Consider the following 60,948-nt stretch of genomic DNA (forward strand, 5'->3'; position numbering starts at 1 on the left):
TTGGGACACACCTTGCCAAGTAGGGATGTTTAGTGTCATCACAATTTGGTCATATTACTCTAGGCAGAGAGGGAGTCAGAAAGTCAGGGCCAGGTACTGTGCAATCCATGTCTGTGGTGTAGAGAGGCCTTGTCTGGCTGGCACTGTTACAAAATGTAATGCAGCAAGGGAAAAAAAAGGTGTCAGTAGCATCTGACATGACACGTATCGTACAATAACAACGCACAACATAACATCATTTAACCTTTACAACACAAATATTGATCCATTTTGTGGTTATCAAGCTCCGATCAGAGCTTGGAGCTCAGCTTAGCTTCTGGGTGTTTGAATTCACTGCGCAATCTTGTCAAGACAAAGCAAAGCACCCGCACTCCAGTTATTATTTTTTACACATTTTTTTCTTCCATTTTTACTTTAAGATATAATAATAGAATAATAGCTCTTTCTCAGTCTATTACAAGACTGCAAGTAATACAATTGAAGGTTTCAGATAACATCACAACTCACTAGAATGAAACTGATTAAGAAAGCCATCTGAACCCCTAGATGATGTTTCAGCCTTGTAACGCTCTGAACACAATCAGTATTGTTCTTTGGAATACACATTTTACAACAAGGGAACAACAGGATTTTACTCTTTATCGAAGCAATAAGACCCAGTAAAACAATAACTGAATGAAATGTTAATTTTTTTGTTCCTCTGGATATTCCTTTCGCAAAACCTACAGAACAGGACACTTGTTAATATGTCTCCATTCTCAAAACATGTGAGATGTATGGCCTAGCTACTCACTGCCTTGCCCAGGATTCAAGTGAACAAGATATACTATTTAATCAAAGAGCCATGGAGAGAATTGCATATCATTTTTTTCTGTTAGTTCTAACAATTCAAGCACTGAAAAGGTGTTTGCTTATTGTTTAAAAATGAGGCCATGCAATAGCCTATGGCGTATAAATAAAATACAAAGGAACAAGTAAGAGTTTATTCCATACTGAAAACAGAAAAAAAGAAACACAGTGTTTGACTGTGGAGTCTTTTGGGTGTGATAATAAAATCAGGTGTGTATAAATAAAATGAACTATCAAGCATCTGAATACAGTATGTCACCAAACTGCAGAACTAAGGCGAGTATACCATCCATCCCACACACCTCCTGTTCTGATTGTGGCCTGTTTTCATGAATAGTTTAATATTAAGCTGTTATTAACAACAGTTATTTAACAAAACAAGATTACATTTCTTAGCTTAGATTCCATAGAGGCGGGTTGTCCTTCTGTACTGATGAGCTCTGTGGCATTTAATTCTTACCTGAGAGATCATTTAAACTTGTTGTAAAACCCATTTTATTTTCAGTGATGCAGAAATATGGTATATAGCACTTGCTTACATACCTGTGTTATACACGGTGATACCGTCATATAGGAATTTTGCTAATGCCTCTTGTTTCAGTGTTGATTATAATTCCAGGAACAACTCTTGTGCACAATGGCATAATGTGCATCGAAGGTTCTGTCAGAATTAATGAAGAAAAGCTGCTGCAATTACTTCTTTTAACAACCAAATGATTGGAATGAGTTACACTTTTTTTCTTTGCTTTTTGAGGAATAACCTGGATTTACCGTGGACTAAGGATGTTCTTCCAGCATTCTTTTCTTCTGAAGTAATGTGGTGCAATGCTCTAGACAGTCAACATGACACTTGTATTTGCACAGGCAGAACTTCCCTTTATATACAGTATGCATGCTTCACATGTTTCACATATGCAGTCTAAAGTTGTTTCAAATGAATGTACTGTAGAAGAATCCACAGCAATAAAAGCAAAAAAGTTTTCATATTTGCAGTACACGCCGATAATAGATATGTTTAATGTCAAGGGAAATAGGGTTTAATAGAATTTTTAACTAAAGATCTTGAAACAAAATTAGACATACATTTTAATTGAATTTCTGGTTCAAATTACATTGAACCATTATAAATCATTAGGAATCAGTTTTCTAAAACTGCTTTCACTTTTTCCCACATTACAAACACTGAGGTAAGGCTTTTTCAGCTTCTGATAAGTGTTAATAAATTACCCGAATTTCAAAATTAATGGCTGCCCGGCTGCTTCTGGGAGATATCATTGTGTTTCATGAATATTTTGATTTTGTGATTAGATCAAAATGCACTGAATTCCTAAACAGCCGTGCCCAAGCACTGCTGATCATAAACTGGTCCCTTTTTAAATAAATTATATTCCTCACAAATCTGCTGATATGGAATAATTAGAATGAGTTTGCCTGCATTTTACCGTAATATTTGCATGACTTAAGATCCCCACCTACTGATCTTGAAGCTAAGAGAAAATGTATGTTTTGTGTGACTTTCTAAACATACCTTGCCAGCAGAGATAATGGTTTATATTGTGATGTTAAAGAGGCTTGTATTTGCAAAAAAAACAAAGAAGTGTCAGTTGCCAGTTCTGGGAGACATTGATTAGACAGTTTCTGTCATTTCTATTCAACTCCGATATCTGCAGCATTCCTGTTTTCACTCCTCTTTTGTACAAGATAGGGATCAAATAGATGCTGAAACGCTCACAAAATTTTATTTACTCATTTGCCTGGAAAAGAAGTGTGAAGAAAAGGTATAAGGAAAGCAAGAATATTATTGGTGTGTGTATGTGACAAAATGAAATTTTCACCGCATAAAATAGTATACAGTATTTGCTGGTATTAACTTGAAAGAAATTGTTTTTGTTTCCTATTCACATACAGTATACTCTACTCTAAATACAGTCATAGAATATTCTGAGTGCTCTTGCAAGTGAGTTGCTCTGCAGTTTGAAAGACACCAGGAAGAACCTCAAGTATTTATGCAACTGGCAGCTGCAGGCGGCCCATGGGATCTGTGTAGATTGGGCATAGTACTCGCTGCTCATTAGAGAAAAGGAGAAGCATCTACACAGATGGCTGTCAGTGTTCTAAAAAAGCATGCTATAAGACATGTCAATTGAGGCTCGAGGTCCTTATGCTTGTGTTCATGACATAGCATTATTCAAGTAGTGTTTGTTTGTTTCCCAAAACTCTGAAAACACCGGTGCCGGTTGACATCTGAAGCTGTGCTTTATAATAAACGCCTTCAACTACCGCACAAAAGACTCCACACTTGTCATTCATCATCACCATAATTCACTCCAGAAGTTGACGTGCTTTCAGTAAGGTAGTCGATATTTTCGGCTGCTTCATGAGCAGGAGTGAAGGTGTATTGCTTGCCTGGTCTTGTAAATGCCAGAACAATAAAAAACTACAAATGGTCAGTTGTTAGCAGACAGCTTAGAGCCATACAAAATAACTCCTCTAGAAACAACAATTCTCTGATTTGTCTGTATTTAATATATTTCCCTTTCTCTGAATTCTGTTTTCATACTGATTTCCACTTATAAAACTGCCCATACTAGTCTGTGCCTACCTCTAGAGAACATTGCTTACGTAGGGAAAAAGCATTCTCCATTTCCATTGCTTGAGTCATAATCAGTCTTGCGTGAGTGTCTGTGTGTGCATAACTTGTGAATAATTAACTGTGACAAGTTTGTGAATAATAACTGTCCATTAGCTAAACATGACAGTTGATATATATTTCTAATAACACAATCTGAATTTTCTTTTGTCATTCTTTCTAAACCTCAAAATGTGCCATTTCACTATATTTCTGTTCTGTCCAGTGATTTGGACTCTTGTATCCCTCCTATGAAGCACAGACCCACTGGGGCAAATGAGAAGAATCTGTTGCTTCTAAAGATCTTCTTACCTGACATAAAATTACCAAAATTATAACACAGTTTCTTGGATATGAAAAATGATTCTCAATAAGCAACTTAATCATAACCATAAATGAACCACAAATAACCACCTGCTAAGCATGCAGGCCAAGGCACTAGACTATAAAGGAAAACAAAACTGATGCAATCTATGTTTCAATTATTGGAGTTCCAGCCACACAGAGATCACTTAATACATTGCATGCACATTTACCATTAAGGATATGCAGATTAATCAGATTTATGTGTAGTCTCTTTCATGTGTTTCATTGAGATTTCAGAGTAATTTATTTTAAGTAATTTTATTTTCATTAGCAACAACAATGAGGCCACAGACAGAGAGGAGGTGTTGCAACTACTGGACTGGTGCACAAACAACAACCTCTCTCTTAATGTAAATAAAATAAAAGAGATAATCATTGACTTCAGGAGGATCCAAGCTGATCACTCCCCAGTGTACATCAACGGCTCCCCTGTGGAGACAGTTAGAAGCACCAAGTTTCTTGGTGTACACATTACAGATGACTTGGTCACTTGGTCCCTCAATACCACCTCCCTAGCCAAGAAAGCACAGCAGCGTCTCTATTTCCTGCAGCGACTGAGGCGCAAACCTCCCCCCGCCCATTCTTACCACTTTCTACAGAAACACCATTGAGAGCACCTTGACCAGCTGTGTCACTGTTTGGTTTGGGAATTGCAATGCTTCAGACTACAAGACCCTGCAACAAACTGTGGAAACAGCTGAAAAGATCATTGGAGCCTCCAGCCCTTCCATTTCTGTCACCTATCACAAATGCTGCTTACACAGGGCGTCCAGTATAGTAGATGAGCCCACCCACTGTCACGGACGTCCAAAGGGACTAACCGTGGAGAGCAGGAGAGCGGAAAAAGACCCATATGTGTAGCAGCGAGACGGGAAAAAGGCCCGGGCTCGTTAGTGCAAAGAGTTCAGGAGTGCCGTATAGAAACCTATGCCCTCAGGTAGCGGATGTGGGGCAACCTGGTGTGAGGCGGGTCTCAGGACATCTGAACGTCAATGCTGAGCGAGGGCAGAGTGCAAGACCCGGAAATATATAGCCCAAGGGAAAGAGAGGGACCGGAAGGACAGCAGGCAGGAAACTAGGGACAGGACAGAGAAGGAGCGCCCTCTGGCTGCAGAGGGCGTGACAGTACCGCCCCCTTCATGGGCGGCTCCTGACGCCCATACAAATAAATAAGCTGCACAGCACTGGGGGGAGGAAAAACCTCATTTAACTGAAAGGAAACCTCCGGGAGTCCACGGCTGAGATCTACCCCCTCCTCCGGGGTAAAAACCTTTACTGGGTGGAGGAAGGGGGGGATCGAGTAGAGCTCCGGAGACTTAAAACAAAAAAGTACACAAGCACAAACACAGACAAAACCCTGGGAAAGACCAGGGAGACAAACCACAAAAAACAGATAGGAACCAAAAAAGTTCTGGGACACAGGGTGCAGGGGGGACCAAAAAAAGAGGGGAAACCAGGAAGAAAAAATCAAAACAAAAGGCAAAAAACAAGAAAAAACAACAAAAAACCCCGGGGAAAAATACCGCAGACTGGGCAATGGGCACGTTCACATTCTAACGCTGATATCGGAGTGGACAACCTGAGGAAAGCCAGACCGCAGTCCGCTCACAGACACGGATGCCCGGAATGATATCCAGCAATCAGAATGGGAGAGCCAGCTCAACATTCAATCACTGATATCGGAGTGATCTACCCGAGGAAAGCCAGGTGCAGGACCCGCTCACAGGCACGGAAGATCGGGGTGATACTCAGCGATTAGAATACAGGAACCGACTAATAATAAACAAAAAAAATAGCCCAGAGCAAGAGAAAAAAAACTGCGGCAAGACAAAAAGCGCCGCTCGCGGGGTCAGTAAGTGGCTCAGCATTCTGTCATGGACGTCCAAAGCGACTAACCGTGGAGAGCAGGAGAGCGGAAAAAGACCCATATGCGTAGCGGCGAGACGGGAAAAAGGCCCGGGCTCGTTAGTGCAAAGAGTTCAGGAGTGCCGTATAGAAACCTATGCCCTCAGGTAGCGGACGTGGGGCGACCTGGTGCTAGGCGGGTCTCAGGACATCCGAACGTCAATGCTGAGCGAGGGCAGAGTGCAAGACCTGGAAATATATAGCCCAAGGGAAAGAGAGGGACCGGAAGGACAGCAGGCAGGAAACTAGGGACAGGACAGAGAAGGAGCGCCCTCTGGCTGCAGTGACACCCACCCCTCCCATAAACTCTAGGCCCTCCTACCATCTGGAGACAGATATCGCAGTGTACGGGCTAGCTCCACCAAACTCTGTAACAGCTTCTTCCCGCAGACTGTCAGGCTCCTCAACATCCTGGAATCTACTTGCACCCATTTCAATTCCAGAAACAGGGTTTAAATCCCCCCCAGTGTGTTGTGTATATTGTATTATGTATGTGCCTTGTAATTTGCACTATCTGCACTTTGCACTATGTGTATCCTGCATACAATATCTGTATCTGTGTCCTTTCTGTATTTGCACCGTGGACCAGGAGGAACAATATTTCATTCCACTGTATACTTGTATGTGGCTGGAATGACATAGAAACGTGAACTTGAACTTGAACTAGATGGTTGGTAAGATTTGAATAGGGAAAAGAAAACATTCACATTACTTTAAACTAAAATACAGTACATATTACATGTGAAGTCTGAGATTTAGATCATTAATACCTGAATGCTCATTTTTAAAGAATAAAATAATTTTGTGGCAAGCGCTGAATGACTAGAAAAAAAAACTTTGTTGCTTCCTGTTGTAGGTCAGAATAGCATGTGGTAGTTATTGATATTAAAACTAAGGTCTAAGCAAGTTCGACTGTTGTAAATTTTATCCTTCATTCATACATTTTTCTACTGTATTATCACCCCAACTGTTAAAAGGGACAGGGACCTCCACAGTTTGGAATCCTTGTGAAAATGCAAGATTCTGAAAGTCATGCCATCATCTTTCTGACCCAGTAGTGCCTTCACAAACATACAAAACCAACAACAAAAGTTTTTGGCCTGGGAAAAACAAGAAAACACTGTCTGGTAGACAAAATAAATGCTTTACCTTAAATTCATACCTGGTTTACTGGACACAAAACATACCCTTGCATCTCTTATCAGAAAGCTGCTTATTACTGGTGAGCATGACAGCAAACTCTCCACTTGTGTCCTATGGTTCACATGTCACTGGAGGAACAAAAGAAGTGACATTCAGGAACATTGATGAGAATGGTTGGTTATTTAAGGGTCAATCTATTTTCTACTCATTTCTTCCAATTCAGGGTACTGAGGGAGCCAAAGCCTATACCAGCAAGCTATGGGCACAAGGCAGGATACACCCTGGATGGGAGCCTGTCTGTCCTGGGGCAAATATGCAGACACAAACAAGGCACAGACACTTACACTCACATCTAGGTCCAACTTTCCCATAAGCCAATTAACATACCAGTATGTTTTTGGACTTTTGGAGGAAGCCAGAGCACCCGGAGGAAACCCACGTGAACACAGAGAAAAAATACAAACTTCATGTAGATAACACCCCAGGTCCAGAATTGATCCCTTGGCTCCAGCGCTGCAAATGCTAACCACTGTGCCTCCATGCCACCATTTAAAGGTTGATATATCGTCCTGGTAAATGCCTCACTTATTCTGCCAATAATCCGTGGAACTGGGTAGTTAAGCAGTCTGTTGGAATTAAAATTTACAGACTCAGCAGTGCTTTAGTATTGGGATTGGACACCCTCTAATTCACATTGTGTATGAATTGCTTATGCTAAGGTGTTCCAACACTATTCCTTATTCCTGCAAGGCTGGTGTCCAGAGGTTTTCATTCCAACTCAGCTCTTAATAACCCACCTCAGCTCATTATGGGTTAAATTAGATCACTAAACCACCTTGCCTCCTTTCCTCAGCTCTTTGGACCAATCTGACTATTTGTTTTATGAAGAGGCCAGAATGTTCTACCAATTGTAAACAAGCAGAATTACTATACATTGTGTAATACCCTGAGGAGCAGAGTAACAGAGTATTGCTGCTGTACAGTATATTAATAACACTAAGCTAAAAGAAATGGATCTATGGAGAACCATCTTGTTGAAGAACTACTGTATAAGTCACAGGTTACTTTGGGTCTCTGGAGAAGGGTGAACAATCAGGTACAGTATATAAGAGAAGCAGACAGCTCAGATGGGGAAAATGTTTTTTTAAATAGGCAGTATCCTCTAAAAGCGATCTATGGACGACACAACACGCCCCCCCATTGTGTTACAAGAATCATTATTTTTATAGTTTACCACAAAAAAGAACCTCTGGTATAAATACATAGTCCTCAGGGCAAGCATTTATACTATTGTTTTTATCAGTTAACACAAATCTTTGGGGATCTCATTGGTTTTATGTGTGGGTTACCTTCTAACGTCAAATAACTACTGTAGTTACAGATTTACACAAACAAAAACACTGCCAGCACAGGCACAAATGTGGGTGGGCATTTATGATGACTCTTTGAATTTTTATGTCTGACCAAGACTTTACACACCAGGTGTATTATTTCAATCTGTGACTTCTGTAGGGGTAAAAAAAGCTTAATTAAAGGCAATATAAGAAAACAAAAGCAGTAGTATAGCACAAGGATGCACAAGATCGTGAGGTACTGTAATACTTCAGCAATAAACTAGAAGTTAACGAGAGTCTGCACTGAATCCAAATTTTATTTTAATCTCAGGCACAAATTCCAAGAATCTTTTGTTTGCCAGGGGCTTCCTTTGTTTTCCCAGTGGAATCACAGCATCAAATTGCGGGCTTGGAATTTGCGATTACCAGGTAGGTCAAAGTTTTGATTTTATCAAGCACAAGAAATTCCCGGATTGCTCCCACTATTAAGCTCACATTCATCAGTGAAAAGATAAAGGAGACGACATCACTCAAACAGTATTTGTTATTCAATAAACACATTTAACCAAATGTCTGCAATTATCATTTCAAAACATCAATTAATTGAGGTTTAGAAGTAGTATTCGTGTGTCACGGAGAGTTCTGGAAATGTGGGGCAGGGTGACATCTCATTAACGCTTCTTGATGCTTGTCTGCAGGAAACGTGCTGCTAGCATTCACCTGCCAGCAGCGTTCTCCCTCCACTGATAGAATTATCAGAATATTCAGAGGAGACCTGTCTGACCAACTGAGCAGGGACTGATTAGTCAAGGATCCATCTTGAAGTACAGATAATATTTTTCAACTCACACACAAAATGTTTGTAAGTGTAGTAAGCGGATTAAGTATTATATTACAGATCTTCTGGTATGTACATTCAGACTGATTTATATTAAAAACCATCTCACAAGAATATGATAATTGCACATTTTATTTGTACATGTCCCTTGTGCAAACAATAGTTCTTAGACATACTGTAAAAGGAAAAAAACACCAAAATAAACTAACCTTAATGGATGTCAGACTGCAGCAGTAGAAATCCCAACAGGACAAAGTCTGCATCCTTCACTCTCCAAATCTCCATCATCCCAAGTGCCTTGACTTATAATGCCAAAAGAAATCTGCCAGAAATATGGGCAGACACGGGAAAAGCAGATATTATTTTGGAGATTAAAAATGTAGGATTACAAACGATAGGGCTGTCTTTGAATGGCAATGCAAGAACAGTGGACTGGTTAGTTAAAGGAATGCCCTTCTTTAAAAGGCCAAAAGAATTGAATCCTTATTTTTTAAAATAATTTACAACGGGAAAGATTGCAAGAGGACCTGATTCAAATATTCACAGTTCCCAAAGACTGCCTAGTTCTTCAGAATCAAGAGTGAAACACAGACCTGAGGACACAAATGTATTCCAAGGAGAAGTGTATTTAAAACGAGAATTTTTAAATTTAATTTAGAAAGAAAACACGTCTTTAGGCAAGGGTTTGTGGGGATCTGTATCAGGCTACCCAGTCGTGTTGTTGAATCTGATACCCTGGCTTCTTTTAAGAAACACCTAAATGACATCTGAAGATCAATTATCTAATAGCAACCAAATGAGATAGCTGCGCAGAATTTCTTCTTCTTGGCTGTAATGATTATGTTCTCACATTATGGACCTCACTTACTCCAAAATAATCCCATTCAAGGGGAGAAGCAGGGGTTAGTAAAGTAGGGAAAAGTAGCACCCAGACCGCGCGGGGAACCCAAGTGGTCCATTTCGGTTGGCTGACTTGGCAGCCTCCGGGGCATGAAAACATAAACACCCCAGACTCGCGGAGAGTCGCTTGAGAAACGCTGCCTGGGAGCTGGGCCCTCAGGGGAGGAGAAGGAAGAGGAAGACTCCCCTGACTCGCTGAGAGTCACTGGAGAGGCACTGCCTCATGACTGCAAGCTAGGCTCTTAGGGGATAGAAAGGGAAGAGGAAGACTCCCCTGACTCCTTGAGAGTCGCTATGAGAGGCGTTGCCTCACGACCAGCTTATGCCCTCAGGGAACTGAAAGGAGGAAATAGCCCCTTGACTTGCTGGGAGTCGCATGCCTTACAACTGGGAATGAATCCCTCAAGGGGGAACAGAAAGAACTCCTGACTGGAGGAATCACTTTGAGAGGCGCTGCCTGAGGGGTTGAGAATGAAGAGAAAGCTGCTTGAGAACAAAGTGAAAGAAGTCCCCTGACTCGCTGAGAATTGCTTTTGAGGTGGTGCCTCGCAAGTGGGCTAGAACCTCAGGGGACCAAGGGAAGGAGAATTAGTAAGTTAGAGCTACCGAGAATAATGTGGCCAGGGGTCCCCTCTGGTTCATGCTGTGAGAACCTCCCCAGAAGGGGTCAAGGTGGTGCTGCCACCCTGAGGTCACGGAAGTGAGCTTCACTTACCCCCCAAAGATGGACCCCCGGCCCAACACTTTCTCTCCCAACACCTGTGAGGATAAATTGTGTGCCAGTGCATAATTAAAGAGACAAGAGAAAAGAACAGGAGAGGAATGTGTAGAGGCTATGTGTGAGCCTGACCGCACGATGGAGAGGAAAGAACCCCTTCATGCCAATTCAGGGGAAACCTCTGGTGGCCCTGGCGGAACAGACACCCCCCACTCCGGGTTCAGATCAGCGTTGGAGATTAAAACTCACAGTCGAAGAGAAAATATGTACCTGGTTACTGAAGTATCTACAGCGAAGAGGATTGGGTTAGAAGAGCATAGAAAAGAAAGTGAGACAGGCCACAGAGTTGAACACTCGATTCTGGAAAACAGAATTGAAAGAAACTGGTGAATTCTGCAGCTCTTAGAATCTACGGCAGTCAGACACATTGCTTTCCATAAGTGCATCCTCGAAGGGGATAAAATGACCTTGTCTCAGGATGGAAGAAAAAATGCGGAGGATGTTGGAGGAGATAGGCTTCCTGGAAGAAACTATTGGAGGTGCTGCCTCTGGATTCCATGAAGTGCGAGATGGAGTGCTGGGATAGAAAGCAGTGAAGAGATTGAATAGACTGAGCCTGAGGTGGAACCTGATGCCAGAGGTAAGATCTTCTAGCACTTGGAAAAAACAGTGGGAATAGCGAGGTTAAAACGGAGATGAAGGCAGCCAGTGGAATGCGCGGAAGGTAGTGCATGCAGTCCAGGCAGAAGAGTAGGTTGTGTGGGTAGATGGAGCTAAATCATGTAGTAATGTAATGCACCAACTAGGATAGCAAGTTGTGTTTAGTGATAAATTTCAAAATCTGAAAGAGGAGGGAGCAAATAGAGACAGCTTGGCTCTAGGAAGGGGCGAACGAGAAAACCTTTCGGAGGTCAGCTTGTATCAGGGCAGCAATCATCTCAGGCTTAGCAGTAGAGGAAGGAAGATTGGGACAAGAATAAGGTGGAATTGAAGACAAGCCAGTAGAAAAAAAAACTCAATTTTGGAGGCCATCTAGAATGTAGTTAACAAGAAGGGGGGAAGATCCTGAAGGGCACTTTCCAGGGCGGGAACGTAGATGGGTGTATGAACTTGGAAGAGAGTAGAGAATCATTTTGGAGCAGTGGGACAGAGGAGTCTAGAGTCAGCAACACCACTAAGGTATGAATATACAAATAGGGGCATACCTTAGGACAGGAAGAATGGTTGAATTACAAATCAGTTTAGACTGAAAATTTAATTGGGCATAAAACACAGAACCACCTTAGCAAACAAAGATCAGCAGTAGTAGTCCACTCCAGGCACCCAAGAGGGTGGAGAGAACGGACGAAATCCCTGAAAACAAGGAAAGCCAGAATAAATTTGCCACAGGGTTAAACCTGAGAAGACATGGATCCCAGGATTTAGAGCAACAGCAAGAACTCCAGAATCCATTACTCAGTAATCGAATTCAGAGCTGACTAATAGGAGAGAAAGGAGATTGACATCTTCACGATCAAGAATCTGGTTGCACAAACGATGAGCAAAAAAACGAGGATGGCCTGAGAGCAGCATAGAGACTGAGGTGCTAGCTGAGGGTGAAATCTTACACGGGGGCGGGTGGAGGGAGACTGGAGATGGGCGGGGCTGAGGCAGGAGGTGGAGCTGAAAGGAGGGAACTTCAAATTCAAGCAGATGGGATTTAATGGTGGCTACAGAGCGAGGATGGGATTCGATAATCTGAGAAACCTGCTGGGAAATTTGAAGAGAAATGTCATCTACTAGAGAGCTTGGTGGCTGTGGGTGAGGAGAAGGTGGAATTGGAGAGCCGAGAGAAGGAGGAGGAGCTGACCGTTTTGCAGTAGGCGGAGCTGAAGAAACGACAGTGAAGGGAGAAGGAAGAAGAACTGGTACGTGTATATCCCAGATGAAATCGAGAGACCGATCCTTTAAAACATGACACAGCGAATCCGTGGAGGTGGGGCGGTGTAATGCAGGAGGCTGGATGGGAGAAGACATGCCGGTGAGGTGGATTAATTTGAATCCAAGGAGGCTGACGAACGAACGAGGAAAGAAAGGCAGTCTGGGGATGGCAGAGAATTAGGCATGCAATCCATTACAGGTCTAGCGCTCAGAACTCAAAAGACAAATTCAAAACTTTAGATGTGTGTGTAAGCATGGTTAGGGTTTAAGTATGAAAAAGAAAACTGAATGATAGAGGAAGGGGCAGAGCACCCCCAGCTTCTCCCCTCGAACTCCACCTCTCGGTTTCCATAACATTGATCATCAGCAAATGTCCTAGCAATATTCAAGGGATATTTACTTAGCTGTCTTCAGTAATGTACTACAGTCAAGGTTTTAGATAAGGCAGTCTGCTGGCAACAGTTGTCCCAAAGACAGAGGCAGCTCAGCCAGGCAAGCATTTCAGGATTACTGAATGTAGCTCCTCTCACTCTGGGACACACAAGAAAGCATGTGCATACTAAGTGCACAACATGGAAGTATATCGACCAAAAACAACACAGACCTATGAAACACGAGTCTTTGCCCATTTACAGAAAGACTGCATGGAGGCCATCCTGGTTCCAGAACAGAACAACTGGTGTCATGAGGTGGAGTAATACCTAACATCTCTGTTGACCATGCAAAGTCATTGTCTTTAGTGGATTTTGCTTGTATTGATCATTCTTCATTACCAACTCTGCCACAATAGGACTTCAGAATGCAGTGAAAAGTGACACTGAGTTACTCAGTGGTGTTGAGCCAAAAGTTTTCCCCTACTTTTCGTCTTCTTAACTATTGCCCATAAGTTTGTTAATTGCATGCGACAGCTACTAGTAACTGGTCAAAGAAGATCTTTGGAATTGAATACTGTATTACCACAGGGCAGTTGTATTTGAACCCAAATACAACTGAATTGTTTTGGTCATATAAAACAATGTTGATTAAGAACGCATTCTAGGATTAAATCCTGTTATGTCCTATGCAGACTTGGATTGCACTATGCTAACCATGCATCCCAACACTATTCTAATTAGGCATATATGTTTCCAACTTCCAATATTATTCATTTCCATGAAGAAGAAAATATAAAACAAGCTTGATTTGAAAAGGATTAGATATCAGTTGGGGTCCTGAGTCCTGAAACAACGGTTATTGATAGTTTAAATATATGCTGAATGAAAAAAGAAACATTTTCAAGTATTTTCTGGGAATACTATAGTTATAACTTATGTACAGTACTTTCACAAAAAGTTGTCAATTTGTTTTAAGCCCTCTGACCAGCAATACAGCTTGTGCAGTGAGGGATTGCAACTTGCCAATCACACGAAAGTTTGTTAGGTGAACTAACGAGGTCCAGGTGGAACAAGGCCTGATCAGGTCACCTTTAAAAAGGCCTTAATTCAAAGCTTAGGGCACTGCAAGAAAAAGGCCACACTTTTATGCCTCAAATGTCACCAGAAGCAAGGGAGAGGGCCATTGGCATGCTGCAGGCAGGCATGTCATGTGCCAGCGTTGCCAGACACTATGGAGTAAGCCACTCCACTGTGTCCCGACTGTAGAGAAGGTTTCAGCAGACTGGCAGGACAGATGACTGTCCAAGATCAGGCCGCCCTCGAGTGACCACACCAGAGCAGGACCGACACATCAGATGGGTCCGTCTGACAGATTGTTTCAGATCTGCCACCCATACTGCTGCTGAAATTGCTCGCACACACAATGCCCACATCAGGGACAGTGAGGCTCCATGCTGCTGGCCTTAGAGCAAGGCAACCTGTCAGAGGCCTTCTGCTCACACCTCCTAGACGTCACACCCAACTCTTGGGCCAGACAGAGGCTGCGATGGATTCATCAGAAGTGGCATCAGGTCCTCTTCATGGATGAGTCACTCTTCAGCCTGTTCCACGCAGACGGGAGGGCCAGAGTGTGGAGGAGGAGGTGTTGCGTTTCTTATTTCCATCAGTAAATTTGTTACCATACAAAAAGTAATTAAAAACATCTTCAGCTGGTAAATAGAGTAATGTTTCCAGAGGAACAATGTGATAATGTGAAAATAGCAAAAAATAAATACAAAATGTCTGTCATCTTACCAGCTGTATTTTCACCTTTGACCTTACACGACTGTATTGTTCATTAAGATGATGCATGCTGTATAAATTCTTTTGTCAGAAAAAAGCACTGTTATATGTAACAGAATAATTTATTTTTTCCCCTCAAAGGTCACCCATTAAAATATCTTTGGAATGTCTCTCAAAGTATCACCATAGTCATTGCCATCACTAATACTAAGTGTTAATTATTGTTAAATAGGATATAAGGGAGACGTAAAAAGAGAATAGTAGGTTCTTCATGTTTTTGTGTATAGTATACAGTACTATACCATACTGTAGATATGAATATCTCAGATTGTAGAAACCTTAGTTTCGTACTCCTATATCCCATGAGGTCTTTCAAAGTCCTGTGATCAAATAGCAACACTACAATTATTTATTTATTCTTCCCAATCCCTCTTTTCTATTTTGGATATGCTTTATAGATGGATTCTTTCTTCCTCCAAGCTCAGTACTAACTAGTGTGATTCACATGCTTTATTTTGCGACAATACAACCATCATTTGAAAACTGCATGGCGGGGATTTGAATGTCTTCATGTGAACAATTAAACATTTATCTAATTCCAGAACCTGTTTGTCAAGTTTGAAAAAATCCAACGACCCTGCTCTGGCAATGCTGCTATTACAAATCTAATTTACTGCCATTTTTCTCATTACATTTACATTCAAGCTTTTAAAACACTGAAGTGACTGCTCTTCGATTATGCAAAAGAACCCATTATCAAAGCATTAAGATATGATTAAACTGACATTTTCTTAAGAAAACCAAAAGAGTAGGAAAAAGGCATTCTGAAAGGAAGGAGCGCTACATACTCCAGATGTTATCTCCAGCGCTTACATAGTGATCTTTGAAGCAGCTTATTACGAAGCGTGCTAAGAAGACAAGTGCAGTTGTGTACAGATCAGAGGAATGTAAGTTAATGCACCTGCTAGATTTCACTATCATTCAGAGGATGTCAGTCAGTATTCAGACCTTGCTGTCAGTAAAAAGTGCTTCCTCAGATTTTTAATATCAGTCCACGGGTTCACTTTTTCCTGTCTTTCAGCGACAAAAGAATAAGATAAAGACTGAGAAATAATTTGCTGGTTATGAATGTCTCCTTTTTATGTTTACAGACTAATTAACCTAGAAATTGACTTAGGCATGTAAACTCTATAGGAAAATTTGAGCATGTTGTTTAACCTCTTGAAAACTAGTAGTGCTGAAAAAGGCTCCTTTGTTTAATACATTCATACTCATAAATTGAATGAGAGCAGCTGTCGTTCCTGTGAAGCTTTATTCATTTTTACTACACTCTTTCTGGTATTTCTATATATTTTAAACATGATTACAGTCTTGACAGTTAGACAGTTATGAAATAATTATAGGCAATTTTATTGGGAGGCTGAATTTTGATAATTTGCTTCTCATGTCTATACAAACAATAATGTAAAAGGAACGGCTAAAAAAGTCTTACATTCTAATAGCACTACAGAAAACAGTAAGCTACTACAGTATATACAGTACCTGTATATTACAATTCACAAAACAACATAGGGAAATTATATGAGAAATTCTTTCATTATAATTTCAGAACATTATAATTTTTTATCATGGATCATTCATAAAAAGCAGAGATGGAATATAATTCTCAGTTTTAAAAATATTTTGGAAAGTCAATCTTTGAACTACACATTCCAAGCATATCACACTTTTCAAATTAATACAAAATCTGCCAAAGTCTGTATTTTCAAGGGGACATGAAAGTGCCTTTGAGCATTATTTTTTCCAGTGCACCCAAAATAGTCGCTTTCTTTCTCCAGATGTTTTTTTATAGTGCCAAATGCTCTGTGACAAGACCGGTGAAAACCTATTATCCCAATCCCTACTTTCTTTCCAGGGTTCTGGACCCTGCACTGCACTCTGTTGTGTTTGTTGTTTATTACTGTGTTACCTTTACTATAATGTCTCCCAGTTCTTCTTAATGTGCTCCTGGCTATGTTTAACACTGGGATTTTTATGTGATTTTATTGAGTCTGCATTTAGAATCATCCGTGCATCCCCATGGCTTGTGTACAGACCTGAGTTCTGTTTCTTTAACTTTAACAGTACTCTAGCACTAGTGCATTGCAGCTGCCCGTTATTATGAATGTTTTATTTCTAAAGTTTGCATGCTTTACTTTATTTCTTATATTTTCCATGATAAGTTACGGAATGTTTCTTTACTTTTTCACAAGGTGAGTTTTCAAAGGGTTGAAAGGTTCAAAAGGTACAAAGGTTTTCAAGGTTAATTCAAAAGAAACACAAACTAGTATATTGTTGCACACCTACTGCCACCCAACGTAGTTTTTAGGCACAGATATTCACAGATCTACCGTAGTTAGGAGAGTATGTGTTTGTTACTTCACCCTAAATCAGGTAACCCTTTTGTAGGTTACTACTGGTTCTGAGGTTGAATCATTTATTTTGGAAGGAAACACAGTCCTAAAAATCTTTGAGGGAATCCATAATATTTAATACTGATGTTGCAGAAATTCACAAATTTGATTGTTTCTTAGGTATGTGTGTCCTCCAATCATTTTTCAGGGTTTGGTTTCTAAAATAATGTTAACAAATTGGATTTTTTCGCATAAGTGTTTTTTGGAACTCTCAATATTTTTGTTTGGAATGAACAGTATTGTCTTGCCTTTATGAAAATAACCAGAACTTTTCTGAAGCTTTCTGCAGAAATGGGGCAGTTCTCTATAGAAACCTATAGATTTTGATAGAAAGTGGGTCATCTATACGTTATATTTGGAAAGTGAATGACAATAGTTTCAGCTTTAGCTCCTGACAAATCTTTAGATGCATTTTACAGTTAAAAGAATAAGAAGGCTTGTGATGATACAACGTGTTTCTTCAGTGACTCTCTTTCTTGGGACTTTTCCTTGGCTTTGAGAGGATTCACATACTGTAGTTCCTGGGTCAAAACTGCAGAAATAGCAGAATAATGAGTTATTTGTTATTTGCCTTTTATAAACAACAAGGTATAGAACTAACACAATGTCAACAAAATGTTATGACATACAGTAAGAAGTGCAGAATTTAAATCAAATAAAATAATTGTAAGATTGCACAATGTACTCATTTAGAATATTTTGTCTGAGCACCAGAAACTCAAAAAATGCAAAGAAGAGAAATTCAAATAGTTTGTGGTTTGAAGGGAATATCAAATAAAGAAGGGATAAAGGAACACAAAATCCTTAATTGTGAGTGAAAACAATTAAGAGGGATTTTGTACACGTATTATACAAATACTGAAAATTATTCACAAAGTCACCTCAATCTTTTTGTAGACTACAGGAAATGGACTACCGTAATGGAAATAACTGGATGAGATCCTCAGATCAATAAACTACTAACATTTAAATGGACACAATGATTTGAGTGACACTTGTGTTGGAGAAAGCAATGACTCCAGTATCAAGAAACATCAATTTAAACTTAAAAAATGAGTGGATTTATTGGATTATGTTACAGTATATGTTAAAACATTTAAAGCACATTAGTGGTTCATCAAATGGTATGGCAAAATTAAAAATGAACAAATTGCAGACCTTAACAGTTTTATCTAAACAAAATTAAAAGGAACTACCTGTATATTGGATACTTAAGAATTAAAGTTAGATACAAATTAGTGCGTGTCATTTGGCATGTCTAGCTCTTTTGGTTGAAAGAAGCCCAGAATATGGAATACAAAAGCAAAGATGGGTAGTTTTACTCTAGTACCACAACCCTGTATGGATGATCTCCTACTCTAAATCTTAAATATAGTTCCCCTTATTTTCTACTTGAGTCCTCTGGTGATCTTGGTATCACAGGTAATAAATTGCCTTTATGAATACCATCTGAAAACGTTTTAGAAATATTGCCTATCTAAAACATGGAGTGTAGAGTAGTAATAAAATAATGCAGGGTGAATATCCATTGTCCGTTTATTGACTGAATATTTGGAAGGTAATCAATCTTCTGGCTTCTGGCTGTACAGTAAAAAAAAGTTATACTGTATATCACAACTGTGTTGCGGGTATTTCATTGTTTTGTAGCTTAGGGTGCATGTCATTTTAGTTCCTTCTTCACAGCATAGTCTCCAGGACCGTAAGAATGTATAAAAGTTACAAAAAGAGAAGAGGCTGGTTAATAGTGGATCCCATCATTTGATTTTAAACATGGTTTTAAAGCAAACTGTAAACATAATCCAATCTAGTGTTAAAGATACTACAGTATTCCTACAATGTTGCTGCCGTTTGAGCAAAGTGAAATAATTTTCATTGAAAACCAGCTTTACGTTGATCCAACAGAACTTAATTATATGAATGACTAAAGAAAAGCATTCCTATATTAGCTGAAAGGTTTCGCATCAAACTATTTTCCTTTCCTACATATTAGCGCTACAGACCACTTAGGCTCTCTGTAATAATTTCCTCAGAGTCGTGAAGTTAAAGTGTGCTCCACTCTCATTACAGTTATACCACAGTCTGCTCAATCCTGTTCATTTCTACAGTATGTTAGGTACTGTATATCACAGGTTTTGTGATTGCTGGTGTTTAAGTATTCATAGAAGGGTTGCTGTGAGCAGTAAACACAAAACCTTTAAAAGCCTTCAAAGTATTGTTATATATTTAACCATCAGTTATTATTCTACATGTCAACCCCTTTTCCTATCCTTAATAACACTTGCATGTAATTGCATACAGTAGGTTTAACAACACCTTTCATTGGTAGAGGAGAAATGAATTAATTTTTGTATATTAAAGACTCTGCTCCCACTGATAGCAGATGTAGGATGCTGTAGTCTCTTATATTAAACCTTCATTATCTATTTTATTTTTTCTGTTGGTGACAGCTACAAACTCATTGTTTTTATAAAGGAAAGTTATTGGATTCATTAAAATGGGTATTTTTTTAAAAGATGAATGCTCAATTGGATTTAAATCTGGACACTGACCTTGCCAGTCTAAGATTTTCCATTTTTTCTCCTGATGAAATCCTTCTTCGCATTGGCTGTGGGTTTTGGATCAATTTTCATGCTCCATGGTGAAGTCCAGCCCAGAGAGTATGGAAGCATTTTAACAGAGAAAATATTCCAGTAAATATTTGAATTCGTTATTTACATCATCAATAAAAATGAGTGAGCCTTCTGAAACAGGTTCTTCAAATTTTAGACCTGGGAATTTTCAAATTGAGAAAAGGGAATAAACTTCATTTTGGGGGCTGCTTTGAACAGCTAACACAATATAGGTGCAATACCATTTAGTATTTGATTCACCAGTAACCAAAACTGCTTTTGTTCAATTTTTTTAAATTAGTATTACAACACATTACACACACTAGTATACTGTGTAAATAAATTGCTAGACCCTTTATTATTCTAGAAAACGTATGGAAAGCACTGGAACTCATTTGATAATTCATTTTTGCAGTGTACCCAAGTAGGAGTGCACTTTTAATGTCATTGGTGAGTAAATCATAAAATTAGAAGTTTAATTCATTTTGTTACTCCAGAGACAAACCTTATATCACTGGGAGTTAGATCCAAGAAATTTAGAGATTAGGGCTAAATTAACTTTAAGAAATAAAATACAATAACTTACAACAAGTTAAAATCTAGTAAGAATTGCTGTGATAAAAATATGTTCATCATTCGGCAAACTAGAAAATGTGGGCTGCCATAAATAATAAGAAAAAAATAATGTCGTAGGATCTGAACCAAGATGAAAAGGAGACATTTTGATTTATTGCTTGATTTACATCTCCTCTGAAAGTAAGAGACAGCACAGCCCATGATCTTGGCCGAGAAGAAATACAGCATCTACCATTGTTTTGTGCAATTTCACCATCTGGATCATCTGAGAAAACAAAAATAAGAAGCAAAGATGAAAGGCAAATAAAATAAATGAAGAAGCAGAAAATAAAACACCCCTTATAACATTTTTAATTAAAATTTCATGGAAAAACTGCACATTGCACATAAATGTTGCTAATCTCTACTTCTCTGCTAATTTATTTTAATACATATGAATATACCTGTTCAGACAGATGAAACCACTGGACAAAATAAATATGAATAAGATAGTTGAAAATAAGTTGACAAGCAATGCATCTACTTTCAGGCATGAGAAAACATTTTGTATTGTTTATTAACACAAGATAATTAGAAAAAGAAATCAGAGTGATTTCTATAGGTTATTATGTACAGATGCTCTCTTTCATTTTGTAAGATTGTCTTCTCACGTGCACTTTAAAAAGATTGTAAAATGCAAAACTGAGAAGGGTAGCATGCACAGCAAACAGCACATACAGTAGCTCCATGGCAACTATTTGTCTGACTAGGAACACAGAATATGAAAGATTGACTTATCAAACATTCTTGAAGATGAATGTACTTAATGCATAATGTTGTTTGACCTCCAATTTTCAGAACTGGTTAGGAATAATTTGTAAAAGACCATTAAAGTGGATGTAATGTAGTACGAAACAGATATCTGATAGCACAGTGTTGCAAGCTAAAATTCAGACACCCATTTATAAAAGACGAATATGAGCTAGCTTTTGTCCATGTAATGAGTCCTCATTTGTCATAATTTATTATTACTAATAACTACTGTACATTATAGATTCCTGTATGCTGATTTGTTTATACATCTCTACTTTCTTCCTCATCATTGCTCCCTAAATCATTCCTAAATTACAGTATATAAATATCTCCTTATGTTTGTATTAGAAACATTGAAATTATGTGTAATTCCTTAACTTGTGTAATACCACCTTTTCAGAATAAGAGGGTTGTGTGTAACTGAAACAGTGTCTTGATATTAGAAACACTACAGCTTTAAAAGCAGAACAGGAAGGTGTTGTTTTTTTCTTGAACTTTGGCCATGGTGGTCATGAAGGGTGTAATAACAAAGTACTGTGTTAAGAAGATATCATTACCATTTGTATATAATGTATTTTTTGCCCGAGAGGAGGATTTGATGAAAATGTTGTCATATGTTTTCCTTTGCACTTATTATTTATAAAAGCTGGGTTCAGCTCACTTCTTCGGTAATGATTCCCTGTTCAGTGCAGGCCAAGCTCTCTCTCTCTGCTGTCAGCAATGTTTTGTTTAGGAATGAATTGAAGAGAGACTTATACATTTCAAACTACATGTATTCTGGGATTTGGGGGCTGGGCTACTACCCAAAGTGATAAAAAGGAGATATCCCTACCAGTTTTCTCTGGAAAAAAAGGTTTCATCTGACCAATGGGAAATAATTTTTAATAAAGAAATATATTGTACTACAGCAATACAAGATTCATCTTTTATCCTGTAAAACAGTTCCTCATGTTTGTGAGAATTGCATGAGTCTTTTATTTTATTTTTTATGTAGAAACATTAACAGAAGAGTGAAGAGTTATCTGATTTGAGGCATATGCCAATCTTTATCTAAAGAGGGAGATTCACATAGTGAGTCACATACATGACAACACATACGAAGTATCTTTACTAAAATGCACTATAAAGCCTACAGTATGATCTCTAATGAAAAAAGGAATGCAAATGATTATTAATTCCATCAAAGAGAAAATAACAATGATTGATTTAAGGATTATGTTATTTTTGCAGTAAACTTGAGATTCTACTTAAAAAACATAATACAGGCTAAAACAACAGGTTTGTTTCCTGTAGATTAAAGGAAACTTAAAAACAGTTCATAAATCAAGGCTATACATATTTTTTTCTGGGAACAAATATAGTAAGTTTGTAATTTCATGGTTTTTACCTGAAAACATCAATTCTTTTACTACGACAAAACGGAATTTAGACTTTCAGTCGTCACTCGAAACTTTTGTACAGTATATGCTGTGTTTTCTATTTAGTGTTGTATGGAACAAGAAAAAATAAAAAAGCAAAAGGCTCTGAAGAGTAGATTCACAGAATTTGGGGCATTCCTCCTGCCTCTTGCTATTAAAATACACCAGTTCTTTGATTGTGGTTAACTGAAAATGAAAATGTCTGGATCTTGGATTAGAGGATGATTCACAACAAAAAATACCTGAGTTTGCAGGTAAGCAGAACAGTGCACAGGAAAAGAGATTTTGTGTTTTCTGTTTGTTGTGGTCTTAAATGACTTGACAAAAATGAATACAAGAAAATCAGGAAAAGGATATGGATAGGATATGAAATACAGTATCTTTGAAAATAAAAAGTACAGATACAGGGAGTGTAAGTGAAATCTTATTATTTAACACATGTCTGTGCCATGTACATCCCAGCAACTGAACAATAAAATCATTTTCATGGACAATAATACTCTGAATTATTACATGTTTTATAAGTGCAATGCTTAGAAATTATAATGGGCGCTTTCTGTAAATTGTATTATACGTCACGATCATTAAGTAGCTGATTCTTTCTTCACCCATACACCACAGCTGTACATTGGGCAGAACTGTTCTCAGTATTCAAAAGACGTTTTAAATCATGATAGGATCCAGCATACTTTTACAAAGGAGTGAGAGGATGCTTTTTGCCTTTAGCCTTAATATTTTTTGTAATAATATTTTGCTTTACATAGACTTCATAGAAGTTACGTTTCATGCATATTTAGTGATCAATAATTTTCATGGCTTTTCAAAACAAATTCTATGCTTGCAGTGTAGGCTTGGGGGGAATCAGTATTTTGTACTTATTCTTTTACAATCTTAATACATTGTAACTTTTGCTCTGTGTTTCATTGGGAAACAGTTTTTTTTGTATTACTGCTTATGGGTAACACACAGAAGTGCTTTGGGAAAACTACACTGTGCACATCCACATACCGTTATGGTTTTTCCAACATCACAACCATATGGTGTATTATAAAATCTGACAGTTGTCAAATAAAAGTGGAGGTTGCACAATTAGAACAGTTAGCACTATGACTGATTAGATTTAGAGGTTACTGCAAAGTGATAGTTCAGATTACAGTGCTACCATGCAAGATGCACATAACACTCATGTGTGTAATGTGTTGTATGAAGGTGTAATTTATTTTGCAGGAAGTGGAAACCAGGTGTTTTTGGGCAAAAGATAGTGTTTCTGATAGTACTGGATTAACTAATCCCAAGAAGCTACTGTTTTATATCGTAGGTTAGTCTGTGAAGTGATATGAAAGAAACCCTACAGACATTGCTAAAACCTTCAGAACAAGCAATGAATATTGCTCTATAAATATAGGATATACATTATATAGCTATGCACATTTCTTGTAATTTCCATTGGTCTAAGATCTCTTTGTTATAGGTCTCTTTGATCTATAAACATGTGGCTACACCTCATTAAACCATTTATGAACATCTGGAATGTTTCCAAAATTAAAAAGTAATGATCCTTTTTACTATGCCATCACAGAGCCAAATCAAACTTCCAATAATACACTTTACATCTTCCTTTGCTGTTTTAAATTCAGTTTTAAAACTATACTGTGTTTTAATACATCACATCAAGTGGTACTCTATGTGAAACAGTTGAATTGTGAATCTTTTGTATCTTTATTTGTGAACACCCAAGTCAGATATTAATGATATATTATCTAATGTATCACTTTGGAGAAAAGGTAATCTAAAACGCTCAGAAAGTCACCCCGAACAAGCAATGTAGAAAGTTATCTCCGGTTTCCTGCTTTGCTCATTCAAATAAAACCTGCAGTATGACCCATCTTCAGAGAGAGAATTTATTTCCTAAAAACCTAAAACACAGGAAAGAGAAATCATTGAGAGGGTCTCTCTTAGTCTAAAGAGTTGCGGCTCCCCTGTGCAACACAACAAAAAGCACATCCGTTATGTAACAATTCATTGGGGTTTTAAAATCTGTTGTAAAAATGGAATGAAACGTCAATATATTGATATTAATTTTTTTGAAAATGTTTCAGACATCTGAAGAGAATTCATATACATTGTTTGGCCTACATACAGCAGAGTAGGAAGACACTCCAGAGAAAAAGAAAAAAATGTCCCTAGTTACTGAGGTTATTAGTTTATTAAAATTAACATTTAAATTAAATATTTTTAGAAGGAGAAACATGCTATTTCTATGTAATAAATGGGATTTTTACCGTCTGATTATTTGTTTTAGTTTTCTGTGCTATATTATAGTTCATTGATCATCTACATTATAGTAAATTGATCAATCCTAATATAATCCTAAAATTATCTTTGCGGTCTTTGTTTTTGCATACAATAATTTGTACAGCTTTCACAATGTTTTAACAAATTGTGAGGAATGTTGTATCGAAATGATTTTATTATATTCTTTTAGAAAAACAAAAATATACATTTAGAAGATTACAATTGTGGGTCAAATCATAGTGACATAATGCTTTATTCTTTTTTAATAGCAAAATATAAATCCAGTTGAAAACGTCTGAATCAAGAAAGGTCACTCGAAGGTACACAAAAAATTAATATTAACAAAAAGTAGAATTTATTGTACATTCAAAATTTTGAAAAGTGAAAATTTGACAATTAAACTGTGTCCTTTTCACAAAGTGTGTGGCTGTATTTCCTCAGAATCTGTAAATTACTGTATGTTTATGTGACGGCTACTGTACATTACGTTACAACCATTTCTTTCATCGAAAGTTCGCCCTGTTTAAGAGTGTAAAAACACCACGCTAAGTAAAGCTGTTCAAAGTTCTCCCTTGAGTCAGGCAATGCACTGTATATGTAAACTAACACAATAAAGACAGCAAAATGGAGAAGAAACTGGGGACAGCAGTACGAGCAGCTTAATTGTTACTCAACACCCCCATCTAGTGGCTTTAATAGCTATAAGCAATGAATTAAACAAAACCAATAAGAGCATCAAAATAAATAACGATAAGCATGTGCCATTTCTATTTGTATTCATTTGAATTCTTGATTCCACGGTTCATCCAACCTTAATTATCAGGATGACATTAAATATTATTTAATCAAGCTAATCATAAATTGCTTGATTAATTCTGCAGTAGGCTAAACATGAGATTCATACAGCAAATAAGCTCTGGACTGTTGATGCAATTTGAAGGCACTAGATTACATTTTGTAAAGCACTATCAAAAAACATTCAATTACAAATCTTTTAATTAGCACATTATTTCTACAGTGCCTCAGAAAGATTAAGGTTTTTTTTTCAATGATAATAATAATAATAATAACCATCATCATCATCATCATCCAGTGGGTCAATTTGAACATGAAGATTTCTTTCCATATTATGGGTAATACTGCAAAAACAAAAAGTAAAAAAATACAGGACATAATGTTAGGAGATCTATCATATACTGTACTTCCCATATCTTGACGAAGATGGGCATTTTACAAGGCTAAATTCACCAGACTTAGTGTGAACGATCTGGATGGAGTTTCTGGTGTTGAACTACTGATTATTATGTGTTGTGATTAGTCATGCGTGTTCTCATTCTGAGCGAACCCTATTATATATTACAATTACATTAATATAACAAGCCAAGATCTCTAAACAGAAGGGCTGGGGTATATACTGTATGCACACTTTATGAATTTCCAGACATTTTAACAAACAACTACACATTTATTCTGTGGCAGTAAATGTTCAGATCTTTGTACTGAAAGAGAAACAGAGGCACTTCTGTTCATTTATTCATTTAAGTGGTGCATGTCAGCCTTGTCCCTGTTGTGTAATGCAGACGTGCATGATTCTAGGACCTGCAGGGCAAGGATGTGAACTTTGCAGTTGTCCCTAAATCGCCAACAGTTGAAGAACTTGGAGAAGTGCTGTGATAAGATAAAAAAAGATGAGATGATTGAAACCAGAACCTGAAGATCCTGTGGCCATTTATATAGCACCTTTCATCCCAAAGGGTCACATGACACCCACTGAGTCATAAATACAAACCTTTATGTGCGAGCAGTCCCACTACACAACCAATCAGGAGGAGACATAAGAAACTGCATCACCCACTGAATGAATGGGGAACTTTAGGTAGGCTGGATTGTGTACTGTAAATCTAGAGTGGAATTTAGCTAGGACAATGGGTTTAACAGATCTACTCTAATAAAAGCTTTTTGACCAGGTCACTGAATTACAATACTAAGTCCTGTCTTTTCTCTAATCCTTTTGAAGTACAGTACTTTCTTTTGTAATGGTTCTCTTCAACGAAAAACAGACAGAACTAAAACACATTATATGAATAGAGATATTGACTCTTCTTTTGTAAAAAGTACACTTTTACCTATTAACCTTTATACAAATATCCTGTTAAGCTTCTATAGTAAGTTTAAGCACATTCATGATTAATGAATTTTGGTAGGTATGCATTAATTTTGTTCAATTCTCATATTATTGAGTCTGATAAGTGAAAACATTGTGAACGTCCTATGATTTTAATTGCAGTTTCAAAAAAGCAAGAATATTACCGTAAAACATGTGAGTAAATATCTATGTTTTAAGTCACAGTGAATGATAAGTTGTTATACTGTATGCAATTTTCTTTTCAATAGAAAAAGAGAATGCTAAGTTCATGGTCTTGTACTAAGCTGCCACAATGTTAAATGACTGGTTTATAAAATATTATAGCATTTTAACATGTTTTATGAGCAAAGTATTCATTTGAATTTGAAGTCTACCAGGTACATGAGCAATATTAGAATCAGGATATTTTATTTAACGATGTTTGAATCAAATGAAAGCATGTGTGAATTCTAGCCCTTTTATGACCTTCAACCCTGTTTTGAGCTGTAGCCTTAGTTGACTGAACAATGTTGAGTTTTCCATTTCTCTAATTTAATTTAACTGTTGAGATGTGGCAAGTTAGGTAGTTTTTATAATGTTCAGGAAAGGAAACCTGAGAAATCATTAATCTCAAAAGTCCAAAACAGTTTGGAATCACCTTTAACATAACAGTTACATACACATGAAGAATTTATACAGTACATTTTAACAAAACAAAGCTTTAATCTTAAAGCTTAGCTCTCAAAATTAATGCTTGATTAAAGCCTCTAGATGACACTGTTTAGCATGTGGTGAACTTTTCCTTCAGTTGTATATAGCCAGTATTGCATTAACCAAGCTGGATGTGAATACAGTATGTGAAGTTCTCATGCTTTTATAAATATATAAATAAATCTTAGTCTTTCATCCTCACCAAAACCATCACCTGCTGTAATGATCAATTTTATCAGCGAGACCTTTGCAGTTAACATATAAACATAATTAGGCCCTTTATTAAGGCTAATTGAATTCTCATTTAAAAATCAATTTTGTAGTCTAATGTGTCAGGGTTAGGGTTACAATACTGTTAGAATACTGTATATAGAGTTAAATGAGGATAATTATGTCATTTTTGTATGGTTTTCAACAGCTTATACCATGAAGAATGTTGATATCTAGCTTTTGAAAGTATTACGGTTTATAAGAGTTTATTTTTAAGAAAACCAGTTCAAGTTAATTTAATCTGTTCAGAAAATCTGTGGTCTGCACAGAAAAGACATACTGTATGTTGATGAATTTGCAAAAAGACTAGCATAAACCAGTTTAAAGTCACAAATGGACTCACCTTCAAGAAGGAATGAAAGCAAAATTTTCTTTGACCTGGCCATCTTGATGAAAAGTTCCAAAATTGAACTTTTCAGAAAAGGAAAATGAAATGCATTTACACTACTTTTTAAATTGGTGAACATGTTCCATATCCTCTTTACACTGATATAATATAACAAAATGAATAAAAACTGAATTTTCTTCAGCAACATGGATCAGTACAGTAGGTCCTTGTTGCTTATTTCTTAGAATTAATGTATAGCTAATGCATCTTGTAGTTGATTGCCTTTTATCTGGGGTGATTCATGTCTGGAATATCATTGTATGACTGTGAGCTAAATGATGAAAGTCTTGGAATAAAAACAACACAAGCCATGAGAATGTGACACAGGTAGGAAAAAAATGACAAAGAGAGAGTTAGACAAGGAGAGTTACAGTTTTTATAATAATGCAGCTTCATTAAAATTTAGGAGTGCAGAAGAAAATGCTCTTGATAACCCAAAATGAAGATACTTTTTCCTTGAAGGAAAAGTATTTTTTTCCTGTTTGTTATTTTTTTTTCAGCAAAAAGACACCATATTCAAAGAAGCTGTCTACTATTTGAGTCTGATGGCTGAATAAAGGAGGTGGTGTTGAGCTTCGTAGTTGTGTTTCATCCTGTAGCAGTGTTCTTCTATCGGCTTCGTGTGTATAAGACAAACCTCGGAACACTCTATTCATACCGCACTATTACCTCCACAAAACACTTCTAATTCTGCCACTTCCTGGACAGGTGCTGCTGATGAGGTGCCATCTCTTTGAAAACAACTTGCTCCATGTGATCTGGAGACGCCTGTGCTGAGGGTGGCTTGCTGTCAGCGGTTGCCGTGGGAAACAGCAACATTCCTACAAGAGCATGCTTGTACCCATCTGCACCCATGAGGACCACTTTTGGGTGGCCTGTCTGTTCGTCCAGCTTCTTGTCAATTAGGAAGCCGATCCTCCAATCAAGCCTGTAATTAAGCCCCCAAACAGTGCTGGATCAGTGCTCTGACATTGAGCAATCTCCCACCTGCTTTAGGAACTCTGTCTTTGCGCAACACAGAATCTCAGCAATGCCGTCTATCTTCAGCTTCTTGATCGGCACCCACAGCACTGATCCAGCGGCATCCTTCAGCTTCTTTTCACCAGACTTCCAAGTCTGCCTCTTTTCCCTAGACCTCCGTCTCCTTCTACCAGTTTTCCCAACCTGCCTCTTTTCAACATGCCAGGCTCTCCCAGGCAGTTTCAGCAGACCAGGCTTCCCTGCTCAGCCTTTGCCATCCTGCTGCATCTCCTGCCTCTGTAGCTGAGCTAGTTTGGATAAGGTGACGTCATCGCCCTCCCTGCGCGTGGCAGGGACCTCAGCCACCTGGGCTGTGGGAGGTCTCCTTTAGCTCATGCGGCTGGTTCCCTGTTGCGTTATGCCGGTGACCCGCGTTCGTGCCCCAGGTGTTGCGGGACGAAACGGGCGGGGTGGAGCAGCAGAGGGCATGAGCCCGTGCGGAACCAAGATGGCCACACTTATCCACTCTCTTGGCTTTGTTTCATTCACCCTCTGGTCCTCCAAGGACTCACAGAGACACCTGAGTCCTGCGTATACTGTAGATCTCAGCCTGTCATCCATCTGCGGTGGTAAACAGCAGCTGGCCGCGGCATAATCAACCTGTCTCTGTGCTTGTAATGCAACACGAAAGTCTTATGTGAAGTCGATTTTCTTTTCTTGTCTTGTCTGGTTATCCTTTACATGATTTCAGCTCGAGGCAAATTTTGCCAAAGGTTTCACGGCTATGGTTGTGAAAGAAACATATTTCCTAATGTGATAAAACGTTGCTTCGTTTAAGGTAAATAGGCAACATAAGACACTCATTCTAACAAATAAGATAAAATAAGTTATTTTGGAAGATAAAAAGGACCACAAAAATTACTTAGTTAAGAAATTCTTAGTTGTCTGACCTATACACCTACAACCAATTGATCTTCAGTGATTACATCTGAGGGATTGCCTGTTGAATGAATGAAATAGAATTTGAGCTCATTTTAACTGCCTCTTAAAGTAAAAAGTGTTTCATGCATATCTGGACGAGATCTGGTTAGCCCACACACTTCCATATTCTCCAGCAGTCTCCAAGACAACCAGTTGTTTGTTTTTGCTGACGTTTGTTGTTATTTAGAGCTCTTCATTATAGTCCAGTATATTTCATTGCCAAGGTTTTGCATTTCTGCACTCCTGAGCTTTTTACACTATTTCTTCTCCCATGATGATGTATGTGGATTAAAACTGTAGTACTTAAAAAAACAGTTAAAACTACTTTGTAAATAATCCTGTCAATAAGAGCTGAAACTGGGAAGGTAACAAGTTGCTGTTTTATTTCATGTTAATAGTTTTACAGGTTTTACAGGTTCTGCAGGGCTGGGGCCTTGGTTTCAGTTCCAGACTTGCTGTGCTATCTGTATGAGTTTGTACTCTATGTTCACTCCATAATCATGTGAGGTTTTTGCCAGGTGCCCTGTCCCATCCACAGTCCAAAGTCGTACTGTACTGGTAGCTTTACTAGCTTCTGAGAAAGTTGGCCCTGGTGTACCCATCCAGGGTAGATCCCGTCTTGTGCCTGTTGCTTGCCAGGACAGGCTCCAGCTTCCCTGCAACCCTGTATTAGAAAAAAAGGTAAGAAAATGGATGGATCAGAACAGTTTTGGATGTGAGTATATTATAAACAGGATATATTGAGACAGATTAGATGTGAAAGGATTAGTGTTGGTGCTTAAGTACTAAGTGCAGCACAATGGTTTAATAGTAATATAGGATTCACAATTACTTTTTAATTGTGGGTTAATTACATCTGGTTTATTGCCTAATTGAAATTCATCACATTTAAGCAACTATCATTTCTAAGTAAGTACTGATGACAGAAATGCCAGGGATATTTATTTATGTGTTGCTTGGTTGTGTGTGTGACAGGGCTTCACTGAAATATCTGTTTTACTTTGTGAGATAAAAATGTATCAGTCAAACAATTTACACATATACAGTAGCAAACAGTTTGGTTTGCATCTGGCTTTGATTACAGTGCATTGGTTATTTTACTGACAAATGAATTGAAAAACTTTTTTTCTATGCAAAACCACTAAAGAATCTCACTCGAAATCCATAACGTACAGTACGTGGAAGTGACTGAACAGCAATACTGTTAATAAATTCAGCTTGTGTGCAACTTTACACACATGAGAAAAAAATAATTCACACATTCTCATCTTCTGCCAGTGCTGACACCTCCCTCTCCTATTCCTAATACATTTTGTCTCTGGCACACTTCCTAGGGACAATTCCCAGAACCTGCCACTTCCATACCAACTGTAATACACATCTTCTAGTCCAAGCCCAGGTACTTTCCTACCTAGACTATTCTAACTTCATTTTGGCTAGTCTCCCTGCCAAAGCCATCTGCCGACTTTAGCTTATCCAGAACTGTGCAGCCTGACTTACCTTTTGTCATGCTGCTTTGTTACTTTAGCCTCACCTGCTGTACATGCATGCAATTTAAAACCTTAGCCATTATTCTCAATCATTCTGCTCTTGCCTGTTTTCTTCCTCTGATCTCTCTCTGCACCTCATCTTACTAGATCCACTCCTTCTTTTTCATCAGACATTCTGTACTATTACTGCATCATGTTTCTAGAACCAGCACAGAAATTAGAACTACTCTGTCCCTGACCACTTGGAGCACCTGTCCGAGACTTAAGAACTTGGTCAGAACCTGTGATATCTCAGCTCCAAAATATATTCTTGAGTCACCATTTACAAATGCACTAATGTTCCTACCTCTCAAACAGAAAATCTGGTTTGTTCATTGCACATGTAAACAAGGTCTCTCTGTCTTGAAGAAAATCTTTGCTAGTCTTGATCACTAAGTTCATTGATCACTTGGTCATCTTTACCAAACCAGTATACAGCAGGTGTTACCTGGTATAAAATCCCAATTGTACAAACATGTATTGCCTGAGGCATAAGAGCTTTTCCCTAATGCTTTCTTGAAAATGTTCTCTTTTTGGTGTGACCCTCCAGTGTTTTGACATTGAGCTTCTTTGGACATTGCTTCTTCTCCAGGCAATAGTGCAAGAAACATAAGTGAACATGTAGGATTGGCCCCGCAGTTACTGAGGACCTCTACTTTCACTGGTGATCTACTGTATATGTCTTCTGACCAGGCATGGGAAGTGACATCATTAATCAGGTACCGCTGTTTGGACAGTGGGCGTTACCAGGATGTTTTGTGTCTGTTTTCCTGGTGAGAAGCAAGGAGTCGCTCATGACAAAGCCTGTGCTCTGAGCGTTTGATAAAGAGCAGAATGAGATTGCAGTGGACATCTCCAACTCTAATCTTGCTGATGGTTCCATTCCAGAGACAGGCATCTCTTTCAGCTCTAGCACTGAAGTCTCTACTTAGAGTAAATCTGTTCTCCTTTGGTATTCCTGAAAGAATTTGTTAAACTTGGCACAAAAATCTTCCTTGGTTATGTGGGTTGAATCCAGAGTAGAGGTATATGCAGACAACACACATGAGTAATAGTTCTCTGTTGTTTTAGATGTAACTAAGTGTTAGAAATATATATTAATTTCTTTTTTAAGCTGTGCAAGGACCAAAAGAACCATGGTACCATACTCAAAATCTTTCCTGACTACAGAGAGCATTTTAGCTTGTACTGTATCTTAATTTGGTGTATTTTATTAAGATGTTTTACCTTTAACACTTGTAAAACAGCCTCACATATCATTTTAATATATATAGGTTTTGGTAGTCAACCTGGAAAAGGGTGCGTGATTGTCGAATAAATAATAAGAGTATGTGATAACATAGATTATTCTAAATGAAGCACCGCATTGTCTACTAAAAGTCTATCTGTCAAAACAAATGGATATTGGGATATTGTAATACACTGTAGTTTTAGTGGCAAATATTCTGGTTTTGTAAATGTAATCCACCCCATCAAGCAGTTTTTCTTGAGGCATCACTTGTGATATAGAGATTTTTTAAAAATACAGTTCTTAGTAAGACTCAGATAACAAAGAAGCCACAGACCCAGGAGTGCCAATGGTGAAAATAGATGAGCAGGCTTGCAGTCAGTTAAAAGAACCTTTATGAAAGAATTGTCAGCATCTGCACATATAAAAAGGCCTAATCATAAAGATACCAGTATAGTGCATGTAATACTTTAGAGATTTAATGCAGTTTTTAATTGGATAGAGGCCCATTATTTTTCAATACAGAAAGGGCAGTCAGGCACATAAAGCTCTTGAATATTTTCGCAAATCGTGTATGACAGCATGATGATTAAGCATAGCACTAAATTTGCTTCACAAAATGAAAAGCAAACTTCACGCTAGGCATAATTTAATTGTTTTCCTTCCATTTCTTTCCGTTGTTGAAAGCTTAACATTTTTTGAGTCTTTTTGTAGGCAATTGATGCCATACACTTATGATATTATTAATGACAAACTTAGTAAATTGTTGTAACATTTATTATGGGTATAGTAAACTATTATTTTTTAACAGAAACATTCGCAACATTTAAAATGTGTCAATCTTGTCCTTTCATTTTAAGTATGTTTATGTTAAGTATGTGGTGAGTCATCTCTCAGCTTCCTCTCTATTTGTCTTAAATTACCCTTGTGTATACTTAATAACACAAATACATGCTAACACATGTTTCTGCAGAGACTTAGCAAAAGTAAAAAGAGAAAGAACACTTGTTTATTATTCTATCATACATACCACTGGTGTAGGGTAGAGGATTTATAATAACACTTTACTGGATTATAATTGTTCTCAGTGCTTCTAAGTATTTTGTATACTTTAATCACGTGCCCTTGAAGTCTTCTTTGTTCAGCATTCAGTTCTTTGAGCCTGTCAACGTAGGACTTACTGTACTTTTAAGACCAAGAATTGACCTGTTCTTTCTTATCTGGACTAATTACAGAACAACAATATGATTCACTACAACCATACACAATATTAGAGTAGTACACAATTTTCACATAACATCCCTACATTTGACTTATATGCTTTTAATCTATATGCAAATCTTGGCCTCATATATTGCTTCCCTAAAATATTTCCCTAAAATATTTATGAACTTTCTTCTTAAACTGATTTTTCACATACAGAAATAGATTTTTACTTACTTTATACTTGTTATCTATATGCAAATCTCCACAACACAAAGATGTCAGACCATTCTTGTAATTTAACTTTTAGAATTTATTTTACCGCTTCCTTAAGTGTATGCTACGTCTCCTAATTTAACATGTGCTCATTTATACAAATTTGGAAGAACAGTAGACCTTACACAGATATATGTTATACTCCTGGAATCACATCGCTAAAACCTAAGTCACAAAAAATTATTATGATGTAAAAATATATTGGTCTACAACTGGAAAAAGAAAAAAGATCAAGTCAATGACTAAACTGGGGGAAATTTCTAAATTTCTAATTTTGACTCAATTTATACTTCTGGAAATGACAAAAATTAGAGAGCTTACTCAATACAATGGGTTTTCTTAACACTTTTAATTTGACTCAGTTTTGGAATACCATTCTTGAAATGTGCAGTGCAATACAAGCAGCCAAATATATCCAAACAAAAAAAGTACAGATGGGAAAAGTATGACTACACTTGGGCCCGAAAATACAGCACTGAAGTTAAAAAGTGTCTAAGTACTGTTGGAATCCTAACCCTAACCCTAGTTCGGGTTTTCACAGAGCAATTCTGTAACCAGTGTCTGAAAGCCCTTCAGTCTATGAGATTTCAAAATGCCTCTCAAACCACAAAGTATAGACCTTAAACAAGCAAATGCATGCAGAAAACCTTTTGAAATTATATGATCTTCGATATTGTACCTTCTAAAGCATGTTTTGGAAATACATGAAAAATGCTGTCAAAATGGAATTTACACCAGCGTTCTGATGATGCCAAGTTAGGGTTAGGGTTACAAGAACCATCCAATTTTGACTACTTTTATACTTCTAGTTCTATTTGAAATGACTGAAATGAGTCGATGTTCTCAATAGAATGGGCTTTTTTAACACTTATAATTTGACTCAGTTTTGGAATACCATTCTTGAAATGTGCAGTGCAATAGCGAAATATGTCTGAACAAAAAAAGTACAGGTGGCGAGAAGTATTACTCTTCCTACAATACAGCTGGGCCCCAAAATACAGCAGTGATGCCTTGTTCTCTGAAAGCCACCCATTACTGAGATTTGAAAATGTCTCTCAAATCACAAAATATGGGTATTAATCCTGTAAATCCATATATAAAACTTTTAGAAATGTATCCTCTTCATTATTGTACATTTGTTAGGTTTTTTTTCATTCACTTGAAAAATGCTATTAAAACAGTTTTTACTGGATTTCTATAATGCTCATTTGAGCTGTGGTAGCTCAGACTGCAAGAGCGTCTAACTCCTGTCCGGAAGGTCCCGGGTTCACTCCCAGGTAGGGACAAGTGTAGCTTGCTCTAAATCCTTCCAGACGGCTCCCAGGTCCACACAGCCTGCTTTCCCAACGAGTACCGGGGGTTAATCCTTCCGGGGGTAATAGGCCAGCTGGAGCGTGATGCTGACCACATCACCTCCACCTCCAGTGTTGAGCAAAATGGTGGCCCTTGCCCACCATTCCCTATGGGCCTTTACAGCCTGAAAAGGGGACCTAGCCTACCTACCATAATGTTCTCTAAGGAAACAAATGAAACAGTTAGGTATCATAGTGTGTCTTAGTAGATGGCTCCCGAAACTTGCTAAAAGCATTCAAATATTCACTCTGTATTCAATATGCACACCACATGTTCCTTCTTATCTGATGTCACCTGTGGCTACTTACTGACGAGTCACTGGGCATCATTCACTCAAGAGTCATCCTCTCTCATCACAGGAAGAACCTCATTTAGGAGAGAGATTCTTGTGGAGGAATTGGTTCCATTATGGTAGTTCATAAGCAGAATAATCAGCTGTTTGATGGATTTGCACAAGGCTCTGCCTTCATTGATGCTCTTTACTCTGATTAGAAGGAACATGATTGCAAATTCACTCAGTTGCTGGATGGAGCAAGACAACTAAACTTGCTGAGAAACACAAAATAACAATCAAGGACGTTAAGGACCTGGGACACACTTAACCAGGCTCAGTCTACTTAGTAGAGATAGAACGCAGCTTAGAGCAAAAGTACAAGCTACTGTAAGGCAAAAGAGGATAATTGTCACGATCGTTACTCCTCCTCTTAAGGGCGCTCCAGCCCTTCCTCGTTCTGTCTCATTCCCCACACCTGTTCCTTATTCCAGCCCCTCTTTAGTTCCACCTTAAAGCCAGACGCAGGCGTTTGCCCGAGGCTTCTCAATGATTTCCGCATCGTGAGAGCCCGGGGTCCTGCCGCGTCTGGCTCCGTTATGGTTTTAGTTTCCTGTTCCTGATTCCCTGCCCCGCTGGTCCCGACCCGGTTCTGGTTTTAACTACGGATGGATCCCCTGGTCTTGGACTAAACCTCCCGTCTTGGATTCCCCCTCTGGATTTACCCTTGGATTGTTCGCCCTGGATTCACTCCCCCCGGACACCTGCACTGCATGGACACGCCCCCCTGTCTCCTGACCGACTCCTGCATGATATTTTTCCCCATTGTTTCTTCACCTTTCGGATCGTGTCGTCCGCATAGGGCCCGGAAAGAACTGTTCCTGACAATAATGTCTCTTAAATGACTTATTGTATTTGTTTCTATGTCTTTAAAAATGTTACATCTAGCTTATTCAAAAATCTGCTCCTGAAAGACATCACTTCTCTCCTTGTGAGTACAAACAAGAAATTTCAATTGAAATTATGAATGACTAATGACAGTGTTAAAACTTTACAACCATAATTAGATGTGTAATAGCCAGTACAATTAACAAACTGATGCCCAGATTAATCTAAATATTGCTAGAAAACAGTTTGGCTTAAGCTAAAGCATTGAAACACTTCCCAAACCCACAAGCCTATTGTGAATATCTAGATAAAGAAACATTTGCAATTGTGTTTGGGTGACAAAGGATTCCTTGCGTTTGTATTTGCCAAAGGACGTTCATAAAGAAATGGATCACAAACCACATTTTCAAAAAAAACTCAAACCAGCACCACTCCCAGAAAGAATTCTGCTGCAATGGAAATACCACAAAAGCCTAAAAAATGTAGCTGACGTATACAAAGACCAGACTGTTTTTAAATTGAGAGCAAATCTTGACAAACGTCAGAGAAGGACATAACACAACAGATATACTGTACAGTATTTTAGCAGAAACTAGAACAAAATTGTGAGAACAAATTCTATACTGTACGTTGCTCAAGACACTTATTCAGACTGGATGGCCTAGTAATAAAGAGGAAATCTAGATTTTTATACAAAAATTCAGGAATCAGATACATTCGATATTGCTCTGTTCACATTCAGAATGTCTTCTGGGAAGGCATGGAGTTTACAGGAAGGAAAGAATTGTGATAATAGCCAAGATTTTATACATTAACAATAAATCAAACCCTAGATTGAGAATTCACATACTCACCTCTCACTCCACAAACCACATGATATTTGTTTTGCAAAGGAAAGCAACTCTTTTGCAACTTCTAAATGACTCTGTGTTATTTGCAATCTTTGAATCCTACCTGTATACGCCTACAGCTTGAGACGATTTTTTTAGCATAGTCCCCTTGCATGATCTTATGTTTCTGCCTGTGCTTTAAAAGGTTTCTGTCTGAATTGACCATTGTAGGAATTAAAGTTTATTCCTGGAATCTTTTCTCTTCCACATATACTGTATGAACATTTTATAAATCGTGGTATCAAATTAGTTTATTCCAGATACCCACAGTTCTTTCTGCAAAGAAGCATCTTCCATTTTATGTCCAAAACAGACATAATATTAATAATAAATTTTATTTTATATAGCGCCTTTAAAGGTGGCTTCTCAAAGCGCTTTACAGGATGACAATAACAATAAATAAGAAGAATACACAAGATAAAACACAATTACAATATATAGAGGAGACCGTGGATGGTGGTACTAAGAAAAGCAGAGGGGTGAAGAATGGAACCAGCTAAGTAAAGGCTTTTCTGAAGAAGAGGGTTTTGAGTCTCGATTTGAAGAAGTTTAGAGAAGGTGACTCTCTGATATCCTTGGGGAGAGAGTTCCAGAGCTTGGGGGCATAACAGGAGAAGGCCCTGTCACCCATACAATGTAGATGGGCTTGGGGGACAGTAAGGAGGGCAGAATTAGAAGAGTGAAGGTTGCGAGGTGGGGAGTAGGGCGATAATAGCTCAGACAGGTACTGAGATGCCAAGCCATGCAGAGCCTTATAGGTGAGCGTGAGGATTTTAAAGTCTACATGGAATTTGACCGGAAGCCAGTGCAAGGAATCCAGGATAGGAGTAATGTGAACACTTGCACTAGACCTGGTCAGGATCCTGGCTGCTGAATTTTGGACATACTGCAGCTTGTTCAGAGTAGATTTAGATACCCCAGCAAGTAGAGCATTAGGGTAGTCAATTCGAGAGAACACAAATGTGTTGATCAGCTTTTCAGCCACAGCTAATGATAGCATAGGGCATAGTCTAGCAATATTTCTAAGGTGAAAAAAAGATGTTTTGAAAGTATGCTGCACATGTGGGTCAAATGTTAAGCCAGAATCGAATATAACCCCAAGGTTTTTCAATTTTGATTGAAGCTCAAGTAAAGAACCATCTACAGATAGTGTTACAGGACTGGCTTTATGAAGTTGATGGGGGGGTGCCAATAAACATGACTTCAGTCTTGTCGCAGTTAAGATGAAGGAAGTTTTGAGTCATCCAAATTTTTATGTCAGAGATGCAATTAGATATAATAGATATAGCCACATCAGTGTCAGGTTTGGTATGGATGTATATTTGAGTATCGTCAGCGTAAAAATGAAAGCTGAGGCCATGTGATATGACTAAGTGCTTAGTCTGTGCTTGTTGGGTCTGGGCCTGTGCTGTGGGCTGACTCTGTCAGCACCTTTCAGGACTGTTAACACTTATCTCTTCTGGTTCTGTTATTCAAGACTTAAGAGGCCCAATTCATTGAATCTGTGTGTGTATGATTCTGTAGCTCACAATGAATAATGACAGTCAGAAAAAGCATTCTTAATGGTTATTAGACATAAGGAGTTTTGGCTTAACCAAAACCATCCAGGTGGATGCTGCACATTGGTGGTGAGAGAGGGGATCCCCATTACCTGTAAAGTGCTTTGAGTGGAGTGTCCAGAATAGCGCTATATAAGTGTAAGCAATTATTATTATTATTTTAACCTGTTTGAATGAGGGTCAATCTCCTGGCCATAGGTTGAGAAAATTAGGATATCCATTCAGAGTAGGTAGTGAACCAAGAGGTTGGCTATAAAAGTAGAGATGGGGTGGAGCAGGGACGCAAAAGAAGAACAAAAGGAAGTGGAGGATTACTGTGACTTTCATAGCATTTCTGGAAGTGATGTCATGGTGATTGCAAGAAGCGGAAGCAGAAAACTAGGGTTTATAATTTCCGTCATTCCTCCAGAACGTCTGGTAAAAACTCCATTGATAAACCTACAAAAAAACACCAAAATCCTTTTTCATAGATTCTTCTAGGTCTGGGACTCTCTCGTGTGCAGTATATTGTTTTACCTGCAACGCTTTGCATCTATCCTTATGCACAGTTTTGAAAGGTGTCTCAGTCTTTTGTAGTTTAGCATACCACATACTTCTGTTTTTATACATTGTTTGGTTAAATTATGTTTCAGAAGTCATTTTTTGTCAGTTAGAACATGTATTTTAGAAATGGATTAAAATAGTTTTTTTCCAGTTCCTCAGAAATCAGGGCCTGTCCTTAAGGGTCACTCTACAGTATTTCATTATGCAACATCATCTGCAGATTTATGTCCCGGCTCTCGGATGAGGAGTAATGTCTGATTCATCCTAGCCAGGAGCCATTCTCCTCTCCTCTTTCTGCTCTGTGGTGGCGTTGTGGCAGTGTTCTTCTGCGTCCTCTATTAATTCTATGTGACATGTATTTATACCAGGAGAAACATATTAGGTTGCCTTAGCTTCATAACATTTCATAGGTATGTCCATCCAATTATCCATTTCCAGTCTGCCTTTCCAGGTAAGGATCACAGCCCCATATGAATGCATTTAGTTTTATTTTATTTCACAGCTGGGAAAGGGGCTACTGAAAAAAGGGGCTGAGGCAAGAAAAAAAAACAGATTATAGCAATCTCTATATTGATCAGAAGGCTCAGATCAATCAAAAGCCATAGAAAAGATTAGTCTGGTGTAATTTTTGGCTGAATATCTGACATTTCTCTGTTTGAGAATTGGATGTATAGTAATAGACAACAAAATGGAGCAGTGTCTTACTGATGAAGATATTTGAACAGTAAAAAGGGGTATTGAACTAGGCTAGATTTCACTAATAATTATTTTATGGGGTTTCTTTTTATGAATCTGAGAGTATGGATATACAGTAGCAAACCAGCAAAAGTAGCACCCCTGAACAATGTTTCACAATCCATAATTTATGGTCTAATCATTCAGTGTTATGTGAAGACCTTTTAATACTTTTTGCATATAGCAGCAGTTCTCATCAACAACATGTCAAAGCATATGAGCATCAGCACAAAAATCATGACCACTCTAAGAATATCATGTACAGTCATTTTATAAGCACCTACAGTAGGTGTTTCAAAAGCCTTTTGAGGGGTCATCTAAAGGTTTAGCTGTATCACATACTTAGTTTAACACTGGAATCATTGCTTTTTACTGAGATTTGCAAAAACCCAGGTATGCTTGCACATTTATAAAAGAAAAATACTGCTTAGGTGTTGCTGAAATGCAAGGTTAAGGAAATCTGTATCAATGTATTGTGCCAGGAACAAAGGACAAAATTATATACTGGATCGCTACGTGCTAAAGTGTACACTATCACCCTGACTTTAAAATAAAAGAATGAATGTCCTGCTATTTGGAAAACAGCTATAGTGGATTATTCTGAAGTAAGCTTCAATAATAACAATCAATAGCTCAACAATAGCTGCTAGGATAAAGACAGATGGTCTTTAGTAGTAAAAGCACTGAGTTCTGCACCAGCTGTCTTTTGGTCATTCACTAAAAGGAAACAAGGAATTATTTAAATTTTTGAAATGCATAGTGGGGTCAGTCTGTGCTGAATTAAAAAGAAAACCTAAGGTCAGGATAAAATGAGGAGAGCCTTGTAAGGAAAAAATCTGGCATAGTTTGTTTTAAGGCCAAACGTTAGATTAGTATTTTCAGTCTTAGTCATTGGTCGTGATACTGTAGTGTGTTTGTTTTTCTGTTATTTATATACTTAGGCATATATGTCTGAGTAAATCACATGTTCTGCAATGTATTAATCCATCCAAGAAAGCACTAACCTGGGCTCACAAACATGAGGAAGGTTACATTTTTCCTGTTATTGACTTGGCTGATATCAACAGATTGTTCATATGATTTCATCCAGTCTTCTCTTAAAACTATCCCAAAGACTCAAGGAACCACTAAAAACAAGAGTGAAAACTCATCAACACAGAAAATCTGTTAATAGTTTTTTTTTAAATTAAAAACAGTGTATAGAAACATTTTAATTAGAAAAGAGATATATGACATCAGTTTATTTAATATCCCTCTACTCCCATCCAACTGATTTTCTAGCTGCTTTATCCAATTTTGAGTCATGGGGGAGCCGGAGTCTATCCTGGCAAGCAGCAGGTGCAAGGCAGGATACACCCTGGAGGGGACGCCAGTCCATTGCAGGGCAGACACAGACAAATTCACACCAGGGCTAATTTTCAAAGGGGAAAGGCAGGGACAACAGCAGGTGGTAGGACTTGGGAGAGACTTTCATTTGCAAATCCAGACCCAGCAACCACCTGCTTGGATGGACAAAGGACAATCACCTTTTTGTAATATAGTAGACACTGCACGATTTGCTAGAGTGTGTACTCATTGTTAGATGTCTACTGTGGAATAAAGTTGATTTTTTTAAGGAACAAAAAGGTATGTCTTCGGGCTGTGAGAGTAAAACGGAGCACCTGGAAGAAACTCAGAGGAACACAGGGAGAGCATACAAATGCCATGCAGACAGCACCTCAGGTCCAGAATTAAACAGAGTACACCAGAGCTCCAATTCAGCAATGCTAACCACTGCACCAGTGTGCCTCTCATCCTTTTACTATCCCTCTAGAAGTAGCTTTGGTTCGTTTTAGTAAATTACACAGCACATTGACTTGGGGGCAAAGCACTGAAAACTACAATTTGTCACTCTAACACTTTAATGTGTTTTGTGACATTCCAGATCCTTGATTTTAAGGGTGGGGGGTGTCATAATGAAGAAGAAGAGCTCTGCAGATTGGCTCCAGTTGATAGCAATTGCACATGAAGTACTGTAAATGTTGTTTTTTGTTTAACAATGAAACAGAACTTTGATCAAGTACTAAATCTTTTAACCCTAAACTATGGTGTTATCACAGCTGAAACAAAGATAAGATACAGAGTGAGAAACAATGAACGCAATCATTTACACAGCAATGCCTGCCTTCCAGGGGGTATAGCATTTATTCCTCCCAGCCCCCGAGGTAAAAACTGTGACATGCTATAATGGTACATATCATGTACAGTACACTAACAGAAGAACTAACTGGATGAGATTCTGGTTAGGCAGTACCTTTATTTTAAATATTCATTTGTTTATGTCTTTTGTCCAAAGCATCTTACATGTGTACCATTTAATACAGCTGAGTATTAAACTCAAAAGCAATGTGACTTAGCTAACTTGATAAAGGATGAGCACACTGCCTGGCATTTGAATCCTAAGCTTTCAAGGTGTGAATTCAATCCTAATATCTTTGTACTATTCCTAAATTATTTTACTGATTTGATTTACTATGCTCTTCAGTGCTAAGTATAGCTGTACTCAGGGTAACATGATCAATTAAAACTAAAAAGAATGTTTTAAGACAATCAATACTTTTAAAAATTGAGACAAGGAATGCAATATCAATTAAACATTGTCATGAACTTTCTAACACGTTTCATTTAACGAGGTAAATCTCAGGCCTGTTTTAAGTATTGCTTATGTTAAAATGAATTATTTCATATTCTTTCTTCCTGACATGGTGATGAAAAATCAGACTAATCCATCAAGTTATAAAATTCTGTTGAGGTTTAGCGTTGGTTTTAAAAGTGGAAAAAAAACACAAAGTAAAATGTACAAAAACACATTTTCTTTTGTTGTTATTTTCAGGAAACACATTTGTGTTACATAAACGTCCAAACACGGGTGTTATATAACGCCATGTGCGTTGCCATCTCTCCGAGCAGAGAGACAAGCGCACATCGATGCCAAGGGGTCGGCCACCTTCCAAAGTGTTCTCTAAAAGCTCAGATAATGACATTAATTACACGGTGCGGCGTTATATTTAGAAGAGACGCAGTTCTTATTACACAGCAAACCCAAACAAGCATGTCTACCCACGTGTTCCTCTGACGTTGCGCAACCTTTCACCCCTGGTGAATGAGGGAAAAAAAGAGAAGGAGGCAGGGGGCTGTTGAGACCCGGCTGTAATAACATACGCCGACGTAGCTGTAGATTCAGCTGTTCGGGCCCTTAGTGGTATTGGGCTGTGTGTGGGTTTTTTTTTAATTTTTTAAAATTAAAAATTATTCGCCTGTAAAGAAAGGTGTTTTTTTTTTTACTAAAACTTGCGAGCTCTTCAAAGCGGAATCGGCGACATTGTTAGTACGACAGGATTGTTATTTAACTGGCATCTTCGTGAGTTTTTATTTTATTGTATGTGCTTGCTGATGGTAGTTACTAGTAGCCTCTGAGACCGTGTGTAGGCGTCTCGGGAGGGGGGGAAAAAAAGAGGAAAGACGAGAGCAGTTTGTTTAGGTTTTTGTTTTTTTTTTCTCCCCCCTGTAGGATTGAGAAAAGGGCATACGGTTCCCGACAAGACCTGTGCCTGTTTCAGGAGTAATCGTTAGGAAGAGAGTTTTTTTTCCCCCCTCTCGCTTTGCCATGAAGGCGAAACGCGGAGCTGGAGAATAGCACAAAGGAAGGAGGAGAGAGCACGGGGGCTCGGTCTTTGTCTTTCACCAGCGCTCTAGAATGAATGACAAGGTGGCGGAACCTCTGAGTGCCCGTGGTAAATCGGTACTCCTTCATGGGCATTTATAGGTAGAGTAGTTAGCGGCTATAGGCGTAGAGTAGATCTAGATCTAGCTGGGACACGATCAACGTTAATGCCACATCTGGGGGCTTGCTCTATTGTTTTTATCACAGTCCGGAACATCCCGTAGACTTCTTTTTGAGTTTGAGACGCGACACGCTTTTGGCTCGTTTTCGGATTCCCGGGGCGGAGATTCAGAGCAGAAGTGAGAACTTGTGAATTTGCGTGACGGGCTTACCAGAGCAATATGGTATGTCATCACGAAACCCTGATAATGTGCTGCTAGATTTTAGATAAGAGCGCATCGCCGGCATTTGAGCAGAGGCCGTTACTGTCCATTGTTCTGACTTGACGGACGGACCACAGTTACACGTTGTAATAAGTTTCTTTTTATGTATACAAAAGAATATTTGTATTGGAAAGACAGAGACACGACACCCCTTACAACAGAATAGGTACAAAGCGTTTTTAATTTTCATCTGTTGCTATTATGGCCTACAGTTTGGGCTCACATAGGATATTATGGAGATATGTTTGCTTGCTCGTCGGCTGCAGCGTCATCGGTGAGTATCTTCCACAGTTACACTTTATATATAATATATTTTGTGTATAAGGTATGTATTGACAGCAGTTACTTTAAGACGAAATAGAGCAACCAGTATCGGTTCTTTGTTCGTATCTTAAACCATGTTCCCCGTAACAATAGGTAGGATACCGCTTACAGCGTTGTTCGGATAAAACATTTGTATGACAGCAAATAACTTATTAAAATATAAATGGATGTGAACCGGATGAAAACCGGCATTCTGAAAACACTGAAATTGCGGTGGTATCGTCTTAGTTTCAGAAAACAATTCTCTTAAAAAAGAGCCCTTCCTGAGGAGTTGTTATAATATTCATTGCGCCCTGAAATCCTCTGGGCTTTAAGAGATATTTCCATAACAAAGGATCGTTAAATGTTAAACTGGGTTTGTGTACCTTCGTGGTTACAGCAACCCACTTTGTATCATTTTAGACTCACTTGGAATCTAACACACTAACCTGAAGTGTTTGCTGTACGGACTAATAATGCTTAGGTTAAAGTACTTTGTGAAATTAAGGTCTTTGTTCAAAGCCGTCTGAGACAAGCGTTCAAAGCGTCGTTCCTGATTCTCAGTCAAGTTACGGCTCTTCTCTGTTGACTCCTACTTTTTTTAAATTAACATTTTGTATTATGATTTAAAAATGCCATTGTTCAAATCTTAATGTGCTGGGAGACTGTCGTTAGAGGCATATATTTTATGACGCTATAAACGTTGATCGGTCCTATTTGAACACACTGTAGCACTGTCTGTTCTGAGCAGGTTTTGTGGTGCAAGAGATGACTTTTCACCACCTGATGAAGAGGAACTATAAAGCTCACTTCTTTGTTCCCATTGGTCTGTTAAAGTGTTAAGCTTTTGTTTAAATGCCAAAATGACAGTTCTAGCAAGCCTGTACAGTAAACTCAGTTTTTGTTTTCTTTCTAAAAAAATACACAAAAGACTTAACAGCTATTCTGAATCTTGTCTGCGCGGTAAGAGATGTCGAAACACTTTCGGAATTTAGTTTTTTTTCCCCACTGATGTGCTCATTCTTGCTTTAAAGCTTTTTTAGCCTCTTCCCTCTTTGGTTTCTCGTTAACAGTGATGTAGGTGTTTATGTAATGGGAATCTTTGACTCACTTTGCATCTACTGCTCCATCTTTAAAAAATCTCAGTAACTGCATGGTATTGAATCTCTGCCACTCTGCCTCTATTACATTGTTGATCTCTTTATTAAATTAACTGTGGGATCTCCATACTTCAGACTAGGCTTTTAGGTGCTTTGTAGTCAACTGTACTTTTTAAATTGGTGAAGGCTTGAAATAATCAAGTTCTAAAGACTTGAAGTGGAAACCTAATTGCATCCAACTAAGAAAATAATTAGGTGAACTGCTGAACTGACTAACTTAGGTTGGGGAAAAGCGATCCTGGAAAGACGTCCAGGTGCCGAGTTTGAGACTCTTGACCTGAGAGATGGAGATCATTCACATCGGTTTGCAAATGGGTTTCGAAGTGGGGAAGCTCTTAAGTTGAGGTGATCAGAACAAGAGCTTTGTTTGCGTCCTCTGGTGCTGTAACCCTAAACTTAAATTAATGAAGTGCCAGGCAAGATGTGTGTGTTGTGGTCTCATCGCTGCTTCTCTGTCCTTGTTTAATCCATCCGTCCATTTTCAAACCACTTTATCCAGTACAGCGGAAGTTGGCGCCTATCCCAGCAAGCAACAGGCGCAAGGCAGGACACTTCCTGGATGGCATGCCAGTCCGTTGCAGAAGTCACACAGGCACAAACACACATGCACGCGCATACCTGGGACAATTTTCCAAGAAGGCAATTATCCCACAAGCGTGTCTTTAGACTGTGGGAGGAAAACGGGGTCTGAAACCCACCTGAACGCATACAAGCTCCATGCGGATAGCACCCCAGGAATTGAACCCAGAGCCATAGCTCTGCAAGGTAGCAATGCAAACTGCTGTGCCACTGTGCCGCATGGCCTGTGTTATTCTGACTTAAAACATCACCATCATCTCGATCAATGGCTACCCTGTACCTAACCTACACGCACCAATTATATTTTTCCAGTCTGTGCTATTGCCCATCTATTCATCTTTATATAAAATGTGTTCTAATGCCTGCACACCCTGATTGGTCCCATTAAGCCAATGATGAGCTGGTTTATGTCATTTAAACCAACGTTGAATTGAAAAATGTCAGGGACACTATTTTGTTTTACATTGAAGACCAAATACAATAGTTGTATATGTGCGTTTGTTCTCGACGTTACTTGTAGAGCTGTATCGGGTTACATTTTGATCGTAAAAGTTTCTGAACAAAGATTTGAGCCTTATGTAGTTACTGTAAGATTTACAAATACCTGTTTGAATGAATTACTAGTGAAGAAATAATGTGGAAGAGCACTCATTTCCGACTGCAATGAAATCAGATATGCATGTAACTGGTGGCATTGGTCAGTACAAATTTGTTAATTGTGATTATGGGAGCACAGTTAAAATACCTGACATACATTAATAAAACACGATTTAAGCCCAGTCCACATTTTTGCAGGTTACATAAATGTTTGCATAATACTAAATGCAGACACTTGTAATTTAAGACTGTAAGCATCTTTTTCCTGTCATCTGGCACACATAATGTTAATTAACAAAAACAATTAAATACAATAGCAAAGAAACCATAAAAGAGCCAAATTATTGTGTTGGTTCGTTTCTTCAGCTGAGGGAGAACTAAGTAAGCTAAGCCGTCAGCTATTTAAATAAATGCAAATACAATGAAAATGCCACAGCACAATTGCTCAGTTAAAACTTAATGTAATTACTCATCTTTAAGTTTTTTGAAATTTCTGTCCAACTCCTTGTAATAGCGATACACCCAGATTGCAATAAACGTTCCCAGTCCCACAGCTGCTGTTTAAGAACTTGCCAGTCGTTACCACTGCCAAGGTAATCTTTTTTACAATGAAATTTGTGTAGTGTTCCCTTCCATGCAAATTAACATACAATCACATTTTGCTCAGCAAGGTCTAAACATCCAGTGTGAATCTCCGAAGTACTGAAAGAACCACTGTAATCTGAGAGCACATTGTTATATTGCAAGCATTTAAATCATCCTGCAAGTGTTATACACTCCCAAAACTATATTGGTTTTCTTTTCTTTTGACAAAACAGAGCTTCTGGTCATTTTACTAGCCGTGCTATAGCCTTAATGACCTAAAAACTTTTTTTTGTAAGCCTTTATAAATTTAACAACATCGGTAGGACATCTACGATGGGACTTTTATCCTGTGACCCATCTGTTTTTTTTTTATTTAAAAATTTATATACTAAAAATATAAAAATACTGTTTCTCTGGTCATGGTGATCAGATTAGGGAAAATGAGCTGCATCCCATGAAGTGGCAGATGTTGTTTACCTCGTGATTTTGATGTTTCAAGCATTTGCAGTCCCTCCACTAGTATTAAATTGATGAGGAGGTTGATTTATTTGGGGGGGGGGGGGGTTCTTTTGTGCTCTCTGCATGGCAACACGGCTTTCACTGTTGCCCTCTGTAGTGTGGGGTGAAACAATAAGATAAAAATATTTGACAAGTACCCTTTATCATCTGTCACAATTAAATGATTGTGTAAGTGGAGTGTGCCTTTTGTATTGAGAAGAGAACCTTCACCCTCATTGTTCTGCATATTTTTTTGTTTACGGCATAATCCTTTTTTCAAATACATCTGAATATAAAAGTAGCAGAGTTATGCTATTGCCGTCTTAAAAGCCACATTTATAGCTTTTAAAGGCCAAGACATTCAGTATAATTTAATGGCAGAAAAAAAGCCTGTCTTGAGTATTGTCTCTAGGAACAACAAAAAAGTAAAAGATTACCAAAGCATGAAAAATTCTCCAGAATTTCAACATTAAGAGGGTTGTATCTGCTTTTGGTTGTTTGTGTATATTAATATTAAGACTAACTGTAATCCATTTGGGATTATTTTACTTAAGGTGCTGTACTGTGACTTTTTACTTGTACTGTATGATGGTTATCAACCTTAAGATTAGTGTAAATATGGGGTTGTGAAGTCAAGTAATAGCAGTGTGACATGAACCAGAGGACACAAGTGGAAACTACATGGAAGTGCATTTAAAAACAAGAACTTGAATCACTTCTGTACACAAAGGGTATGCCATCAAGATACCTCTACAATATATAATTATATCATATCTGTAATTGAATTTTGTAAAAAATGGAACTGAAATGTTTTGTTAGTAAACCTACGAAGTAGATTTCCTCTAATTGGAATCCTGCACTGGATAATCTGGCTGTGATTTTTTCAAGTAGTAATTCATTATATGTGGCTTTTATTAATTATTTGATATGAGATTGGGTATCTTTATACTAAGTATAAAGTATCTTTATACTAATGCCTATTTGGAAAACCGGTATTTATAGTCACATGCACAATCTAAGTGCTATACAGTACATAATTGACCAGACAGAAATGGCTATGTTAAGAATATTTTATACATTATTTGCATGATTTTGTTTTATATTAAAATGTATTATAGCTTCTGTTATTAGCGTTGGCTTTCTGCTAAAAGAAGCCTTGGCAGGCTTCTTGAAGCTTTAGCCAGATATGGCCTTTGTATTATTTATTCTTTATAGGTGACAAAAGACCATGGTGAAAATGCTTTTAACTTTAAAAATAACTTGTGCCGGTATGTCATTTGTTGATGTACAATTTTCAGAGTTTTAATGTAACTAATCAAAATTTAATTTTGGGCAGAGCGGTGGCTCTGTGGCTGAGGATCTGCGCCTGTCGCTGGAAGGTTGCCGGTTCCAATCCCACGGCTGGCAGAGGAATCCTACTCTGTTGGGCCCCTGAGCAAGGCCCTTAACCCCAGCTGCTCCAGGGGCGCTGTATAAATGGCTGACCCTTCGCTCTGACCCCAAGCTTCTCTCTCCCCATCTGTGTGTCTCATGGAGAGCAAGTTGGGGCTATGCGAAAACAAATTCCTTATACAAGAAATTGTATATGGCCAATAAAGTGATCTTATCTTATGTCATTTAATTCTGTGATTTGAAGATATTGCTTCTTACTGTGCAAAACAGACTGCAATGGTCAAGGTTGTTCAGAATTCTCCTTCAGGTTCCTTTCAGCTGTTCATTTACCTGATGTGACCTGAAGTCATTTTTTATTGTTCTGTGGTTGTGATACTTTGGTATTGGATTGTAAGGGCTGTGTTATGTGTGCTGCTATGCTTTATTTAAGGCAGAGTTACCTTACGTGTATGAAATGACCAAATGTACCACATCACTGTGCTTGTGAGGTTGTATATATAAAAGGCGCTTGGGTTCACTGGTTTTAATCATACCACAACACTACAGCCTTTCAATGTGATAGAGAATGCACTTTGGAAAATCTGGTTGCTGGGACATTCAGGATTCATCCATTCACCCTTCATTTCTGTAGTCCAGGAGCTTCATCTGCTGACAGTAAGCAAATGTGACTGAAAATCTTAGTCAGTGACATGGATGTAGGACCCCATAGGGAACACCTGAGTGATCACTCAGTGAACAATTTCTCTGAGCAGATCTTGGAAGAATTATCTGGATAATTACAGTAAATAAAAATACTTAACACTTCATATACTGTATTTAGCAAGGTGCGTATGAATGTTGGTATAGAAACATCTTATTTTATACGGGTCAAGTTCCTGTAGTGGAGCTAACATTTGTTTGTTTTTTTCAGTTAAGATTGTTGGGGTTTTTTTGCTGACATGTACAGGCGAGTCAAACTCAGCTTGGAGCCGTGTTCTGGGGTTTCACAGTTGGGGAAGTTTCAGTTTCTCTTTTCACAGAACAAAGTACCTTACGTTACTGTACATGCAGGATTCCCCTACTGATACAAATGTCTAATACACAAAGAATGCAGATAAAATTCCCCTAAACCTTAGTTATTTTATTTGATATTGTATAGTTGCTTTTGATTTAATTCAGTTAGATTGGAGTTTTTTTCTATTTAGTGTCCTAATGTAAAAGGTGCATGTTTGCTAGAAGCTCTTGAAGTAATTTTTTCTACTTTTTACATGGGGGGGGGGTGGTAGTGTGTAATTTCCCATTTCCCAAAAATGTTTAAAAACTCTTTAGTAAAATAAATTTTAGTAGGATAGCTCTGACATTCTCTGCTTTGATTTTTATGTTTCTTTATTCAAAAGCCAAAAGGAGCTGAAATGTTCAACCTTGTTGCATTGTAGCTGTCAAAAGCATTCAAAACTGTTCGTTGCTTTTATAATTAAAACCTAAGTGTCGCTTCAGTAATCCATTTTTCTGTATTATATCAACCCTAATCCCTATGTTTTCTTTAGGGAAATTGTTTTTTTAAGCAAATGTCAAACTCCCCAAGACTTCATGAGTGATGTTGCAAACCTAAGATTTGGTCTGTCACATTTTTTGATTGCGGTTGCACAAACTATGTCAGCAGTATCTCAGGGTCGCTGCTTTCAGGAATGAAGATATTCAGTGCTGTTTTTCTTCTTTGATGCTGACGTTGTCGTAAAATTCTTTATTGTATGCACTTCTGGCTCTGTATGTTCAATATGTCAGTGTCAGTATCTAATCTAGACGCACGTAGGCTCTATATGATCATTGCTATCCCTGAAGAATACAGAGCTATTCCTTTTTAAAAATTGACAAGGATTTTCTCCTATAGGTTAAAAAAGCAAGCTTCAGGTAGTCATGAGTTGAGCTGTTCTTTTTTAGATGTGATGGAGGAACTTCACAAAGTGTTTTGTATATTGCCTTGTTAATCTTGGTGTATTTAGCATGTGTATATGACAGGGCACAGGTTTATGTCTTGTTCCAAGGACAGAACACGAGAATCATCAGAAGCTTGCTCATAGTACTGTAATTTGCCACAAGTCCATGTCAGATTTGTAATATAAACCAGAACATTTCCAGTCCGGGTAAGAGGGTAAGAGATAAAACCAGCTCTAGAAATCCTCAGTGTAACTTGCCACAAACTTATTAACCGACTGGTGAGGGAATGGTTTTAAAAATCTGTTTTGTAGAACCACTAGTACCATGTTTTTTTAGCAAGCAGAGGAAAAAGTTTTATGCGCATTTGAGTTCAATGGTGCAAAAAGGCTACACAAAGAAACTTAGATTTCATTTGCAGTTTTTTTCTGCTTAACAGACTAGATTTTTGACCGTCCTTATCTATGAGTTTCTATAAAGACAACCATTGAAAACCCACCCTAATTATATTTCTGAAGCACTTTAGTGCTATCCTGTAGTGGAATAAACATTAGCTAGGGATAAGATGATAGATTTTCTAGCTGTAAAACACTTCATTCTTCATCTTAACAAAACTTAAAATCACAGGTGCTTTTTTTTCTTATGAGTTAGTGTTATATATTGAGAACATAAGGTTTCCAAATGAGAGGCTGTTTGGCCGATCTAGGTCATTTGTTCGATAGCATATTCTTCTATAGTGATTCAGAGGGTCTCATTCAGGTGTTCCTTGAAAGAATTCGGGGTTCTGCTTTAACATGATGATTGGGTAGTTGATGACAGCGTGTGGGTTTTTATATAGACATTCAGTAAATTAATGATTTTGTCAACACATTTCATAGAATATTGTATTCCTGGAATTCTTAGTCTTTCATGCCAATATCTTTTTAAAATTTGTATTTGTATAATACCTTCCTGCCATTTGTGATTGCCAGATTGTAAGCCGGCAGTTGTCCAAATGACGCTAGTTAGCATTTACCTTCTTTCAGCAACAATCTGTTCCTTATGAGTGAAATGTGAGGCCTGTAAATCTGCAGATGTACTTTTTTGGTTTATCTAAGGACCTCTCACCTAGCAGTTTTCTAATTTTTCCCAGAATACCAGTCTGTCTTTTCTGATCATGTTGAGCCTTTCAGTCAGGAATTGTCTTTGAATGTTATTAGGATTCCAAAAGTTGTATTCCAGAAATAGATCTGCATTTAGATTTTTAGCTTCGTAATATATAAACATTGTAAAAAAACATTGTAATTTTTTTCTGCTTGGATTAATGTATAGATGAATTGTTTTAAATGTTTGATATTGCTTCACAGAAATCACGTTGCAAAGTTAATCACATATTTGCTTTATTAATAGGATGCATGGCTGATTAAAACTCCAACTCTAATCCAGACTTTCATTAGGAAGCATTGAAATTCTTTTTTTTTCCCTCTTATTTAGGAAATGCAGTTCATGCGGATCACAATGAAAATGTATATGTTCCTGGTATTTCAAATGGTAAGTAATTTCTAGTTATGTTCTTGGGGCTTGTAAATGTCATGCGATGTTTCACATGGTAAATATTGAGTTCTGATAGTTATTACATAAAGTGATTTGAATAGAAAAACACATTTGCATTACACCTAATATGCACATTATTAACTACAGAAACCCTGAAAAGGTAGTTTAGCTCAAAATACGGTTTGATTTTTAAACTGTTATATTGTGAGTGTTCCCTACTGGTCCTACTAACACCTTACAGGAGCAATAGTTTTTCCCAGGAGGTCTCCCATCCAGATACTGGCCAGGCTCACACCTGCTGAGCTTCAGTGATCTGCCAGTTTTGAGTTACAGGGTGATATAGCAGCTGGCTAAATTTAAAAGAGACCTAAAATTAAAAAAAAAGTGGTTATCCATTTTGTATGATTTTGTTACATTTCTAAAGCTGCCAGTAGTTTTCAATCTGCTGTATTATATGCCACTCATGTTTCCAATAAACTTTTTTATTTTGTTACGATCGCCTGTGTTACAAGTATGCAATTTTAGTTCTACCCATGGCTATTTCTTCACCTACACAAGAGCTCTTGTTAGTGTCAATCCATCAGTTTGTATTTCATGGAGTGCTTCTCATTTTGAAGTTGAATGAATTGTTTGCTGTAGGGTTAAGGTTCAGGAAGGCATGTGTAATAATACAAACAATGATGGATTGACATAAACCTGAGTAAACCTTTCAGCTGAGATGGTATGTTCAGACTGCAGTGTTTCTCAATACCAGGGAGGAGCTGGCTGCCTTCATAAACTGTCAGGAACCCTTGCTAAAGTGCCATCTATCAAACAGCATAAAACAGACATTTGTCAAAATCACAGTTTTATTTTATTGGATTAACAACATCCTCAAGACTAATTCAATCCAGACAATGCTTAAATGTCTGCAAGATTATATCAAACATGTATGGACAGAAATAATTACCAAGCCATGACCAGCATGGTAGACAATCTGTACTTTAACCAAACTTTAACTGTAGTCTGTATGTTAAGTTGTCATACAGACTGATAGAAATTGTCAGTCTATTAACTCGCTATGCTGCCAGTTCAAATTTGACAATTGCCAATGAGCATGGTCTTTCTTAACAGTGAGGGGGAAAAATTACAGCCATTCATGCAGGATGCCTCTGTTTGTCAGAGGTTTGGGGGGAAACTTTATTTTTCCCGGACATTTCTTTGCAGAATGGTCCCAATGGAGTAATGTTTAGGCTCACAATGAGCAGTCAGTGGGTGTATGTGAAATTCCACTTTTACATTAATTGGGTATAAACATTTTCTTCATTGCCAGTCTGCGTGTGATTCCAAGCATGGACTGGTTGTTGGGCTAGTGCAGAAGATTTATAATACTGCTGCTTTGTGTTTTCCCCTGAGGCAGGGGTCTCAGACTCATTTCATGGGGAGGGGGAGAGTGTGTTCTGATTTGAGTTCCAAATTCAGCAGTCGAACACTAAGCCTAATTATTTTCATACCTGGACATATCCTGGCTTTCTTAAAAGTCTTTTACAGTCGATTACTCAATTCATTCACATCATTAAAAGCACGGTTACGTGTAAAACGTCAAGCGCTTCCGAGCCTGGCTAGAAGTACTGTATTACAATTATGCAGTTCATTCAATAATCAGATCAACTGGCTCAGGCAGAACAGAAACCAGAAGACACTAGGCCCTCCAGGAATTATCTGAGGCCCCGGCTGTATGTTGACATAGATATTCTTGAAAAAAGCTGTAACACACCTGCTTATTTTACAGGGTTTCACATTTCTTGCTTGGCTTGCTAAGAGGAGAGCTGGGTTCTCTGTACTATTCTTGGGTGATGTTATTTTAGTCTTTTTAGCACCCTAAAAGTAAACTTTAATGATTTTTTTTGTGGTTTTCACTAAGGGTAAGTTAATACTGCTTTTTGTGACCTAGTATTCAGTGGAGAATTCAGCCAAAGCCACTTACCTTTATATTGTTAATAAATAAAAGTGAACTTCTGTAAAAGGACTGCCATTTGCTGTAAATACGCCTGATTGTTTGATATGGTGTTCTTTGATTGCAGTGTGCGGAGATGTGGCCGAACAGATAAGAGCATCAAGTGGTGTTATCACAAGTCCCGGCTGGCCCTTTGAGTATCCATCTAGAATCAACTGCAGTTGGAACATCAGAGCTAACCCAGGAGAGATCATCACTATTAGGTATTTGTTTGTTTTCAGGAGTTTCTTGCTAAAATATTCTTAAAATAAGTTGTCTTTCCCATAACAACTTGCTATGTCTATTTGATCATGTGTATTTTTTCATCATCAGTCTAATGCTGTTAGACTGACACTGTTGTCACTTAATACCAAATGGACAATTATACAAGTAGAAAAAAGTGTGCATTTGTAGATCTGCTTTGTGATTTTGTCTGAAAAGGGGAACTAAGTTGACTTTTATACAGAAAATACCTTTGGATGGCAGTCCTATATGATGCAGTAACTGCTCTCATTGACAAATATTAACTTTGTAATTGTGAATGACCAGGAAAAAGAAAAACTTTTTATCTTGTGTAAGAGACTAAGAATCTCTCATCTAATTGAGTATGTTATAAAAATCCAGTTATTGCTTTAGATCTCTGATTTTTACAGGTTTTATATGTATTCATATATATATATACACTGTAGTTCCTTCACATGTATACATTTTAGATACAGTTCTAAGAATGAGACAAATCTATAACCATACTAACAGATACACACAGTTAAACTTCTTTCCAAGATCATATTTTACCTCTTGGTTTTTAATCCGTCAGTCGTTAGGCTTAAAATATTTTCTTGCAGTTTTTTTTTCTTTGCAAGCCCCTTAAAGTGAATGTACCACCCAGTAAAAACTCTTGAGCTTGTATTTGTTTGTCCTCGGAGTGGTGTGTTGATTAATACTGTATGGGATTTAGTTTTCAGGATTTTGAGATCCAGAGCTCACGCAGATGTGGGTCTGACTGGATTTCTATAGGCACGTCCAAGAATCTTGATGGCTATCGGGCCTGTGGGTCCTCCATTCCAGCTCCATACATCTCGTCCCAGGACCACGTGTGGATCAAGTTTCATTCTGACGACAGCCTAACTGGAAAAGGTTTTAGGCTGTCATACATAACAGGTAGATCTCAACTGGTTATATCTCGAGTGGCACCGTTTTTCTGATTTTATTAATGTTTTTAGCAGTATTGGTAGCATTGCAAGTAAATAACCATTTTTTGCAACTTTTTTTAAATTCCTCTATCTGTTGAGCAAGTATAATGGTTGATAGTTTTCAAAATAATAATTAACTTGAAGTGGCCGAAGCAGACTGATCTAGACTAGTCTCACAAGGACGTCTGGTCTGTGACACGCATGTTGTTGTCCGATACATTGATTTGCCTTATGAGCCAACTGGCAGTTTCTCTGTCTTTATAGTTCTGTTGAGACTGGCCATAAATTACGCTGTTTTCAATTTTAGGAAAATCGGAAGAGATCAGCTGTGATTCCGACCAGTTTCACTGCGCAAATGGAAAATGCATCCCTGAATCTTGGAAGTGCAACACAATGGACGAATGTGGCGATAACTCAGATGAAGAGCTGTGCTTGCAACCCAACCCCTCAGCTGCCTTCTCCTTCCAGCCCTGTGCCTTTAACCAGTTTCCTTGTCTTTCTCGCTACACCAGAGTATACACCTGCCTTCCAGAATCTTTGAAGTGTGACGGCAGCATTGACTGCCAGGACTTGGGGGATGAGATTGACTGTGATGTCCCCACTTGCGGGGAGCTGCTTAGAAACTTCTATGGTACCTTCAGCTCTCCCAACTACCCCGACTTTTACCCACCTGGGAGCAACTGCACCTGGCTCATTGACACAGGTGACCACCGGAAAGTTATCTTGCGCTTCATGGACTTCAAGCTCGACGGCACAGGTTACGGAGACTACGTCAAAGTGTACGACGGGCTGGAGGAGAATCCTCGTCGCCTGCTGCGGGTTTTGACCGCGTTCGATTCGAGGGCTCCGGTAGCGGTGGTATCTTCCTCGGGGCAGATCCGCGTTCATTTCTACGCGGACAAGATCAACGCTGCCCGCGGGTTCAATGTGACCTACCAGGTGGATGGCTTCTGCTTGCCCTGGGAGATCCCTTGTGGGGGGAACTGGGGCTGCTACACGGAGCAGCAGCGCTGTGATGGCTACTGGCACTGCCCTAATGGAAGGGACGAGGTGAACTGCAGCACGTGCCAGGAAGACGAGTTCCCCTGCTCCAGGAACGGCGCGTGCTACCCGCACTCCGACCGCTGCAACTATCAGAACCGTTGCCCGAATGGCTCCGATGAGAAGAACTGTTTTTTCTGCCAGCCGGGGAACTTCCACTGCAAGAACAACCGCTGCGTGTTTGAGAGCTGGGTGTGCGATGCGCAGGACGACTGTGGGGACAGCAGTGATGAGGAAAACTGCCCGGTGATTGTCCCCACTCGGGTGATCACGGCAGCCGTCATTGGGAGTCTCATCTGCGGCCTGCTGCTGGTCATAGCCCTAGGCTGCACCTGCAAGCTTTATTCCTTAAGGATGTTTGAACGCAGGTACACACAGGAAAAAAGATTGATTTTACTTTTTTTGTCATACATCATCTTTTGACCCCTATGCATAGATCCTTTTGAACCTTTCGTTCTGCTTGAAGTTTACTTGATAGACCTAGAATGTATTTGAATATTTTGAATGGTTATTTTAATATATATCATTCACAGATGGTATGAGGGCGTTTTTTATATTTTTGGTTTGGATTTACTCTTTGCTTTGAGCTATATAGAAACATTTAATCAGGGACTTAAATGAACCTAGTCATGAATACACTTCAACTGGAGCTGAATTTTTTAGGGAACAATCTAGGGGAAAATCCTAGAGAATTATTTGTCTAATCTTATGTACCATGGCAAGACTGATTTTTTTAATATCCTTAGATTCTATTTTAGGTTTCACATTTTTTCTCGACTAAGTCCGTTCTGATTTGCACTTATCTCCTCTTAGATCGTTCGAAACCCAGTTGTCCAGAGTGGAGGCTGAGCTGCTGAGAAGGGAAGCACCCCCATCTTATGGCCAGCTGATTGCTCAGGGTTTGATACCTCCAGTAGAGGATTTCCCTGTGTGTTCGGCAAATCAGGTTAGTACAAGAACAGGCGCTGTTTCTGGGAGCAAATTGTATGGCAGAAAACATGCATATGCAAACCAAAACTTATTAGACTATAGTTTATTTTTTGGCTTTTTCTCACCTTACTGTTGAGATGCTGTTCTGTCAGGTGCTACTTAAAGCATTTGTGTTTGAACACCCAAAAAAGCTTTTCAGTTAAACATTTAATAGTTTGTCAATAAAAGGGCTGTATTACCATTAAGTTTTTTTTCCTAGGCATCCGTTTTGGAAAACCTTAGACTAGCAGTACGTTCCCAGCTTGGATTCACTTCAATCCGGCTTCCAACATCGGGGAGGAATAGTAACATCTGGAGACGCCTCTTCAACTTCACAAGGTCTCGGCGCTCGGGATCGCTGGCCTTGGTGTCTGCAGATGAAGGTGCTGGCAACAGCAGCACGGCCCATGAGGCTGAAAGGATTGGCCCCCAGAGGGGGCTCCTCCCCCTCGATTCTGATGACACGGACACGGAAGGCGACAGGCGCGACATGCCGGGTGCGGTCGGGGGTTTCGTTGCCCCGCTACCTCAGAAGGTCGCGCCGGTGTCGGCGGTGGAGGCCATCGTCTCGGTCTCGGTGAGCTCAAGTCGGCAAGCGAGCAGGGATCCCGCGGAGAGCGCGAGGGAAGCCGGAACGGCGGAGCCCCGGTGTGCCGCCCCAGGGAGAAACCAGCTTTCCAGCGCCCTCAGCCGAGTGACCCGCAGTCTCCGCTGGGTCCGTTTCTCGCTGGGCAGATCCAGCTCGGCCAGCCAGAGCCAGAGCCCCTTGCGACACCTCGACCACGTGAGCGGTGGGAGAGAAGATGACGACGACGTAGAGCTGCTGATTCCCGCCTCCGATGCGGCGTCGGACAGTGACTTGAGTGAGTGTTCTAGGCCTCTGCTAGAACCCACACCAGAGCACGGGCGCGCGCCAGCACAGCCCACAGCACCTCGGGCTCGGCCGCCAAGTAGAGACGGACCCTGTGAACATTGCGGCATGGTCCACACAGCTCAGATTCCCGATGCCTGCTTGGAAGCCATTGTCAAAACTGAAACAAGTGATGATGAGGCATTGCTGCTTTGTTAGGTACTATACTAAAATCTGGGCACGATATAACTTTGGGCCCGGTGGAAGCTTGCCATGTTTTTATTTTTTGTCTTTGGATTTAACGTGTTATAAAACTACGGCGTAAAAGTTGCCTGTAGTTGCATACTCGTCAGTACGTGTGCTCCCCAAAACTGTATGTATTTTCAAGTTCACTGAAAAGGTGAAGCAATTATAAACATAACCCTTTAGGGAGGAGATGACGCCACATTCTTACCTAAGGAGTGTGAAATGAGATCTTTTGAAGACTGCACTTCTGATTTATGTTATACATAAGCAATGGTCAGCTACAATTTAAATGAAGAATGAAATGCAACCACAGAACATGCAGCTTGTCTTCTTTTACTTAAATGCATACATGTATGGAGAGGTATATGTATGAGGACGTTGAGAACACAATTGGACACATTTCACTCCAGATGACTCAAAAGATCTTAAAATGATCTCGGGCCTAAGCAAAGCTTAATAGTTGAATTATTATATTGTTTAACCTACTTTTATTATTTAAATGTTGTATTTATATGGTTTTCAGCCTCAAGTATTGTTTCAATTTTCAAAATACACCGCCTGCCTGTAAAGGGGAATGCACTAACACTGGCTTACCATTTAATGGTAACACACTTATTTGAATATTCTCCCCATTACACACCCTGGAATGGTACAAAGCTATTTTTACATGTGTAAACATGGAGTTTAGATTTTTATTTATCAATAAGGACAACAAGTGGGATAAAGAATGATGTGTAACATTCACTACTGTTTATTTATTGTTTCATTACTGTTTTGGTAATTAAATATTTTGGTACTGAGCGTGTACAATTTTAATTTTGGTAGATGTTATTTGAGAAGCATGTTAATGTCTTGTGCATTTCTGTTAAGTGATATGCTGTTATTAAAAGGTGTTTACTGAAATGAGAAAAAATAAAAGTCTAAATTATGATGCTTGTCTTATTACACTCAGTTTGTAAACCTCATAGTTTCATCTTGTTTTCACATTCAAATAAATACTGCCGGTATTTTTTTTAATTGGTGATGCACTGGCCAATCATATACAGAGATCAAAGCACTTCATTGTTTGCTGGGTTATCATCAGTGTAATCATATTTCTTGAAAATATCCTGCTTCAGAAAGTTACTGTAGTTTTCTTTTAAAAGAAACTGCTCACCCTTTTTGATTCCCCGAGTTTGTCGTGTGGTTGCACCTGCTCCTAAATCACTTGTCTCCA

The 60,948-nt window shown here is 38.6% G+C and overlaps 1 protein-coding gene and 1 long non-coding RNA gene across 2 annotated transcripts; one reads left to right on the top strand and one right to left on the bottom strand.

The window, feature by feature from the left end:
- Positions 1–30,753: 30,753 nt before the first annotated feature.
- Positions 30,754–43,944, bottom strand: LOC148822992 (uncharacterized). The gene is made up of 3 exons (XR_016093844.1): positions 43,915–43,944; positions 41,816–41,938; positions 30,754–31,000 (listed from the first exon to the last, which is right to left on the bottom strand). It is a non-coding gene; the product is annotated as an uncharacterized LOC148822992 (long non-coding RNA).
- Positions 43,945–43,991: 47 nt separating this feature from the next.
- Positions 43,992–60,663, top strand: lrp12 (low density lipoprotein receptor-related protein 12). Its single transcript, XM_088929117.1, has 7 exons — positions 43,992–45,171; positions 53,399–53,455; positions 55,522–55,657; positions 56,392–56,594; positions 56,934–58,035; positions 58,481–58,613; positions 58,857–60,663. Exons 1-7 carry the CDS (start codon positions 45,099–45,101, stop codon positions 59,703–59,705), a joined length of 2,553 nt encoding a protein of 850 aa, XP_088785243.1. The 5' UTR covers positions 43,992–45,098; the 3' UTR covers positions 59,706–60,663.
- The last annotated feature ends 285 nt before the right edge of the window (positions 60,664–60,948 follow it).

The sequence above is a fragment of the Atractosteus spatula genome, chromosome 12, assembly GCF_055471065.1.
Source record: "Atractosteus spatula isolate fAtrSpa1 chromosome 12, fAtrSpa1.hap1, whole genome shotgun sequence".
NCBI lineage: Eukaryota > Metazoa > Chordata > Actinopteri > Semionotiformes > Lepisosteidae > Atractosteus > Atractosteus spatula.

Coding starts and splice junctions, on each gene's coding strand:
- lrp12 (XM_088929117.1), top strand. CDS start 45,099: ATGGCCTACAGTTTGGGCTCACATAGGATATTATGGAGATATGTTTGC. Junction 55,658..56,391: donor GGAGAGATCATCACTATTAG/GTATTTGTTTGT, acceptor TATGGGATTTAG/TTTTCAGGATTTTGAGATCC. Junction 58,036..58,480: donor TTAAGGATGTTTGAACGCAG/GTACACACAGGA, acceptor ATCTCCTCTTAG/ATCGTTCGAAACCCAGTTGT.